The sequence below is a fragment of the Ceratotherium simum genome, chromosome 27 (assembly GCF_057802395.1).
Source record: "Ceratotherium simum simum isolate JZ-2026a chromosome 27, ASM5780239v1, whole genome shotgun sequence".
Taxonomy (NCBI): Eukaryota; Metazoa; Chordata; class Mammalia; order Perissodactyla; family Rhinocerotidae; genus Ceratotherium; species Ceratotherium simum.
The window spans coordinates 26,696,856-26,763,565 of NC_141926.1; the positions used below are offsets into that span (position 1 = coordinate 26,696,856).

Sequence of the window (66,710 nt, forward strand, 5' to 3'; positions counted from 1 at the left end):
CTTGCTTGGATTCAAACTTTCCAAATAGAAGTGCAACATTTTTAAAACATATAAGCTCATGAGAAAAAGCTCATGAGAAACACAGACAACGTGATTTCCGTCTAAATCTAAATGCAGCCTTGGACAGTTGAAGAAACACCACTATTTTGCCAATTTAATCAGAGTGGGGACATGACATTTTTGGTTAAGATGATTCCACATTCCTTCTTGCAGGACAAACATGAGCCACCTCTGTTTTGAGAAGGTCCCAACAAGAACTGAATGACATGCGGGGTCACATAACACTGAATATGTCGGATTCAAGTCAAGGCCTTTCCAACTTCTCATGGAACCAGAAGGGACTGTTCTTGGAAATCTTTTCACAAGAGTCCAACTAAGGTAAACTTCAGGGACTGAAATCATCTTGTGAGTTATAGACAGGTGATTCCTATGTTTGACTCTGATACAGGCACATTTTGTGGGGAAGTAAGACATTGAGTCTCAAGCTATAATGTAAAGACATGAAGTTGCCACGCCCAGAACAGGGCTCCTAGAAAGACAACACAAGGGGGAAGACAGGGCAGTGGAAAACTCTTCCTTCTGGGCCCCTCCCTGCCAGGCTCTGATTCAGGTGCTCTGGGGTGGGGCCTGGACATCTGCATTTTTTCCACATTCCTCTCATGATTCTGATGCACAGCCGAGATGGGAACCGCGGCTGTGCACCATCAACTCCAGACTATGTTGAAAGCACCCGTGCCCTCCTCTCACCCAGCACTTGGGTCCCTCACCTCGCACAGCTCATGACCCCCTGGTCTAAGACGTCATCAGTCTGTCCTCTCATGTCCCCTCTCTGTCCTTCTCCACCTGCTGTCTGCTGCTGATCTGCAGGGTGTCGGCCTAAACAGATTCGTGTCCCTCCAGCTCCCTTTGGAGTCACCAATGGGGAAGCCCAGGAGGAGGCTGGAGGGAGGTAGGAGTGTGAGCACTGAACCTCCTGGCTCCTTCCTGACGAGGTGGCCTTGCACTGGCTCTGTCTGTGGCTGGAGCCCAGCTCCTGTTAAGGGCTGACTCTGCGTGGCTCTCTTCCTCGGGGTTCCCTTACCTCTTCTCCTGGTTCCTTGAGGCCTATGGGTGATGACAACCGGACTGTAATGACCCCATATTATTGCCTGTTGGTTTTCATTGCTGCTCTAAGAAACTTCCACAGCCTTGGTGGCTTGAAAAAACACAATTTACTATCTTACAATTCTGGAGGACAAAAGTCCCAAATCAGACTCACTAGGCTAAATTCACGGTGTCAGCAGGGCTGGTTCCTTCTGGAGTCTCCTTTGGACTTTCCAGCATCTGGATGCCACGTACATTCCTTGACTTGTGGGCCCTTCCTGCATCTTCGAGTCCAGCCACCCAGCACCTTCCCTCCTCTCTGATCTCTGCTTCCTTCCCCACATCTCCCTCTATGTCCCTGCTGCCTCCCTCTTTCACTTACGAGGTCCCTTGTCATTACATTTGGGCCACATGGATACCCCAGGAAACTCTCCACATCCCAAGATCCTCACCTTAATCACACCTGCAAAGTCCATGTAAAGTAACATACTCAGAGGCTCTGGGTTTTAAAAGGTGGACATCTTTGAGGGCCGTTATTCTGTCTTCCACACCACACCTTATGCATTGCAATTCTCCTACACTCACACCTTTGTGAATAGTCTTCTTTGTATAAACTTTCCTCCAAGTGACTTATCTCCAGCATTATCTATTTCCCTGACTCTGTGCACCATATACAGCACTTTTGTCAAAACTAGATTGAGAAGATAAACTCACTTCGCATTTCAAAAACATCTTTCCAAGATAATGAATAGATTATAGTGGTCTACTGACTTAGAGGTAACTTGTGGAAATATAAAAGTACAAACGGGTATCTTGGTGATTTCTACAAACTAAAGCTTTCTGGTAGGACAATAAAATGAAGACATCATCTATATAAAGTTTACCTACTTTTGACTAACTCTGTTAAGGTTTTTGTATAATTCAGTTTTCCTTATTGAGAGACCAAACCTGTTTTCTTCATTCAAGAATCATATTTCAGTCAACTGAGAACCTCCCAGGATATAGGGGCTTGTGCTCGGCTATGCAACCAACATGCCTTGTTGCTAATTTAATGCAGATTGCTTGTGTGAGGCAGAATACTGCCCTCCACACTGCCCTCAGATGGCCGTGTCCTAATCCCTGAGACCTGTGTATATGTGGTAATACATGCCAAAGAGACTGCAGATGTAATGAAGGTTATGAACTTTCTGAGATTTCCCCAGATTATCCAGGTGGACCCCATCTACATACGTGAGCCCTTACAAGTAGAGAACTTTCCCAGGCTGGAAGCAGAGGAGAGATGCAGCAGGTGGACAGTCAGGAGATTCCAGAGCGAGAAGGAGTCGTCCTGACCTTCCCGTCTCTGAGATGCAGGCAGTGAGCGCAAGGACCAGAGAGAGGCCTCTAGAAGCTCAGGGCGGCCCCCAGCTGACAGCCACGAGGAAACTGTCTCTATAGTTTGTCTTTTCCGGAATGTCCCATTGTTGGAATCATACATGTGTAGTCTTTTCAGATTAGCTTGTCTCACTTAGGAATATGCAGTTAAATTTCCTCCGTGTCTCTTTTTAATTTTTGAGAAGATCTTATTTGGAAGCTTATAAAAAATCAGTATGTCACATCATTTTTAATATATTTATTTTATTTATGTTATGACAATGATATAAAGAAAACAAACGTTTTCACTAAGCCCTATACAGTTGCCCCCAAACCCGCCTTGACTTAGCCCACCGTGCTGTAAAAATATCACCATCTCTACGGACGCCATGTGGGTGGAAGGGGTTGAGAAGCACTGCTCTAAACTGTCGATCAGCATTCATAACTTCAGGCCTGTTGATGGGCTTCAGTGGGTGTGTCAAATGTGCAAGGGCATCTTTCTGGAGAGATGGTCCATAGTTTTCATCTGGCTCTTCCATGTCTTTTCGGAATTTAGTAGCTCATTTCTTTTTAGCACTAAATAATACTCCATTGTGTGGGTCCAACACACTGTCAGAATGCAGCTTAGCTCAAGTTACTAGAAATTTTGATGTTGGCTGCAGATCTGTAGTAAAAGCATTGAAGGTGAAGGATGCATTTTAGGTATTGGGGCAAAAATTAATTTGTGCAGACAAAGCCCTTAAGGATGATACTGCCCTCAAAGATTTTAATTATGAAGAGAAAAAGTTTGCAATAGTTATAGGGACAAGTCCCACAGCGGTGATGACACCAGCCCCAGCTACAGCCCAGAGATCAAATCCTGCCACCACTGCCACAGTTGGCTCCCCCACAGCAGCAACTGTGGCTCAAGCCCCACCTCTGCCCCTGCTTTGGCTCCGCCTCCTGCACCTCGCCCACCGCTCCAGCATCAGGGCGGCGTCTTGAACCTGCACCTCCTGGAGCAACTGAACAAGAGAAACCTGCACAAAAGCCAGCGGGGCACCAGTGACCACTAGCCCAATACCAGCGGACTGACACAGGAGGAGATTCTTCTCCATAAAACCTTTCGGAGGATGCAACAAGAGCACTTGTGACAGGGTGATGTTCACGAGAATATCGTCACGAGATCACGTCAATGAGCTGGTTTCAACAACCCGGGCAGAGCCATATCTTTTTTCCTTTCACTTTAACAGCTAGTCAAAGAAAACTGTATTCGTAACAGACTCTTTACTTTTAGGGTGGTATTAGGTTTACAAAACAACTGAGCAGAGAGTACAGAGAGTTCCCATAAGCCCCCACCTCTTTCTCCCTATTATTACCATCTTGCATTGGTGTGGTCCATTTCTTACAATGTATGAACCAATATTGATGCATTCATTATTATTACCTAAAGTCCTTAGTTTACCTTAGCGTTCACTCTTTGCGTCGAACCCTTCTGTGGGACTCAATACCACATCCTGGACCTCTTTATGAGGATAGTTGTAAGCCCATTTCACTCTCTTTAGACCTGGCTTGGTATGTGGGAAAATACTGTCATTTTTTGGACCCCCATTTGATTCTTTTATGATGACCAACTACTTGCATTAGCAGAGCTGGCTCCTGCTGCACTGAAAGGAGTCTGACTTCCTCTGGGAGGGGCCACTACCCTCAAGCCCACTCTGTGTCCCATGGGGCTCTTGAGCCCTGGCACCCTTCAACACCCACAAACACGACTCAGATGACTATTCTCTCATCTCCCTTTGGCTACAGAGACTAGGGAACAGCCACTCATCGCAGAATCACGGATGGCCGAGAAGGCCTGAGCCTGGGCCTGCCAGACACTCGAGGACAGCAGTGTGGTTTCTTGAAATAAAGGGTGGCAAGAGAGCCTGAAGAGGACCCGCGCCCTCCCCACAGGCCCACTTCTGAAGATGACGTGGTGGAAGGACCCTCCCCACGGCCACCTTGGGAGGCCTGTGCTGAAGATGGCAGGGCCACACGAGGGAAGGAGCCCAGGTCACTGTGTCACCCCAAGAGAGTCACTCCCACACAGGAACACCTGGATTGAACAGGGACATGCTGGCTCCACCCAAATCCATGAAATGTTAAGACCGCCAGTCCCTATTGATGACTCTTGACTTGTTAGGATTGGAATCACGGTCTCTTACTTAATACCTTTAGGGACACCCTTCAGCCCTAGGCCCTTGCTTGTCCCCAGTGACCAAACACAAGGAGAGAGGGAGCCTCAGAGGAGGAAGATCCTGGGAGCCTTGTGGGCAGTCCCAGGCATCCCTGCAGAGAAGGAAACTTTACAACACGAGAAGGGGCCTCACCCAGGGATGGCCCCCACCACTCTGCCCTGACTTGCTCCCGTGCACAGAAAGGGACATCGCCTGGCCCTGCCTTGACCCCCTAGACGTGCTGTGGGGCCAGGTGGGCCTAGAGCAATAGGCTGCCATCAGCCCTTTCCACCTCCCTCAGTGCCTGGAGAAGCGAGATCACTTCCTACTTTCAGAGTTCAGTTAGGGGTCTGTTTCCTAGAACCTGGCTGGCCTCCCCTCCCCCAACCAAGCGATCAGCCTGGTTGCCGGGCACCTGTTTACTTTTGAGCTAGGACAACCCTCAGGGTTCTGAGCGGTCAGTTGTGGCCCACAGGACACTGGCACTCGGAGGCAGAGCTGCAGAGCCCTCCCCAGCCATGGAGGGCCTGCTGCCTGCCGTCGGATCCACTTTCCAGCTGATCCTGGAGCACCTGTGGGGTGCTCTGCTGGTGATTTCTGAAAGCCTGCGACAAGTGCCAGCTCTCCCTGCATTTCCCTGGGAGATCCTGGTACGTACTGTGGTGGCGGTGCTGGTGGTTTTGATAGTAAAGAGAGGACAGACTTTAAGAAGTGGGGCGCCACTAGATGAAAGGTGTTCTGCCCACGATGAAGTCGGTGGAAACCGTGGTGACAATATTGGACCCGTGAGCCAAGACGCTGAAGCCCTTGAGGTGCCTGGGGGGGAGGCCAGTCCTCTCCTGTTACAAACCTTGTGCTTGTCAGCAATAAATACAAACCTGAGCAGGTTCTCACTTCAGGACACTGTTGACTTTCTGGAAAAGGCACGGAAGAGCCAGCCTCTTAAAACTTCCCAAGCAACTGATGCAAAACCCATCTTAAAAGCACCAGAGAAGGGCGGAGAACAACTCCAGAAGACCACAGCGAATGATTTGACCGGAAACACTCATTCTCCAGCAAGTCCACTCGTGCTCTGCCAAGATGTGTCGAGATGGAAGGAGAGAGCACAGGAAAAGGAGAAGGAGAAGGAAAGGCTGGAGCAGTCGAACACACGAATGCAGCAGATCCTGAAAGATAAAGTCAGCCAAACCCTATCAGTGGTTGCAGACCTGCTGCAGACCATCCCTTTGCCTGACCTCCTTGGCGACCAAGTGGATGACAGGAATGGTGAAGTCCAGCAAAGAGGGAAGCAGGAAAGGCGAGCACCCGTCCATGGGTCAGAGGTTGATCGGAAGGGCGTCAGCGATGATGCTGACCTCGGTGTGCCCCTTCAAAGTCGAAGAGGAACATCCGGAAAGAGCCGGACAATCGTGGGAAGAAAAGCAAATGGACGAAGAGCTTCTTGGACAAATACTCTCTCTCCAAACTGAGGCAGCCTCTTTACAGCACGAAAACTCAAAGCTTGAAAGTGAGATTCAGCAGCTGAAGAAGAAACTTCAAGTTCTGCCTGATCTACAGGGCGATCACATCATGCAACTTCACAGAAAACTGTTCGCGGAGGAAAGGGTCTGCTCAGAGCTGGACAAGGAACTCCTCAGCGTGTGTAGACACCTGACCTCCACGTGTCAGAGCAACCTCTACAAGAAGATGGCTGAAGACGTGGCCGAAGAAGTGGCGAGATGCACTTCCTACTATCACAAGGAGAAGCTCTTCCAGAAGAAAAGAGCGGAAGAAAGCTGGGGGGCGGCCGTGCTGGCTGAGAGAAAGCTCAAGGAGCTCAGAAGAGAAAATGAGCACAACCGGCAGAGGCTGGCCGTGTGCGAGGCCAGGTTCAAGGGCCTCTCCCGGGAGGCCCTTTGGCTCCAGCTGCTCCCCCGCAGCCCCGAGGCCCGGAAGTGTGGGGATCCCTGGGCCAGCTGGCCCCCAGGAAGGAGGAGGGTCCTGCCCGAGGCCGCGGGGACCGGGCTCCCCTGCAGGTGTGACTCAGCCTCCCACAGCAGCTGGGCCCCAGGCCCCACCCGCGGCCGAGCCTCTGCACCTGTGCGCTCTTTGCAAAGAAATTTTGATTTTTGTCTTTTTAGTTTAGCTACTATGACTTAATTGATTATTCTGATTCAAGTAGATAAACCACTTTCGAATTTGTAAGATATTTTTTCAAATAAAGTTTCATTTAACGCAATTCTTATCAATAATTGCTTTCTATGTCCTCGGACCCTCTAGAATAAGACAGTATAAGGATTGTATTCAGATAAAATGACAGGTCACTACTACTAAAGCTATCACTGAAGTTGCACACAGAGATGTAGAAAACAATCAAGACCATTTCTGTGTGCTCTGAGCTGCTATTAGAAATCTGTCAAGTAACTTAACATTTGCCTGGATAAATTAGATTGGTATTAAAAACCAGTGGGGGCAAAAAGAGAAAAAAAACTTCAACACACCACCACCACCCATACTTCATAATATTTGTATTTACTCCTAAATTCATACATTAATTTAGAGGATAATTTGCAGTCATTGATTTTGTTTTGTAGCTTTTTGCTAACGTATGTTGTATTGTTTAAGATAGTGTTTGTTGTTGAAAGATTTCTCCATTTTATGCAGTCAAAATAAAAGTTTTCCCTTGGTGCCAACCACACGCACACACACACACGAAGCACAGTGCAGATATAGAACACTTTGTTATTTCAGTACTTAAGGAAAATGGAAAATTAAGAGATTCAATTTTGAAAAATTATTTTAAATAGATTAAAGAAAAAGATCATGCAAATCCACCGCTATGTACACAAAGAATCCTAAATACATACACAGAAAAGGAGATGTCTGATGTATCTGACAAAATTCCAACTAGAAACACTTCACCCAAATGGTGCAGGCGAAGAGGCGGAGATGCAGCAGTTTCTGGAGCTGAGGCGGGGAGAAGGGACGGACCAAGGATGGGGGCTCCCAGGTGCCAGCAAGAGGAAGTTGTTCCCAGCCCTGGGCTGGAGGGAGGAGCGGGAGGTGGTGTCCTCTGGGCCCAGGAGGGGCTGTCATGGGAACAGGAAAACTGCCCCCACCCTCTGTCCTCCTGGCCTCCCATTCCCTGCTGGACCATGAGGCAGCCCCCAGAGGCCTGGCTAGTGCAGGCAGGGAGTCAGCCCTGGGCACACAGCAGGCCGGAAAAGGGCCCAGAAGCATCTGGAGAAGGACCAGCACACTTGATTCTGATCCACAGTGTGTGGGTTTCTTTGACTTCATCCACATCCATTCACATAGCACATGTGGAGCTTTGGCAAGGTCTTGACACTGTGCCAGGTGTCTGGGAAGCAGCGATGGACAACACAGCCCGATGAGGACTGTGGACCCCAGAGCTTACATCCTGGTGAGGCGAGGTCAGGTAATAAAGAAAAGGAGGCGAAGGATGGAAATCGTGCTCTACAGACAGTCCCAGTGTGGGGAGGGGTAAGGCGGGATGACGGGTAACACCCAGTAGGTGACATTCATGCTGAGATGAAAGGTAAGAGGAGTTAGCCTGGCAGGTCAGGGGCAGAATGTTCCAGGCAGAGAGAACAGGAGGTGGAGAGGCCTGAGAGGTGGGCTTCTGGGGCAGGGGAAATGGGACTAAGATGACGGGGAGGGGGAGGGGCCAGTGAACAGGGCCCACTGCACAGAGGTCTCTCTAGTGCAGTGTAGTGACACCAGGGACGGTGCAGATCTGGAGGAGAGGGTGGGTGGCTGGGGACACAGTGTGGTGTGTAGTCTACACGATCTCCCTATGTGGCGAGTGGAATGTGGGGTGGGGGTAGGAGGCAGGATTTTGATGAGGGGTCTCACAGGGATCTGCATGGAGCACTGGGGTGGCTGTCAGGGAGATGGAGGAAGAGGACAGATGGGGGCTGCGTTTGGGCTGTTGGGGGGTCAGAAAAGAGGAATGACGAACGACTCAGAACTTCTCTGATAACCTGTGTACTGTCTGCACTACATTAAGTAAGTCTTAGGAAAGTCTCTGCAGGGAACCCGAACAAGGGTCAGCAGAGGCGCAGGTGTAGTCCGCCCAGTGAAAAGCCTGGTTTTCTAAGGAGTGGGCGTGGAGTAGGCGTGTCCACTGGGACTTCCACGTGGCTCCTACCATCCCGAAGGCCCTGGGGATCAGGCGGTCTGACCTCTCAGGAGCTCCCACCACAGGGACTCCAAGGGCAGGTCAGGAGGGCTCCAGGGCAGCGGGAGGATTCCCCAGGGTCATGCATTCACTCCCTGAGTTGAGCCGATAACGATGCCACTTGTGAAGACACCAAGGCGAATGCTAAGTTGACTCCAGCAGAGTCTTGCGGCCAGTGGAAGAGAAAGACTCACCGACTAGAAGTGCTCATGAAGGTGGTGCATGCACTCATTGCTGGCACTGTGTCCAGCTCTCTAATTGTCCCTGCAGGAGGCTGGGGGGTGACGTGTGGTCAAGGGGGGCTCCCTGGAGGAGGTGGCCCCTGAGCTGTATACTGAAGGGTAAGTAGGAGTTATCTACAGTGCTTTACAGACTCTGAGGGGCATATGAGTCACTTGGAGATCTTGTTACAAAGCAGATTCTAATTCATCACGTCTTGTGAGGGCCTGAATCCCCGCACTGCTCCCAGGTGACGTCCACGCTGGGACTGGACAGAGAATAGCAAGGGTCTTGAGATGATTACGGGGAAAAGCGTGGGAAAGATAAAGGGGCCAGGGGTCTTTCTGGCCAAGGTCCACCCAGGCACAGACACGAAGGTACAGACAGCCTGGCAGAGCTGATGTGGCACTTGTGCAGGCGACCTGCTCCCAATTATCCTCTCGAACGCTCCTGTCTACCATGGCTGGATCCTGTCCCAAGTACGCGTCCTGTTTCAGAGGAGCATGATGAACCACAGACTCGGGGTCGCTCTTGGGGAGTCCAGCCGTGGGGGACCCACTTTAGCTCCAGAATGCCCTAGTCAGTCGATGGCCCCACGCCCCCTCGCTTGCTCAGCCCACACCCCTGGGGACCCTCCTGACCCGCCCTCGTTCCTCACCCTCTGCATCCAGTGCATCAGGCGGTCTATAGATTCTTCCTTCAAACTCCCACTGTTCTCTTCACTCCATCTCTGCCTCCACCCTCCAGGGCAAACCTCCCCTCTCTCTCTCCTGGGTGACTGTCACTCTGGTGACCGTCCTGCCTACTGGACCCACGTCACCATGCTTCCTCCCATCGACCTCCTCTCAGCAGCCAGAGCAGACTCTTTAACCCATGACCTGGGCGTGGCCAGAACGAAGCCAGGTTGGACACGTGTGTGATGAAGGTCCAGCCGACCCCGGCCCTCAGCCCCCTGTCTCCTGGCTCTGGGTCACGGACGGCGAGGGTGAGCACACACCCCAGTGCAGCCTGGACAGCTCAGGGGCTGCCTGGTTTGTGCCTGACGTACTATGGATAGCTCCCCTTTTCACTCATAAAACGGCTCCAGTCATGACAAGAAATTAGATGGTCACAAAATTAATGACTTGCTTGGATTCAAACTTTCCAAATAGAAGTGCAACATTTTTAAAACATATAAGCTCATGAGAAAAAGCTCATGAGAAACACAGACAACGTGATTTCCGTCTAAATCTAAATGCAGCCTTGGACAGTTGAAGAAACACCACTATTTTGCCAATTTAATCAGAGTGGGGACATGACATTTTTGGTTAAGATGATTCCACATTCCTTCTTGCAGGACAAACATGAGCCACCTCTGTTTTGAGAAGGTCCCAACAAGAACTGAATGACATGCGGGGTCACATAACACTGAATATGTCGGATTCAAGTCAAGGCCTTTCCAACTTCTCATGGAACCAGAAGGGACTGTTCTTGGAAATCTTTTCACAAGAGTCCAACTAAGGTAAACTTCAGGGACTGAAATCATCTTGTGAGTTATAGACAGGTGATTCCTATGTTTGACTCTGATACAGGCACATTTTGTGGGGAAGTAAGACATTGAGTCTCAAGCTATAATGTAAAGACATGAAGTTGCCACGCCCAGAACAGGGCTCCTAGAAAGACAACACAAGGGGGAAGACAGGGCAGTGGAAAACTCTTCCTTCTGGGCCCCTCCCTGCCAGGCTCTGATTCAGGTGCTCTGGGGTGGGGCCTGGACATCTGCATTTTTTCCACATTCCTCTCATGATTCTGATGCACAGCCGAGATGGGAACCGCGGCTGTGCACCATCAACTCCAGACTATGTTGAAAGCACCCGTGCCCTCCTCTCACCCAGCACTTGGGTCCCTCACCTCGCACAGCTCATGACCCCCTGGTCTAAGACGTCATCAGTCTGTCCTCTCATGTCCCCTCTCTGTCCTTCTCCACCTGCTGTCTGCTGCTGATCTGCAGGGTGTCGGCCACAAACAGATTCGTGTCCCTCCAGCTCCCTTTGGAGTCACCAATGGGGAAGCCCAGGAGGAGGCTGGAGGGAGGTAGGAGTGTGAGCACTGAACCTCCTGGCTCCTTCCTGACGAGGTGGCCTTGCACTGGCTCTGTCTGTGGCTGGAGCCCAGCTCCTGTTAAGGGCTGACTCTGCGTGGCTCTCTTCCTCGGGGTTCCCTTACCTCTTCTCCTGGTTCCTTGAGGCCTATGGGTGATGACAACCGGACTGTAATGACCCCATATTATTGCCTGTTGGTTTTCATTGCTGCTCTAAGAAACTTCCACAGCCTTGGTGGCTTGAAAAAACACAATTTACTATCTTACAATTCTGGAGGACAAAAGTCCCAAATCAGACTCACTAGGCTAAATTCACGGTGTCAGCAGGGCTGGTTCCTTCTGGAGTCTCCTTTGGACTTTCCAGCATCTGGATGCCACGTACATTCCTTGACTTGTGGGCCCTTCCTGCATCTTCGAGTCCAGCCACCCAGCACCTTCCCTCCTCTCTGATCTCTGCTTCCTTCCCCACATCTCCCTCTATGTCCCTGCTGCCTCCCTCTTTCACTTACGAGGTCCCTTGTCATTACATTTGGGCCACATGGATACCCCAGGAAACTCTCCACATCCCAAGATCCTCACCTTAATCACACCTGCAAAGTCCATGTAAAGTAACATACTCAGAGGCTCTGGGTTTTAAAAGGTGGACATCTTTGAGGGCCGTTATTCTGTCTTCCACACCACACCTTATGCATTGCAATTCTCCTACACTCACACCTTTGTGAATAGTCTTCTTTGTATAAACTTTCCTCCAAGTGACTTATCTCCAGCATTATCTATTTCCCTGACTCTGTGCACCATATACAGCACTTTTGTCAAAACTAGATTGAGAAGATAAACTCACTTCGCATTTCAAAAACATCTTTCCAAGATAATGAATAGATTATAGTGGTCTACTGACTTAGAGGTAACTTGTGGAAATATAAAAAGTACAAACGGGTATCTTGGTGATTTCTACAAACTAAAGCTTTCTGGTAGGACAATAAAATGAAGACATCATCTATATAAAGTTTACCTACTTTTGACTAACTCTGTTAAGGTTTTTGTATAATTCAGTTTTCCTTATTGAGAGACCAAACCTGTTTTCTTCATTCAAGAATCATATTTCAGTCAACTGAGAACCTCCCAGGATATAGGGGCTTGTGCTCGGCTATGCAACCAACATGCCTTGTTGCTAATTTAATGCAGATTGCTTGTGTGAGGCAGAATACTGCCCTCCACACTGCCCTCCAGATGGCCGTGTCCTAATCCCTGAGACCTGTGTATATGTGGTAATACATGCCAAAAGAGACTGCAGATGTAATGAAGGTTATGAACTTTACGAGATGGCCCCAGATTATCTAGGTGGACCCCATCTACTCACGTGAGTCTCCTTTTGACCCTCCAGCATCTGGATGCCACCTCCATTCCTTTACTTGTGGTCCCTTCCTGATTCTTCAAGTCCAGCCACTGGAATCGAGACACTCAGCACATTCTAGCCTCTCTGATCTCTGCTTCCTTCACCACATCTCCCTCCATGTCCCTGCCACCTCCCTCTGTCACTTACGAGGTCCCTTGTAATTCCATTGGGGCCACATCGATATCCCAGGAAAATGTCCATGTCACAAGACCCTTACCTTAATCACACCTGCAATGTCATTTTTGCTATATAAGGTAACATACTCACAGGTTCTGGGGATTAGACGGTGGACATCGTACCACACCCTACGCATTGCCATTCTCCTACACCTACACCTTTGTAAATAGTCCTTTTGTACATAAACGTTCGTCCAAGTAACCTATTTCTAGCCTCATCTAATTCCCCAATTCTGTGCACTATCCATGGCACTTTTTTCAAAAGTGACTGAGAAGACAAACTCACTTATCATTTAAAAAACATCTTTCCAAGGTAATGAATAGATTATCGTGGTCTACTGACAACTGAGAGGTAACTAGTATAAATATCAAAAGTGCTAACAGGTATCCAAGTGGTTTCTATGCACTGAAGCTTTCTGATAGGACAATAAAATGAAGATAATATCTACATCAGTTTATCTTATTTGGCCTATTATTGTTAAGGTTTTCGTATGATTCAGTTTTCCTTATTGTGCGAGCAAACCAAACTAATTTTTTCACTCACGAATTATATTCTAGGGGTAAAAGGACCCGGGTGGATGGTGACGGGAGGCAATTAGACTTTGGGTGGTGAACACGATGTAGTCTTCACAGAAATCAAAATATAATGATGTACACCTGAAACTCATAAAATGTCATAAATCAATGTGACCTCAATAAAAATATCAATCAATCCATCAATAATACAACACCATCAGTAAAAGGTTAAACTTGGTGATTAACGTTAATTTCCATATTTTTGTGGGCAATAAAAATCTTCTCTATCTACCTTTAGGGAAAGAGGCTGTAATCTTTACTCTAAATTTGCAGTAACCTTAGCTTACTAAAGTTACAGGCTTCTACAACATGAAAAAAAACCAATATTTAAATAGCACCAATTTTCCTTTGTCCCTCAGTAGAAAAAACACATTATTTGTGATTTTAATACTTTTAGTTGTGACATTCATTGAAGGAAGCTTATCCTTACTGATTGGAGAAGTGTAATATGGAAGATCTGGAAACATTAACAAGGAAGCAAGAGAAGGGAAGCATGGAAATTTACGGTTATTATTAGTCAACATTAAAATTTTCTAATAACAGACGTAATGATTTAAACATGCGTTTTATGCTTTTTTCACATGATTCTTTTTTCTGTGGCTCTATTATCACAGTATTCAGGGATTAGAAAACCAGAATTTAACATAACGAATGCTCTGGAAATGTTTCTACAAAACCTGAAAACAAACTCTGAAAAGAGTGAATGTGACTTCTGTGTCTGTTATCTCACTAAAATATCCACATCTAGAAAGAGTGGCTATTGGGGCCGGCCCTGTGGCTTGGTGGTTAAGTGCGCGCGCTGCGATGCTGGTGGCCCAGGTTCGGATCCCGGGTGCGCATCGAGGCACCACTTCTCCGTCCATCCTGAGGCCGAGTCCCACATACAGCAACTAGAAGGATGTGCAGCTACGACACACAACTATCCACTGGGGCTTTGGGGGGAAAAATAAAATAAATAAAATCTTTAGAAAGAGTGGCTATAACAGAACCTGCATTATAAAGAAAAGAAGATATGCCTTCTTTTCCTTGTGAATATTTGCAAAATAAGCTACTAATGATATTGTATTAAATGGCTTTTTCAGGGAAAAATGAGGTTAAGAATTTGGTATAATTCAGTTTTCCTTACTGCGAGAGCGAACCTAACTAATTTTTTCTCTCAAGAATCCTGAGAACCTCCCAGGGTGCAGGGGCTTCTGCTTGCCTGTGCAACCACCTTGCCTTGTTGCTAATTTAATACACGTTGCATGAGTGAGGCAGAATAATGCCCGCACGCTGCCCTAAAAATGGCCACGTCCTAATCCTTGGGGCCTGTGCGCATGTTCTGTTAAATGGTGAAAAAGATCGCAGATATAATGAACGTTATGCCCCTGAAGACAGAGAGATTATACTGGATTATCTAGTTGGGCCCCCTCTAATCATGATAGCCCTTAAAAGTAGAGAACTTTCCACTGGACTGTACAAGACGGCGGCGTAGGTAGACTCTGAACTCACCTCCTCCCGCGCACACAGCCAATTTACAACTACTCGTGGAAAAATTACCCTGAGACAGAACTGAAAGCTGGATAAGAGGAACTCCTGCAACAAAGGACAATCATAATTCAGGTGGAAGAGGCAGAAACTCCCTTCTGGAGAGGAAAAATGCTGCCTTCACAAGCGGCCAGAGTCACGGCGGCCCAGGAGCAGCCCACAGGCACGCAGCCTCCCCGGAGGCACGGGGCCCTGAGAGGGGAGCGCCCCCACTGTAGGCACTTTGTGGACCCAGCACAATCGAGGCGAGTAACACAATATCTGACTTTGCCTGCTACTAAAACACTGGGGAGACCCCCAGAAAAGCTGGTTCACAAAGACATTAAAACTGGCTCTTAGAGGGCCCACACGCAAACTCACCCGTTTCAGAAAGCAACCGAAAATCAGCAGAAAGAAAGGTGCACAGTGCTTTGGTGAAAAGAGACTCACCTGATAGGCCCAGAGTGCATCTCGGCCTAGAGGTGAGACCTCTCCAGGGACTGGGACATTGGCGGCGGCCACTGTTGTGGCCTGGTGTGGGCGTGCTGACACAGACGCCATTGGAGTTCTCCCTGAGGCCTGCTAGCCCAGGGTCTGCCTCACCCACTAGAGCACCAATTTAATCCAGCTCTGCCAGGGCGGGTAGCCCACCCTAGAGACCGGCCCCACCCAACAACAAGCCCTCAGGCAACTTGTGGGCCTGCATAGATTGGTGACTGGGTTCTCTGCAGCCTGGCGACTGAGCCAACTTCAGTGGGGCAGGGCGTGCACAAGGAGCGAGTGGAGAGTGTGGGGCGGTGGTGGAGTGTGTGGGGCTCCCACCATGGAGAGACTGGGTCCACTTCAGGAGGTCGGGGTATACACACAGCGCAGGACTGTGTTGAGTGTGTGTGTGGACCTGTGGGTGGCAGAGCTTGTCAGCTGTGGAAGACTTGTGCTTCTCAAGGACCCACATAGGGGGTTTGCCCCACCTTCCAAAGCCTGAAACAACTGGGTGCTCCTGTGCCAGAGGCCAGCCCCACCCAGCTGCAATCCTCAGAGAGCTGACAAGAGACCTAAAAGCTGGAGGCTTATAGCAATTATAAGGCCTTGAGCCTAACAACCTGCCACACTGGGGGCCTACTCACTTAAAAGAAATACTGCAACACAAATGAGCTATTAGAACTTGCAGCCAACTGTGCTGGGGCTCCCCACACCTGATAAAGAGACTGAAGGGCCCACAACAACTACAAGCAGCTGAGCATTACAACAGCTGGCCAGGAGCATAACTCGGCCTCCCTGGGCAAACAGGCCACAAGAGAAGGGCACACGTAGCCCACATAGGGGTCACTCCTGGAACATGGAGAACTGAGGGAAGCACACTAAAGGCCTCCTAAGGCATCACTTATATAAGGTCACCTATCCAACAGCAGGAGATATAACTGACCTACCTAATATGTAGACACAAACTCAGGAAAAGAGGCAAAGGAGGCAAAGGAATACATTCCGGGGCCGGCCCCGTGGCTTAGCGGTTAAGTGCGCGCGCTCTGCTGCTGGTGGCCCGGGTTGGGATCCCGGGCACGCGCCAAGGCACCGCTTCTCTGCCCATGCTGAGGCCATGTCCCACATATAGCAACTAGAAGGATATGCAGCTATGACATACAACTATCTACTGGGGCATTGGGGGAAAAAATAAATAAATAAAAAATTAAAAAAAAAAAAAAGGAATACATTTCAAGTAAGGGAACAGGACAAAACCCCAGAAAAGGAACTAAGTGAAACAGAAATGAGCAACCTACTCGACAGAGAGTTCAAACAAAGAGTGTTAGGGATGCTCACTGATCTGGGGAGAAGAATAGATGAACTCAGTGAGAATGTCAACAAAGAAATGGAAGATATAAAAAAGAACCAATCAGAAATGAAGAATACAATACTGGAAATGAAAAATTCACTAGAGGGACTCAAAAGCAGAGTAGAAGATACAGAAAAACGGATCTGCAAGCTGGACAAAAGACTAGAAGAAATTACCCAAGTGGAACAGGTAAAAGAGAAAAGAATTAAAAAGAGTGAGGACAGTCTAAAGGACCTCTGAGACAACATCAAGTGCACTAACATCCGTGTTATAGGTGTCCCAGAAGGAGAAGAGCAAGACAAAGGGGCAGAGAATCTATTTCAAGAAATAATAGATGAAAACTTCCCTAACCTAAGGAAGGAAACAGACATCCAGGTGCAGGAAGCACAGAGAGCCCCAAACAAGATAAACCCAAAGAGGCCCACACCAAGACACATAATAATCAAAATGTCCAGAATTAAAGATACAGAGAGAATCCTAAAAGCCGCAAGAGAAAGACAAGTTAGATATAAAGGAAACCTCATAAGGCTATCAGCTGACTTCTCAGTGGAAAACTTACAGGCTAGAAGAGAGTGGCACAATATATTTAAAGTGCTAAAAGGAAAAAACTTACAGCCAAGAATACTCTACCCAGCAAGGTTATCATTCAAAATGGAAGGAGAGATCAAAAATTTCCCAGACAAGCAGAAATTAAAGGAGTTTGTCAACAAGAAACAAGTGCTACCAGAAATGTTAAAGGGACTGATTTAAGAGGAAAAGAGAAGACTGCAAATAGGAAAAATTATCTATTTCCATGATAAGAGGGTAATGGATACAAGTGCACAAAAAGAGGTTAGATATGATATCAAAAACATAAAATGAGGGAGGAGGAGAGTTAAACAGTAGAGCTTTCAGACAGAGGTCAAATTAAAGAGACCATCAATTCTGTATAGAAGGAGAAAGGAACAGAGAAGGACTATTAAAACACTGAGAAAAAAAAAGTTAAAAAATGGCAGTAAGTACATACTTATCAATAGCTACGTTAAACGTCAATGGACTAAATGCTTCAATTGAAAGGCACAGGGTGGCTGATTGGATAAAACAATAAGATCATATATATGCTGAATACAAGAGACACACTTAAGACCTAAAGACACTCACAAACTGAAAGTGAAGGTACGGAAAAAGACACTCCACACAAATGGCAATGAAAATAAAGCTGGGGTAGCAATACTCATATCAGACAAAATAGATTTTAAAACAAAAAATGTAAAAAGAGACAAAGAAAGGCATTACATAATGATCAAGGGAACAATCCAACAAGAGGATATAATACTTGTAAATATCTACGCACCCAATGTAGGTGCACCTAAATATAAAAAGCAATTATTAACAGACATAAAAAGAGAAATAGATAGTAACACAATAATAGTAGGGGACTTGAACACTCCACTTACACCAATGGATAGATCATCCAAACAGAAGATCAATAAGGAAACATTGGCCTTAAATGACACACTGGAACAGATGGACCTAGTAGATATATACAGAGCATTCCAACCAAAAACCGAAGAATATTGGTTCTTTTCAAACACACATGGAACATTCTCCAGGATTGACCACATATTAGGCCACAAAACAGGTCTCCATAAATATTAGAAGACTGAAATAATACCAAGCATCTTTTCTGACCACAACAGTATGAAACTAGAAATCAACTATAGGAAGAAAATCAGAAAAGCCACAAATACATGGAAATTAAACAAAATGCTACTCAACAACGACTGGGTCAATGAAGAAATCAAAAAATACTTGGAGACAAATGAAAATATGACATGCCAGAATTTATGGGATACAGCAAAAGCGGTTCTAAGAGGGAAGTTTATAGCAATACAGGCCTATCTCAACAAGCAAGAAAAATCTCAAATAAACAATCTAACAATGCACCTAAAGGAACTGGAAAAAGGAGAACAAACAAAGCCCAAAATCAGTAGAAGAAGGGAAATAATAAAGATCAGAGCAGAAATAAATGAAATAGAGACTAAAAAAACAATAGAAAAAATTAATAAAACCAAGAGCTGGTTCTTTGAAAAGATCAACAAAATTGACAAACCTTTAGTTAGACTCACCAAGAAAAAAAGAGAGAAGGCACAAATAAGTAAAATCAGAAATAAAAGAGGAGAGCACCCCTGTGTTCATTGCAGCGTTATTCACAATAGCCAAGACTTGGAAGTAACCTAAGTGCCCATCAAGGGACGAATGGATAAAGAAGCTGTGGTATATATACACAATGGAATACTACTCAGCCATAAGAAATGATGAAATCCAGCCATTTGTGACAATGTGGATGGACATTGAGGGTATAATGCAAAGTGAAATAAGTCAGAGGGAGAAGGTCAAATACCGTATGATTTCCTTCATTAAGCAGTAGATAATAACAACAATAAACAAACACATAGGGACAGAGATTGGATTGGTGGTTACCAGAGGGGAAGGGGGGAGGGAGGAGGGTGAAAGGGATAATTGGGTACATGTGTGTGGTGATGGGTTGTAATTAGTATTTTGGTGGTGAACATGATGTAATCTATGCAGAAATAGAAGTACAATGATGTACACCTGAAATTTTTACAATGTTATAAACCAATGTTACTGCAATAAAAAATTAAAAAAAAAAAGAAAGAAATGAAAGAGGAGAAATTACAACAGACACCTCAGAAATACAAAAGATTATAAGAGAATACTATGAAAAGCTATATGCCAACAAATTCGACAATCTGGAAGAAATGGATAAATTCTTAGAATCATACAACCTTCCAAAACTGGATCAAGAAGAAATAGAGAATTTCAATAGACCAATCACCAGTAAGGAGATCGAAACAGTAATCAAAAAACTCCCCAAAAATAAAAGTCCAGGACCAGACAGCTTCCCTGGTGAATTTTACCAAACATTCAAAGAAGACTTAATACCTATCCTTCTCAAACTCTTCCAAAAATTGAGGAGTGGGGGGAAGCTCCCTAACTCATTCTACAAAGCCGACAATACTCTGATACCAAAACCAGACAAGGACAACCCAAAAAAAAAGAAAATTACAGGCCAATATCACTGATGAACATGGATGCAAAAATCCTCAACAAAATACTAGCAAATCGCATACAACAATACGTTACAAAGATTATACACCATGATCGAGTGGGATTTATTCCAGGTATGCAGGGATGGTTTAACATTTGCAAATCAGTCAACGTAATACACCACATTAATAAAATGAAGAATAAATCACATGATCATCTCAATAGATGCAGAGAAAGCATTTGACAAGATACAGCATCCATTTATGATAAAAACTCTGAATAAAATGGGTATAGAAGGAAAGTACCTGAACATAATAAAGGCCGTATATGACAAACCCACAGCTAATATCACCCTCAATGGTGAAAGACTGAAAGCTATCCCTCTAAGAACAGGAACCAGACAAGGATGCCCACTGTCACCACTCCTATTTAACATAGTACTGGAAGTCCTAGCCAGAGCAATCAGGCAAGAGAAAGAAATAAAAGGGATCCAAATTGGAAAGGAAGAAGTGAAACTGTCACTATTTGCAGATGACATGATTTTATATATAGAAAACCCTAAAGAATCCACCAGAAAACTTTTAGAAGTAACAAATGAATACGGTAAAGTTGCAGGATACAAAATCAACATACAAAAATCAGCGGCATTTCTGTACACTAACAACGAAGTAGCAGAAAGAGAAATTAAGAATACCATCTCATTTACAATTGCAACAAAAAGAATAAAATACCTAGGAATAAACTTAACCAAAGAGGTGAAAGATCTGTACACTGAAAACTATAAAACATTGCTGAAAGAAATTGAAGAAGACACAAAGAAATGGAAAGATATTCCGTGCTCTTGGATTGGAAGAATTAACATAGTTAATATGTCCATACTTCCTAAAGCAATCTATAGATTCAATGCAATCCCTATCAAAGTTCCAACAACATTTTTCACAGAAATAGAACAAAGAATCCTAAAATAAAATATAAAATTTATATGGAACAACAAAAGACCCCGAATAGCTAAAGGAATCCTGACAAAAAAGAACAAAGCTGGAGGTATCGCACTCCCTGATTTCAAAATATACTACAAAGATATAGTAACCAAAACAGCATGGTACTGGCACAAAAACAGACACACAGATCAATGGAATAGAATCGAAAGCCCAGAAATAAACCCACACATCTATGGACAGCTAATCTTCAACAAAGGAGCCAAGAACATACAATGGAGAAAAGAAAGTCTCTTCAACAAATGGTGTTGGGAAAACTGGATAGCCACATGCAAACAAATGAAAGTAGACCCTTACCTTACACCATACACAAAAATTAACTCCAAATGGATTAAAGACTTGAATGTAAGACCTGAAACTATGAAACTTCTAGACGAAAACATAGGCAGTACGCTCTTCGACATCGGTCTCAGCAACATCTTTTCAAGCACCATGTCTGACCGGGGAAGAGAAACAATAGAAAAAATAAACAAATGGGACTACATCAAACTAAAAAGCTTCTGCACAGCAAAGGAAACCATCAACAAAACGAAAAGACAACCTAACAATTGGGAGAACATATTTGCAAACCATACATCTGATAAGGGCTTAATCTCCAAAATATATAAAGAACTCATGCATCTCAACAACAAAAAAACTACCAACCCAATTAAAAAATGGCAAAAGACCTGAACAGACATTTCTCCAAAGAAGATATACAGATAGTCAACAGACATATGAAAAGATGTTCAAAATCATTAACTATCAGGGAAATGCAAATCAAAACTACAATGAGATATCACCTCACGCCCGTCAGAATGGCTATAATTAACAAGACAGGAAACAACATGCGTTGGAGAGAAGGGAACTCTCATACACTGCTGGTGGGAGTGCAAACTGGTGCAGCCACTACGGAAAACAGTATGGAGATTCCTTAAAAAATCAAGGATAGAACTACCATATGATCCAGCTATTCCACTGCTGGGTTTTTATCCAAAGAACTTGAAAACACCAATGCATAAAGATACATGCACCCCTGTGTTCATTGCAGCGTTATTCACAATAGCCAAGACTTGGAAGCAACCTAAGTGCCCATCAAGGGACGAATGGATAAAGAAGCTGTGGTATATATACACAATGGAATACTACTCAGCCATAAGAAACGATGAAATCCAGCCATTTGTGACAACATGGATGGACATTGAGGGTATTATGCAAAGTGAAATAAGTCAGAGGGAGAAGGTCAAATACCGTATGATTTCCTTCATTAAGTAGTAGATAATAACAACAATAAACAAACACATAGGGACAGAGATTGGATTGGTGGTTACCAGAGGGGAAGGGGGGAGGGAGGAGGGTGAAAGGGATAATTCAGCACAAGTGTGTGGTGATGGGTTGTAGTTAGTATTTGCGTGGTGAACATGATGTAATCTATGCAGAAATAGAAGTACAATGATGTACACCTGAAACTTATACAATGTTATAAAACAATGTTACTGCAATAAACAAAAAATTAAAAAAAAAAAAAGTAGAGAACTTTTCCAGGCTGGACGCAGAGGAGAGAGGCAGCAGATGGACAGTCAGGGAGATGCCAGAATGAGAAGGAGTTGTCCTGACTTTCCTGTCTCTCAGATGCAGGCAGTGAGTGCAAGGACCAGAGAGAGGCCTCTAGAAGCTCAGGGCAGCCCCAGCTGACAGCCACAAGGAAACTGAGGCCTCAGCCCTACAACCACAGGGAACTGGGTTCTGCCAACAACTTGAATGAACTTGGAAGGGGCTTCTTCCTCGAGCCTCCCAATGAAAGCCCAGCTATTGGACATCTTTCAACCTTGTGAACCCAAAGCAGAGAAACCAGTTGAGCCAACCCAGAATTCTGACCAACAGACCCGGGAGATATTAAATGAGTATTGGTTTAAGCCCCTAACTTTAGCCAAATGAGCCATCTTAGTTTTGAGAAGGTCTTAATAAAAAAATGTTCATAAACATAACACCGAGCATGCGATTTTAAATATATTTTATTTACATGATGTTTCACATATTATGGCTAATAACTAACTAGGTCCCTGCACATGGGCACATTCCCGGTGTTCTCCTGGCAGGTCTGGATAAGGCTCTCAATCGGTGCCAAGTAACTGGGTCATGGGACAGGTACCCATTTTACAAGCGCAGAAGTTGAGGCACCAAGAGGTAGAGTAGCTAACTGGTTAGTGACAGAGCCTGGACTCGAATGCAGGTTTCCATTCTCCAGTTCCTTATCCCACGCTCATTCTAATACCCTGGAGTCTCCCCATGTAATGAATAAACTGGATGGGGGTGGGTAAAGCAGGCCTCCTACTTCTGCTCAGTCTGCTACAGAGAGATGGATTCTGTCTCTCTCTCATCCTGGAGCCACCCACAACAAAGCAAAACGTTCCCTAAGCCTTGTTGTGCTGACTGGAGAGAAACCCCTTTCTCTGGAGACCCAGGCCCATCCAGTTTGTCTTCTGACTCAAATGACTGTCTAAGCAGCCCCACGCTGAAATAACTCCACCCCAAGTCCCCCGACATCCGACTCCTTATCCTTGGTCCATTCACCTGCCAGCAACTAGGCTGTTCTCAGCTTTCTCTGGCCCACCCGCCTCATTCCATCAGCAAATATTTACTGGACTTCTCCTGAGCAGGGGCCAGGATATAATGTTGAATGAAAAGAGACAGGATTCCTGCTCCCAGGTGTCTGGCTTTATGGGACAGACACAATTTATCACATTAGAGGACGTGTCCTTACATACTGACGGAAAGGGCTACGTTCACATGGAAACAGAGGACACAGCAAGCTGACCGAGACATGGGGTCATGGAAGGCTTTCTGAGGACATGAGGCTTGAGCAGAGAAGCGAGGGCATGAACGAAATGGGCATGAACAAGGCAGAGGCAGAGCAGGTACAAAGGCCCTGTGGCAGCAGACAGCTTGGCCTCTTGAGGGTCTGGAGGGACCTGACCAGGTGGCTGGGGCACAGAAAGTGACAGGGAGTGCAGTGCAAAAGGAGCTGGAGGGGTAGACAGTTGTGGGGGCTGGACAATAAGCACAAATGGTACAGATAGAGGACATTGTTTGCATTTTCAAAATATCACTCAGGTTTCAGTGAGGCAACTGAACTGCAAGAGGCCCATGGAGGTGAGGGGAGACCAGCTATTGTGGGAGACCCTCCAAGAGACCATGGTAGCTAGGATGGGAGGGAATTATGTGGCCAATTAACCAAATCTGCCACGATCGCCAGGCCCCATAGAAGTGGAACAGGGACTTTAATCAAGGTTTTCTGATTTCAAGTTTGGCACTGTTCCTAACGCCTACTGAATATACATTCGTACTCTCTATTCATCTCTATGTATAAGGAAAACAAATAATAAATTCAGTTAATTTTTTGTTTTACCTTTTAATATCTTTTTTAATAACTAAATGTACCACTTAAATAAATAAAATAAAATCATTGACTTATTAGTCATTTCCTTCCGGGTCACATCCTTCTGATGTTTAGCTATTTTGTGACATCAATTTAAATGTGTGTGTGCTTTCTGGAACATGTCCAGAGCAGTACTGTCTTTCACTTTTCTCTTAAAGCCAGAGAAAGACTGAAGTACTAGACAGGCGGCTGAAGAGAACTCAGCTGTTCTGTGCTGTTTGGCCTCTTTCACCAATTGCCATGTGATCTTAGAAAAACTATCCATCTGACTTTTATCTCCATCATCAAATCCAGGTTTTGCGAAACTTAAAGATTCTATGTGATTTAAAGACCCTCTTTAAGAAAAATACACGATTACTAATCCAAAATTAAGTATGAAAGTGACTACATATTTATAGTGAGAAATGAAATCATAACAAAAAAAATCTTAAAAGCTGACAAATTCAGCAAATATCACAAAATCCTGAATAATAAGATATTTTTATGCTGCCTCGAATACCTCTATAATACTTTTCCCCCTACATCTTTGTCTGCATACTCTTTGATAATCTTTTCATATGATGACAATTTTGTAATATTTTCTAAAGGGAACAAAAAGAAAAAAATTTTCTTCCTAGCATGATTAATTCAAATTTGTTTCTCTCTTATTGACAGTTGAGATACATAAAAAAAGCAACCTCACACTCAGTTGTCCTTCCTGTTTGTATTGTTTTTGCCTTACCAACACAGCTATTATAATAAATTCTATTTGTGGGATTCCCATCAAAAAGGAAGAAAGGGGCCAGCCGGCCCTGTGGCTTAGTGGTTAAGCGTGCGTGCTCCGCTACTGGGGCCTGGGTTTGGATCCCGGGCACACACCGACGCACCGCTTCTCCAGCCATGCTGAGGCCGCGTCCCACATACAGCAACTAGAAGGATGTGCAACTATGACATACAACTATCTACTGGGGCTTTGGGGAAAAAAAGGAGGAGGATTGGCAGTGGATGTTAGCTCAGAGCTGGTCTTCCTCAGCAAAAAAAGAGGAGGATTAGCATGGATGTTAGCTCAGGGCTGATCTTCCTCACAAAAAAAAAAAAAAGGAAGAAAAATGGTGTGCTTATAATTATATGTGCTACATTAGCAAGTATATTCTTGACTGTAGGAATCTCCACTTTGCCTAGGCTTCAAAAACAACTGAATCCTCTGTGTTTGCAATTTTTTTTTTTGCAATTTTTGTATTTTTCTTGCGTTTCATCAATTTTTTAAGACCTCTTTTTAGAGCAGTTTTAGGTTTACAACAACATTGAGAGGAAGGGACAGAGATTTCCCATATACTTCATGCATGCATAGCCTCCCTGATTACCAAACTCACTCACCAGAACACTATATTCTTCATCAAGGATGAACCTATATTGACACATCACAATCACCCAAAGTCCATAGTTTACTTTAGGGTTCACCCTTGGTGGTGAATATTCTGCGGGTTTGGATAAATGTATAGTGACATGTATCCACCATTATAGTATCATACAGAGTATTTTCACTGCCCTAAAAATCCTCTGTGCTCTCTAACTAATCACTCCCCCTCCTTCTCCCCACCCCTGGCAACCACTAGTCTTTTTATTGTCTCTATTTTTGCTTTTTCCAGAATGTCATACAGTTGGAATCATATAGTCTGTAGCTTTTTCAGATTGGCTTCTTTCACTTAGTAATATGCATTTAAGTCTTTTCCACGTCTTTTCATGGTCTGCTCACAATTTTACACATCAGATGGCTGTAAAAATTTCCTCCAAACTACCTTCTAACACCCTTCATTTCAAGCTTTCTTTCTTCTCTACTGTCCACAGAGCCAGGCGCCACAGGAATTGGAGATTGAGTCAGGGGAGAGGGGCACCATGTCTGGAAAGCTACTCTAGCCCGGAACAGCTAGCAATAACTTAACCATACACGGAAGTGACCTAGACCCCCTAAGTATATCCCACTACACCCCATCTAAACGCAGTCTCACCTAAACTTCCCTCGGCCAGGTGCCAAAAAATGCCCCAGTGTCGCCCAACATGAGGTGAAGCATGATGGAAGAGAAGTCAGGAGAAGTCAGAAAGGAAAGAGACAGCAGTAATCTGAAGATGTGGTTCCTTTTTAAAGTTTACAGAAATATGTGACAATGTAATCACATTGTTAGGGCCCGTCCCAGAGCCTTGGAATGAGCCTGTGTTAGTGAAATGCCCTGAAACTTAAGCTTTATTTGCTTCACAATAAATCTGCCTCCTTTTGCTCACAGGTAAAATAGAGATAATATTGGACTAGCTTGTTGAAAGGATTGAGTGGGGAGTATATATGTGAACACGGTGAAAACGAAGGCTCCTGGGAAAGTAGATACAGTGCACTTGACACAGGGAGCTTTGTGGAGGATCCAAACCTATCACCTCAGTGAATGTGAAAATGAGTATCTTTCTGATTTATTTCCATTTGTTTTCTTTTTTTTCTTTTATCCTCACTTTTACATATAATTCGGGTGTCTCCTCCCCCCACCTTGCTTATATTTTTTCTTTTTCCAATGTTTTATTTCTCGTTTGTTCTATTCCCTCTTTTTTCCCTCCCTCCAGTCCCTCTCCTCCCACTCAACGCCCAGTTCCTGTGGTTTGTGTCCACTTTTGGAGCCAGAAAGTTGGCTTTTTTAAAGTTGGCAGAAAGAGCCTTAGCTTTTTCTAAGCTGCCTTCCATATCTTGAAAACCAACGGATGCTGGGATAGCCATCAATCTAGGAGAGGCAGGCAGCCTCCCTATGATGCCTCCCTCTCCAGATGGGGTTTCAGGGTGACCCTGTCTGATCATCAGGTTCGACTTATAAAATACAGCCACTGATGAAATTCATGGCAGGCAAACTCCCTGCACGATGTGGGGCAACAGCATGATGGATGGGCCAGTGATGATGGATAGCTCCTCTCTTATTCTTAGCCCATGAATTTTGGTTCTGAGTTTCCTCCAGCAGGGATTGAGGTGTCTCAGAGATAAGATAACAATGCTCATGGGCTCTGGGCTTATTGCCTGTTTAGGGATATCACCCTCATTATTCAGGAAAGCAAATTATTACTGACAATGTAAGGTTTCAGTCCATTTCAGTGGTTTTTAAATTAAACAGACGGTCTGGCATATGGATCAAGATTCCTAGCACAGTAAAAAATTCTCTTCTAAAGTATGGACAAAACATGGAATTAAAGTAAAAGGGAAGATTTATATATAGAAGCTTAATAATTCCCCTTGTCGTTTGTTCCTTTTGGGAAATAACTAATACAGCTTCCCATAATCTTAATCCTGCATGGTTGCTTTTTATTTTTTTTTAAATAGATGACCCTTTTTTAGTATTAGGAAATGAATCAGAAATCTGAATACAAAAAAACTGGGTGACTTTAATATGCCTGCTAACATTATCTCATTAATCCTCATAGTGCTTCTGAAAGATGCATGCAATGTATTTTTATCACCATTTTACAGAATGTGAAACTAAGATATCCCAAAGCTCTTTAACATACTTAAGATCACACAGTGGCTCAGTAATATAGACAGAAATAAAGGCAGCTCTTCTAACAAGAGAGGCTCTGACAATTAATCAGAAGCACAGCAAGTCTGCTCTTTGATGACTAGAAATTTCATCGGAAGCCGCATGCTGATTTGAGCAGGAATAAAGTCATCACAGTTGGTGATTTTATATCTTTAGGAGATTCACAGTCCAAAAACCTGTAATATAACATGCAGCCCCAGCTTAGATCTGGTACATCACAGCAAAGATATGTAACAAGAAAAATTCTTATAAAGAAAGTCTTATTCTCCCTCGCTTATCTCATTTATAAAATTCAGAAGCCATTCCTATGGAAAACAGAATCCATAAACCCTAGTCAAAAAAGAAGTTGCAATGCAGAGTTCAAGATTTTGTAAGAAGCCAGTTGAGCATCTTGGAAATTGGATTCAGTTACTTCCTTGGGCTTCTGGTTCCTGGTCCTGGAACTGACACTGCCAGGTATAAATAATATAACAGCCACATCTACACGGAATAGATGTAGCAAAAATCACCCCCACACCCCAGTACTTGGCTTAGCCTGATGAGCAGGTATTTAATATGTAATTATTGACTACGAAGGGGGAGGATATGCGAATAATCAGTGATATTCAAATTTGCTATCACTCTGCCCCAAAATGTTTCCACCTGCAGATGAAGTTCCTGGAGTATTTCAAGTTCTTTCTACTACCTAACAGCTTTTCCACCCAAGAGATCTCTTCCATCTACCGTCAACAAAAAGAATCTCCCATCTCTATGAATTCCAAGGTTTTACATTTGTAACTGCCATCATGTCACTTTAATTGAACAGATAACCACTAATTCAGTGGTTTTCCACCTTTACTGAACATAATAATCACGGGGTGCATGTTAAACGTAGATTCTCAGACCTCCAGCAATTTTGATTCAGATGGGAGGGCAGGACTCAGCACTTAAACAAGAATTCCAGAGGATTTTGATACAGGCATTCCAAGGACCACTCTTAGAGGGGGGAAAAAAAACACAAACTTCTTTATAATGACCCTAACCCACAGGTAAAGAAATGGAAGTTCAGAAAAGTTTCTCACCCAAGGCAACTCATTCATTTCATCATTCAGTCATTTGACAAACACTTATTGTGAGTATAGATGCTCAGGCACTACCGGTTTGTGCAGAATTGGAGCCTGGTCTAGTTCCCAATCCATTGTTATTTCTACTCTGCCTGCTGCCAGATGTTATGAAAGTTCCAAACAATATATGAGACTGGCTGGGGATGGACTCAGGAAAGACTTCATGAAGCAGGCAGAATTAGGATAGAACTCCAGCTGTCAAGTTGAAGAGAGGGGAACTGGACCAGCAAAGATAGTGATAATGGTACCATGGCTGTGTCCAGAACCACAGGTTGCAACAAGAGGACCAGATGAGTGAGACAGAGAAGGCACAAGGGTAATATAGCTCAGGGACCCCCGTCAGCATATTTCAGGAGACCTCAAAAGCTTGTCTTCTGGGCAGTTCTCATTGCCACATTCAAGTTTGTTGGGATTCCCATTGGGGACAGGAGAATCTTGCCATCAGTGGTGTGAGCCCTCCCTACCCAGGTACCCTCAAGTTTCCAGTGTCAGAAGCCTTGTTCTGAACACCTCTCTTCCCCCAGGCTTTCCTCCTCACTAACACCTTATTTATGCAGAAGGATGGGGAATGAGATGGAAAGGGCTGCATACAAAAACCAGACAAGAAGTGTAAATATGACCTAGGATACGTCCTCAGGATGCTGGGGCCTCATGAGGGAGAAGAGAAACACTAATCAAGATGTGCAAGCATGCAGTGATTCCTGAGGGCACTTTGGTTCTCAGCCTGGGCTGCATATCAGAACCACCTAAGGAGCTTGTAAAAAAATACTGATGCCTTGGTGCCCACGGATCAATGTAATCAGGAGCTCTAGGGTGGAGTTCAGGCATCAGTACCTTTTAAAAGCTCATTGGGTGGTTCTAATGTGCATCCTGGGTTGCGAACCACTGATCTAAAAAGGCAGAGCTTAAAGATAACAAATGCAACGTAAATGCGCTAGAGCCAATGAGTTGAGATGCACGTGGACTCGAACAGAGTAATTTCAACCTGTGACTTGGAGTGGAATGCCCTTGGAGTGGCATCTTCTGAGCAAGGTCAGACTTCTGAAGCTCTCTGTCCTTGAGGAGAGATACATCCCCCAAGTGGTAAATGACCTGTGTCATCCACTCCATTCTGAAGGAGGGAAGGCGACCCCAAACACCACTGCTTTTAACCTTCTATTTCCCAGCCTCTTCATATTCCTTTCTACAGGGTATGGCTTAGACGGAAAGGACTATAATCCAAGAGAAAGAGAAAAAAGGAAGAAAACGTAGAGAAAGGTATGGCACTTTCCATACCTACTCATCTAAGGGAAAAAATCCTTGAATTCCAAATATACATCCCGATGCATGTCTAGGAAGATAACAGAAAGAGGTCTTAGACACTTAATTTCTTAATGAAATTTGAATAACATTTAATTGTTAACACTTTTTGGAACATTCAGTTGTAGCATTTATGAAACAACTATGAAGAAAATATCACTGTCCTGGTCAGAGACTGAGAATGCCATACACTTGATGATCTCGTGATTTAATGCCATGTAATAGATCAACCCAAACCGTAGCAGCTCAAAGCAATACTCATTTTATAATATCTTAAGATCTTGTATATCAGGAATTCAGGCAGGGCTCAGCTGGGTGATTCCTCTGCTCCCTGTGGCACTGGTTGAGGTTGCTCAGGGTATTCAGCTGGTGGATGGGCTGAACAGAGGGTCTAACACGGCTTCATGCACGCCTGGCACCTGGGCAGGGATGACTGGCAGGCTGGGCTCAGCTGGGGCCACTGACCAGAGCGCCTATGCTGGACTCTTCACACGATGCTCTCAGCTAGTTGGACTTCTTACATAACTCAGTGCTCCTGGAAAAAGTTTTCCAGGAACGAGGAGATGGAACCTGCCAGTTTCTTAAGGGCTGTGCCAGGCAACCTGTACAATATCATTTCTGCCATTTTCTACTGGTCAAAGCAATCACTGAGTCACACAGTTTCAAGGCAAAGGGACGTAGACACTCCTCTCTCCCCTACAACCTCTTGATGGGAGGAGAGTCAAAGAACTCGTAGCCATCTTTAATGTGCCACATCTGGCAAGGCTCCCCCAATGTAGTACTTCTTGGGGCACCCATATCTGCAAATTGGGCAGGTCAACATAGGCTGTTGAGACCCACAGAAAGGTACAAGAGGTCTGCCAGGGGCCAGCACTGGCAGTGGTTGTGGTTAAGTTAGGTGCGCTCTGCTTCAGTGGCCTGGGGTTCTCAGGTTCACAGGTTCGGATCCCAGGTGCAGACCTAGACCACTCATCAAGCCGTGCTGTGGCGGCGTCCCATATACAAAACAGAAGAAGATGGGCACAGATGTTAGCTCAGGGACCATCTTCCTCACCAAAAAATAAATAAATAAATAAAATAAAAATCTTCACTTTATATAAAAAAAAAAAAAAAAAAAAAACAGAGGTCTGCCAGACAAAGAGGGGTGGGAAACATTGAAACCAATGCCAGGGGCCGGCCCCGTGGCTTAGCGGTTAAGTGCGCGTGCTTCGCTGCTGGCGGCCCAGGTTCGGATCCCGGGCGCGCACCAACACACCGCTTCTCCGGCCATGCTGAGGCCGCGTCCCACATACAGCAACTAGAAGGATGTGCAGCTATGACATACAACTATCTACTGGGGCTTTGGGGGAAAAATAAATAAATAAGTAAATAAAATCTTTAAAAAAAAAAAAAAAAAAGAAACCAATGCCAGGAAGGAGATGTACGAACGTGAAGAGAAAGAGGCTGCAGCCGAATACGTAATCATTGGTTTATAACACTCATGTTGGTGACAGGAACCCCCTCTGAGAAGAAAGGACAAGCAGAGGTGGGCAGAGGTGATCAAGAGAGGTAAGTGTGATACTATGAAATGTCAATTATACTGTCTTCTGATCCTGCTGGTGAGGAAACCGGGGATTGCAATTCTTTTCAGGAAATGAGGGCTCTGAAAAATGGAAAGATTGTATGAAGTAAGAGTAATAACCTTTAAAGATTTGTTAAAAATGATGAAAGCTTTCCTACTTGGGAACTTAATCAAGTAACTTTAACATGCTCTAGGGAAATTTTAACCCTTTTTACATACTTTTTTCCCTTCTACACGTACTGGATGTGTGTGAGCCACCCCGACTGCCCTTTAAGACAAGGTACTCATCCTTCCATCTGCTGAGAGTGTTGGCGGCCGATCCATGGTTCTCAGCTGGGCTCTTCCCTGGGAATCACTCTGCTCTGAAAAGAGCCACCTCGGCCAGTGAGCAATGCCCATCTAATTGCTTGTCTTTTTCACGGGATCAGCTGATACCTTTTTGATGAATACACTGCAGTTCCATTCCTCCCTGTGTGCAATCTTACCTTCTTCTCTCCTCCATAAGAGGTGAACTCAAGCACACTCCTCAAAACGTTTTTGCACACAAATCTCCATCTCAGTGGTTTGTTTCCCACAAAACTAAACCAAAAATATAAGTATAGCAGCAACTGAGGCAGCAACAATAATGAAAGGAGCCTGCGTCTACTTTGAAAGCCCTGGGAGTGACCTGTCGAGACTGAATCAGCCACGCAGGGCACTTGCCAGCTACACTGCCCCCATCAGGGAAGCCTCAGAATGGCAACCACACCACCAAGAGAAACGGCTCTGAACGCTTCCTGAGGATGAGCCTTGTTCTCTATTCCATGCAGCTGTGTGCTGGCAAACTGGCTCTGTGGGAAAAAAGAGCCCTGATTTGTAGCCTTTGCCAATTTCCATAGTGTAAATACTCCTACCTGGGCTGATTTCAGGCTATCAACTCTTTAACAACTGGGTTCATCAAATTTCTAAATATTTCACTATCAGCTCTGGCGGACCAGTAGGAGCCACCTCCAGCACACCACTGCATGCGAGCATACTGTCCTGCTCAGACCTGCTTGGACCAGCATGAGCACCAAACTCACAGGAAGCAAATCCAGTACAGGCCTGTCAGGGGCCTAGGCTTGTTGTGACATGAGAATCAGAAAAAGATAATAGTGATTAAGCAAAGCAATCAAATCCTCTCTGGGTGAATATGAAGGCAAAGTATACAGAGAATGAGAGCAACAGACACCAGGGAATAAAAGCCAAGAAGGCAGATGCAGCGATACCACAGGGAAAGGAAATGGTGGAAACTATGAGCAAGCAGCTGGTAGTGAAAGGTAACCAAGTGGTGGCAAGAACAGAAACTGAAAGATACTCCAAGCGATACAAAGCCAGGAAGAGTAGCTGAGCTGTCTTAGTGGTGGGGCCACACAGTACAGAGCAATCAACCCACACTATTGACACAGCGACAAGGGCTGGCTGCATTTAACCCCAGACAGCAGTGCAGAGCTCTGCTGTCTGAGTGGACTGCCTATCCGGCTGAGATCCCCATCTTCCTTATTTTCACATATAGCCTTACAAGTTATTTTAAGTAATCAGAGAGAATCTCTGTTGTTTGCAAAAATGCGAGTTTATTAACCCCAGGTCACCATCTGAGCTGAACAGCCACAAGGCAGAAACAAACTCAGAGTGTGTGTACAAAGGTTGTTGACATCATCGGGGGCAATCCAAAATAGAAGCAGCAGGATTCCTGTGACAACAAGGGAAAGACAAAGCCATTTTCTTCTGAGTGTCTAAACATCCACTGGGGCAGCATAATTAAGTCACTCCTTTACTCTGCTAGTGAAGGGAAAGAATGCTAGGGACTTGGGTATCACTCGTTCATTCATCCAACAAATATTTAATGAGTGTCTATTCTGAGAGCCTCACGCTGTGCTGGGCTCTGGGGATACAACGGTAATCAGAAACAGACACAGACTCTTCCTTGTGGAGCCTATAGTCTAGTGGGGGAGATAAATATTTGATCACAACAATGTCCACAGAAAACACAGAACTTGACTGTGCTAAGTGCTAAAGAGAGGCATCTGGTTCCATGAGACTTCACAGTGGGGTTGAGGGGATCTGGCTTAGCTGGGGAGATCAGAGAATTCCCTGAGAAGCGATACTGAATTGAGATCTGAACAATGTGTTCAAGTGAAGAGAGGAGGAAAGAGTATTGAGGAAAACCAGGGACAGCTTGTGCAAAAGCATCTGCAAAGGGGTCATGGGGACTGATAGACCTTTGGATTCAAAGCAGAGCCCTGGACCAGAAGCATCGAATCACCTGGGAGCTGGTTAGAAATGCAGAATCTCAGGCCCCATCCCAGATCAAATTAATTGGAATCTGCATTTTAACAAGATTCCCAGGTGATCTGTACACATTTTAAAATTTGAGAGATTGAAAGAAGACCAATGTGGCTACACCTAAGAAAGCGAGGGGTAGGGCACAGTAAGAGCCGTGGCTGGGAGGGCAGGGAGAGCCCAACACCCAGAGCTTCACTGACCAGGATTAGGAGTTTGGTTTTATTCTGAAAGTATTGGGAAGTCATAAGTGTTTTAAGTGTACGTTTGTGGAGGGGAGGTAGGAGGGAATCTAGTCGCAATGTGGAAACTTATTAGACAGGAGTAGAATCAAATGTGATTTGCAATCAGAAGGCAATTACAATGGTCCAAGCAAGAGAATGTAAGAGTTTGGGCTCCAGAGTTGGAGGTGGAGTTGGAAAGAAGTGAATGGATCTGAAAAATATTCAAGAAATAAAGTCAACAAGACACGATGATGGTTTGGATTTGGGAGGAGGGTGATAAAATAGAGGATGCTTTCAGACTTATATAAATGATTTTCATGGTCTTTGCTGATGTTTACTATCATATTCACAGCGCCAACAGTTATGCTGAGCAGGTGCCCAATATTTGTTGCATAAATGAATGATTGAACTGAATAGAAAGTCTGAGGTATAGTTTTAGGGAAGATCACGATTTTGGCTTTAGAATTGTAGCCGAGGATTGTTGTGTGTTGAATTGTGTCCCCCAAAAAGATATGTTAAAGTCCTAACTCCCAGTACCTGTGAATGTGCCTTATTCAAAAATAGTGTCTTTGCCGATGCAATCAAGTTAAGATGAGGTCATATTTGATTAGCGTGGGCCCTAAATCTAATGACTGGTGTCCTTATAAGGAGAGAGAGATTTGGAGAAACACAGACACACGCATAGACGGAAGACAGCCACGTGAAGATGGAAGCAGAAATTGAAATGATGTATCTACGAGCCAGGAATGCTGATTGCCAACAACCACCAGAAGCTAGAAGAGAGGGGCATGGAACAGATTCTCCCTCAGAGCTTCCAGAAGGAACCAACCCTGCTGACTCCTGGATTCCAGACTTCTAGCCTCCAGAACTGAGAGAATAAATTTCTGTTGCCTTAAGCCTCTCAGTTTGTGATATTTTGTTACGGCAATCATAGAAAACTAATACAGGAATGCCTTTCTGATATTCAAGAAGAAATGTTTATAAGTGGTTTGAAATTTGGATCTAAAACTGAGCAATTACCCAGTGAAAGCACTTAGCTAGAACCTCCTATTATTAAGACAAATACCCTTGCTTATATCCCTTTTAACACTGTGCCCACCTTTGTTGTAAAGAACAGTCTATGAGATCTCAAGTACGCCTTTGGAAATCTGAGAGTTGAGAAAAGAAAGACATAAAAGAAAAGGAAACGTTACAAAGAAAACAAGATGTGGTAGAGAGCATTGAGAAAGCTGTTCTACAGGAGGGCTCCAGCTTCTGTTTCAAGGGACAGAGGATACTTTTATGATGTTTGAGACTGGTGTGTTATCTAATTACCTGGCTCAGTAGCTGCCCAGAAGTCTCTCAAAGATTTTCTCTAGTTCAATCATCACTTTTTAAGAAGGGCTGGGAGATAACCTTTCTGGGCCTTTCATGGGATATAAACATCATTATCAATTCCCTATAACAGTCTAAAGGTCATCTTCATTTATCATGCACCAGTCTTCTTCGCAGGTATCAGAGATCAAATTGTTCTAACAGGCTCATCATCAGTGTTGTTCTATATACAGCACAGCCTCTAGAATAACTGGGCCTTGAGCCCAAAGACTGACTGACTGGGAGCTTGAACTACTTGGGAATCTCATTGTTCATCCTGCCTGGGTTTCTCTCGGTTTCTGTGCACAGCAGGTGGCCCAATCCTTCTCCAGAGCTGGCCAAGAGAAATCACCCTAGGCTGGTCCTAAAGGGTGTTTGACTTTGAGCAGAATTATGAATTAATGTGAGCCACCAGAGGGCAAGGAACAACAAAGACATTTCACATACAGGTAGTTTCAAATGATTCATGCTCCAAGAGTTCACATCTAGTTCTGTCGTCCAGGACTTGAAACCGGGGGTTCCAAGTTAGTCCACCTAATGTAGCCAAACTCACTGAATGAGGCTAACCTGAAAAATGATTACTGTATGAAACTCTACCCAGAGCTCCCTTTTAGAATTCCTGGAACAAACGGACCTAACGGCCAAATCAAAGAGTCCTCTCCCTTCTTCCTTGATCCTATGCCTACCCACCTGCTGCGCAATCAGAAGTAAATATTTCCACAACTCTAAGCCAAATCAAACAAAAATCCTCTAAGCAATACACAGAGATGGGCTTGTGCAGTAGGCAACTCCAGGTGGTCAGGAAGAAATGGTCAAGGGGGTTCTGGCCAGACCTCTCTCTCCTGCTGAATTCTTACCTCTCTCCCGGGCTCTTCTTACTGCCAACTGCTTAACTAAACTTTTGTGCTACACGGATCCTCTCTGCAGGCCTAGCCATGAACCAAAACCTTGTTTTCCCCCTTCCCCTCATCAAAGCAAGGGCAGATAAATATTTCTAAAAGATAACTTTAACAACAACAGAAACTAAAATAAAAGAAAGTGCAAAAGCATGAGTAAATGTTCAGTTTACATGTCACCACCCAAGTGGCCCATGGATTAGGGAACAGACTGATATTAATACCTAGGAAGTAACTGTCACTCGTGTGGCTAGCATACAGCACAGGAAGTGTTCCTGCCCTCCTCTTTCCTCAGCCGGGGAGGGTGAAACTGGCCTCCCTACCCCTACTTCTTGCTACTGAATCCATGCCAGCGATGAGCTAGCTCATCAGGCTCACTAAAGCAAGACTGTCACATGGACTGGAGCAGACAGAAGAGAGGAGTAAATCATTCAAGACTTTGATCTCTGCTCTGATCAGAAGTGTTTAGTGTCAATAAGCCAATTAAGGGGGTAGTGAGAATTTTGGAAGTTGAGAGCTAACCCTGGCAATGGGCTGCACTTCTGCTTTCCTTCTTGTCCTCTTTATGGGTGGCTGGGGCTGAGCAGCCAGTCCTCCTGTCTCTCCAGATCTGGACTTCAAGGGGAAAGGGAAGGAGAATCTGAAGCAGGCTCACACTTGCTCAGCAGGCAGTGAGAGCATGGCTCCCAGCCTTTGAGACAACCTAAGCCATTTCTTGGAGAAGTGACCAGAGATTCTTTAGCCTGGAGCAGTGGTGCTGTCTTTGAAAACTCTGCCTGGTTGCAGCTCCTCAGCTCAATTGATCTGTACTGGGAAAGGGATGTGAACTGTGGGGAACTAAGAGAACAAAGATAACACGAGTGTAGCAAAGATAAGCAGTCTTCACTACTCCCCACCTATTTCCTGTACACAGTGTCCATGAAGGTTTAAGTGGAACAATACCAGCAGAGGGAGAGAACTGAGGGGGAGGAGAGAGAAAAGAAGGAGGAGGAGGAGAAAGAAAGAAGAGGAGGGAGGCAGAAGATGGTGAGGTGATTGAAGAGGAAAATAATGAGGCTTCCAGAGCTAACCCCTCCCTGGCTTCCCCAGCGCAGATCTCCTGCTCCCTGCAGCCCAGGTCTCTGATGATTATCTGCCACTGCAAGCTCTTGCCTGACCCTATTCCACAGTCAGAAAAATGAGGTTACTTACCCATAGCCTCCCTGTGATATGTCTCCGAATTAACTCAACTCCTAGGACAGGGCCTGATGACCAAGTAAGAGGAGCTGTACTCCACAGCTGCCAGCTGGCTAAGATGTTTTTTGCTACTAAACAAACCCTAAACTTGGTATCATTTGTTTTCCTACCAAATATTTTATCCAGCTGTGGGCTTCTGCCTGACTCTCCTTGTTTCTGACTGTTTTCCTAATACTCCATGTTCATGACAGCACTATTCACAGCAGCCAAGACATGGAAGCAACCTAAATGTCCCCTGATGAATGAATGAATAAAGAAAATGTGATTTTATATATATATATATAACTATTATTCAGCCTTAAAAAAGAAGGAAATTCTGTCATACACTACAACATGGATGAACCTTGAGGACATTATGCTTAGTCAAGCCAGTTACAAAAGGAAAAATACTGCATGATTCCACTTATATGAGATATCTAAAGTAGTAAAACTCATAGAAACAGAAAATAGAATATAATCACCAGGGGCTGGAGGGAGGGGAAAATGAGAAATTGTTGTTCAATGAGTAGAATTTCAGTTTTGCGAGATGAAAAAGTTCTAGAGATCTGTGGCACAACAATATGCATATAGTTAACACTACTGTATTACACTCTTAAAAATGGTTAAGATAGTAAATTTTATGGTATGTGTTTTTTACCACAATTTTAAAAAATGGGAAACAATCCAAGTGTCCATCAACAGATGAATGGATAAACAAATTATGATATACACATATAAGGGAATCTTACTCAGCCGTAAATAGGAATGGAGTACTGATACATGCTACAGCCTGGATGAACCTTGAAACCACTATGCTAAGTGAAAGAAGCCAGACCATAAAGGTCATATATTGTATGATCCCATTTATAGGAAATATCCAAAATAGACTAATCCACAGAGACAGAAATCAGATTAATGTTTGCTAGGGGAGCGGGGAAGTGGAGAACGGAGAGTAACTGCTTAGTGGATATGGGGTTTCATTTTGGGGTGATGAAAATATTTTAGAACTAGATACAGGTGGTGGTTGCGATGCCAACCCTGGTATCAGTTTCCCTACATTAAACCCAGCATATATGGGGTTAAAACCAAAAGCACTCATCCCCTTTCTCTGCTTGTCTAAGTTACATTCATATGTAAATACAAGTTTTTTTTAAACCTCTGTATCCCTAAACTTCACAGGGCAAATAGAAGTTACAAATTGTTAAAAGCCCAGCTGGCCTCATTAGTTTGGGCTAATTACTGGTTCTTGAGGTTTGTTACAGGGAAACTGATATCCAGAGAATATCAAGAAGCTGAAGCTCCCCAGACCCCAACTCCTTGGCTTCCTGGCACCAGGATCCGCCACTCATCACGGAGGCAAACAACCAAGGACACCCACCTGCGGATTCCCTTATCTCGCCACCCCCTCCCTGCAAGCAGCTTCACAAGGCCAAACTCAGGCTGGTGGGAAAGCGCCAACCAGCAAGGCCACAGGCACCCCCTCCCTACAAGCAGCTGCATTCTTGGCAACCTTTAAAACCCCCTGCCTCCTGTCTTTTGGGGAGACGAGACAAATTTGAGAGCTTACTCTCGTCTCCTGGCCCACGTCACCTGAAATAAAAACCCTTTCCTTGCCATGAGCCTGGTGTTCCAGTTTTTACTTGGCCCCTCCTGTGTGGTGAGTAAAGAACCCGTGTTTGTATCCAGTAACAGTTGCGCAACATTGTGAATGTACTAAATGCCACTGAATTGTCCACTTTAAAATAGTTAATTTTTAAAAATCTTTTTCTTCTTTTTTTTTTGCAGGCGAAGATTCTCCCTAAGATAACATCTGTTGCCAATCTTCCTCGTTTTTTCTTCTTTTGTCCCCCACAAAGCCCCAGTACATAGTTGTGTATAGTTGTAAGTTCTTCTGGTTCTTCTATGTGAGCCGCTGCCACAAGCTGGCTACTGACAGATGAATTATGTTCCGCACCCGGGAACCGAACCCAGGCTACCAAAGCGGAGTGCATGGAACTTTAACTGCTAGGCCATCAAGGCTGGCTCTAAAATAGTTAATTTTATGTTATGTAAATTTCACCACAATAAAAAAAAATAAAACATTTTAAAAAGCAAAAATATATATTTAAACAGAGCTCTTGGGCCAACAACTTCCTACTATCTAACTAGATTAAATAAGACGATTGGGACCATCCACTATAAATCCCTTCAGGTTTTTTTGTGTGTGTGTGTGAGGAAGATCAGTCCTGAGCTAACATCCATGCCAGTTCTCTTTTTGCTGAGGAAGACTGGCCCTGAGCTAATATCCGTGCCAATCTTCCTCCACTTTATGTGGGACGCTGCCACAGCATGGCCTGACAAGTGGTGCGCGCCTGGGATCTGAACCCCAGGCTGCCAGCAGCGGAGCGCATGCACTTAACCGCTACGCCACAGGGCCAGCCCCCCTTCAGTTTTAAACACTTACCACCTTGCACGCAAATATGTGGACATCCACACTTCTACTACCTCATTTCATGCTAAGAGAATGAGGTGTCCTTCCCATTTAAAGATAACTCCTCCAAATACCTCCAGTCTTTCTTCCAAGCTCTCATTCTTCTAAATTTCCCTTTTCTCTTAAATATTCAGTCTCTTCCTTTCTACTCTTTTCTTCCCACCCTAAAAAAATATTCCACTAACCCTGTACTCTTCCCTACAATTTGTCTCCTTCCATTCTCTGCTAAGTTTCTCAAAGAGCAGTCAACGTTCACTTTCTGCTTCAATTTACCTCCCCAAGGTCACCAATGACTCCATACTATCAACTCTAATGAACATATTTAAGTCTTTATTACAAAAACAATTCCCTTGATTTCTTTCCGTGTTTCTTATGTTGATACTGTTATCTCCATCCACTTTAAAAATATTCTTGTTCCCAAGGGCTCATTCTTAGCCCACTCATGCTGCATACTTTCTGTGTAATTTCAGCCACTCCTGTGGTTTTAGCAACCATCTACATGATGATGATGAGTCTCTAATCTGTATCTCTGATTGAGACTTCTCCTCAAAGCTTCAGACACATATACCCAATTTCTTATGCAACATTTCCACCTGGATGCCCCATGGGACCCTCAGATTCGGCATGTCTAAAAGAACACATCAACTCTCATACAAAGCTTTCTCCTTCTGTAGCACCCCACATCCACCCAATTAGCTAAGTCAATAACCTGACTCACCTTTGAATCTTTGTACTTCCTCACTATACTCTCTCCTTTTAAAGTATTTTAGAAATCACCTAATTTTGCTAATTATACCTCCTAATTTCTCAGAATTATAGATCAAATGATGAGATTATGTCACTCCCTGCTTAGAACTCTCCAATGGCTTTCTTTGTTTTTTTTTTTTGTGAGGAACATCAGCCCTGAGCTAACATCTGATGCCAATCCTCCTCTTTTTTTCTGAGGAAGCTTGGCCCTGAGCTAACATCCATGCCCATCTTCCTCCACTTTATGTGGGACACTGCCACAGCATGGCTTGCCGAGCAGCGCGTTGGTGCGCGCCCGGGATCCGAACTTGCGAACCCCGGGCCACCACAGCAGAGCGCGCGCACTTAACTGCTTGCGCCACCGGGCCGACCCCTCCAAGGGTTTTCCATTCGACTTGGCATAAAATGAAAATTCCTCCCACACCCAGATTCCCACCCAGGTACTGAAGACCTATCTGCCCCAGGCCCCCCAGCAGCCTTCCACAGAAGGAGGGGATGGCAAGACCAGCCCAGCCAAAGCCATACTGGTGGTTCCTGGCCTGAGCCCCAGTGCCCACGAAACAACCCCTACTTCTAGTGGCAACGCAGCAGCCCCGCGGACCCAGGCAGCCCACAGCCCCGCAGACCTCAGGCCCCATCAACAGTGGGGACCCCACCACCACCACACTGGAGCGATTCCAACTCAAAGGACAACCAGAGCTGCCAGTTTTCCAACTGACCCAGCACCCCTCCCTGTCCCATAATTCATAACATCAAAACACCAGCTTTTCCTCCTCCTTTTCCTTGAGACTCAGGAGGGCCAAAGCAACAGTCTTTTGCTGTTTTTCCTCTCTCCCCTACCAAGTGTTAAGGGAAAGGCTCCATCCGTATTGTTCAGAGGCACCATCTCTCTCCCTTAAATCAGGCTGAGAAGGAACCAGCCAGCTCTTACCTCCTCCTGGTTGTTTTTCCTTTCTCTTTTTTTTTTTTTTTTTTTTTTGAGGAAAATCAGCCCTGAGCTAACATCCATGCCAATCCTCCTTTTTGCTGAGGAAGACTGGCCCTGGGCTAACATCTGTGCCGATCTTCCTCCACTTTACGTGGGACGCCGCCACAGCATGGCCTGACAAGTGGTGCGTTGGTGCGTGCCTGGGATCCGAACCCCAGCCGCCAGAAGCAGAACGCGCGCACTTAACACTACGCCATGGAGCTGGCCCCCTCCTCGTTGTTTTTCTTCCCCACACCAGTTTACTTCTTGTGTCCCCTCTACCCCCTACCTCTAAAGCCATTTTATGGACTGTCATGTGCCACCTGAGCCTCCAGTAAAAACAAAACCAGGCAAAAAAAAAAAAGAAAATTCCAAGGCCCCACATAAACTTCCCTCCCTCCCTCTCCACCCACATCTCCTACAGCTTGGCCCCTCTGTTACTGGGCTCTAGCCACATCGTGTCTCTTTCTGTTCCTCAAACACTCAAGCTGATTCATATCTCCAAGTTTGCCACTTGAGGTTTCCTCTTCCTGGAAAGGTTTCCTGCCAGCTCTTTGCATGGCTGGCCCTTTCCTCATATTCACTTCTCAACACAAAACATAACACATCTGAGACCACTACTCTGAGAGCCAACACAACTCAACATACCTGAGAGCTCTAATCCTGCTCCACCATCCTCAATAAGCAGACCCCTTCAGACACATCATCACTTTTATTTTCTTCAAGGCACTTATCACTACTTGAATCATCTGATTTGTGTACTTCCTTGTTGTCTGATTCCTTTGTTACATAAAGCATTTTGGAAACACTGTATTTGTTTCACTTGTTTTGGGGCCCATCTCCCCTACTAGAATTTAAATTTTATGAGAACTAGCATCTGGTATATATCTTATATAGCCAGCTCTAGTTTCCCTTCTGGCAGGTCATGGATTCCTCCCTCACCCTCCTGGCCTGACACTGCTGATGTCTCAGCATGCTTTATGCCTGGTCTTGACTGAAATATATCAAAGAAAGGGAGAGAAAGACAAAAAAAACTCTCTCCGTTCACCTTCTGAGAGGAGTCTGGAGCTCCTAGTTTCTGAGTGGTGCTAAAAGTATCTTGGCGCTCACATTGGTAGCACCATATTCACATAAACACTCCGTGATTCAACATTTATTAAGCATCTTCTATGTGCCTTGTACTATCTTAAAGGTTGAGTGGGTTACACTGGTAAATTCAGCACTATCTCTGGCCTACAAGAGCTCATATTTTTATCAGGGAAGACACACAAGCAACTGTAATGGTGGTGATCAACTATCTTAGATTAACTGAGATAATTCTGATTGTTGGATCATGTGTCCTGGTTTGTGCTTCAGAATATCTTGACCTTGTCACTATAAACTTAACATGATAAATACTTACCAATGGTATGAACGAAGTTCTTCGGGAACATAAAAGAAGCAATTAATTCTGCTGGTGGGATCAGAGGAAACTTCACAAGAGATCCAACGGATCTTGATGTAACTACAGGATTTTTCCACCTGGAGAAGACAGCATACAAAGCAAAGAGAAAAATATGAGCAAATGTACAGAAGTGAGTGGGATCAAGTACTAGGGAAAAGAGAAAAAACTCCACTAAGGTGAATGACTACAGAATGATGGGAGCTATGCGGTTGATAGCCTTGAATGTCACGGTGAGGAAGGTTGATTTTTTTCCCCTCTAACTCACTGGTCCCCACACCTGTGCTGAACTGGCTACAAAAGAATTATCTGGAAAACTTGTTTAAAATAGATATTCCTGAGGGCAGATCTAGATAATTTGATTTAGACCATTTGTTTTTTTTTTTGTTTTTTGTTTTGTTTTTAGTAACAGAGTCTTTTTATTGATAACTTCCCAACAGCATCTGTAAACATCGGGTACAAAAATATTCTGTTTAAACTCTCTGTTTTCCAAGGTGGCTTGGCTTGCTCCACAGAGACCCCAGGAGAGGCCTGCTGGGCTCTCAGGGTGCACACCTCTGGTCAGAGAAACAGGCCTTGTCAGGCTGGCTCGGCTGAGTAGGTGGCCAGCCTCTGTCTTGAGCCTTCTACAACTGTCTCAGAAACCGCCTTGAGATGCTTTCATCAATACTCTGGTAGGAAAAAGGGGCAGGGAGACCAGAATTAGTAGGTGTGTGGGGGATGGGCTGGGGTGAACTCAGACAGGACAGTGCTTGCCCACCTTCAGGAGGTCCTGAGCAGGGTGCTGGGGCAGGGGACATCTGGCTCTGGTCTCTGGGAACCTTGGAGTGTTGATCAGAGCAGACCTCAGGCCTCATCTGGAAAAGCTCCCTTGTGCCCAGTCCAACAACTCCAGCTGCGCTGATGGCCCCCGGCCCAGCAGAGGGGTCTGCAGAGGAGAGGTGTTCTCGGTGAGGGAGGAGTGAGAAGAACAAACCCCCCAGGACTTTGACTACCCCCGAAAGGAGCTTGTCCCCCTGGAGCCCTGGATGACAGACTATCATGGCAAAGCTGACGATCTTGAGGCAGGGTTACCCACTGCCACCTCAGGCACCTGGGGGTGCTGCCACTGCCCTGAGACCCCTGGGAGCAGGGCTACTCGCCCAGCATCTCCTCGTCGTCCGTCTGGCTGCGGCCATCGATGGCAGGGGAGCCAGGCCGGACGTGGGACAGGTCTTCGAAGCCGGGCTGAGGGAGGTGGAGACGGTGTCGGGGCTGGTGTCACATGAGCCCGTGCTTTGTTCTGAGGTGGCAATGGTTGTTGTGGTGCTAGGCGGGATGGGGTCTTCATCCTCGTCCTCCAGGAGGGACGCCTCTGGGATGTGGCTGAAGGCCTCTGGGTGCTGCCTGGCCAGCTTCCCTTTCAGCGTCCTGATCCTGCGGAAGATGCTGTCCAGGTCCCGCTTCATCTCCACCAGGGTCCTCGTGTGGTGTAGGAAGCGCTCAGTCATCTGCTGCAGGCGGGCACTCGACAGGTTGTTGAAGTTTAGCAACATCTCGTTGGTCTTCTCAAAGCGGTCCAGCATGTTCTTCTGGGCCAGGATGATGGCGTTGACATCGTCCACGTTCACCATGCTCAGGATGCGGCTGCAGAAGACCCCTGAGGCCGAATCCGGGGCGTCCATCTCTTCCTCCTCCTCCGCTGCCTGCACATATGGCGGCCTTGCTCGCGCTTCCGGAATGGCGCCCGAGCCTCCGCGACGTCACCACGCACCATGCGTGCGAGCGCGGGTGGCGGAGACGTACCCGGGGCCGACGGGCGTGCGTGGAGGCGCGGCAGGAAGGCTGATTTAGACCTTTTGTAATGGATACCTGGACTCTTCCCAAGAAATTCAGATGATGAGCTCAGGTTGGGAACCATGACTGCAGAGACCAGAGAAAGCCTTTCTTAGTTTTGCTCCACTGGCGTTACCAAGATCTCAAACTGGTCCATTCAGCCTCGGAGAGTTCCGGAACAGGACAGGAAGTAGATTGGTTATCTTGTATCCATTGGAGAGTGGGCACTGGGTATAGTCACCCACTGTACTTGGCATTCAATGTCCATTGGGCCTCAAGCCTTCTCCCACCCTCCCCATGTGCCCAGTATACAGCTGGGCTTCTGTCTTGATGTCCTCATCAGCAATCCAGTTTTCCCCTAGGCTTGTGGCTTCTGGAAGGACCCTGAGTTACTTGGTTGGGACCTGACAATCTGCCTAACCCTAACACTTCCTTCTCTGTGGGGCTGGAATGTCAGTGAAGGTCTTACTCCAAAGTAAACAGAACCCCAGAGACCCTTGTCCTCACCAGAATCATCCGAGTTGTGGCAAATAAAGCTTTCAGCAGGAGCATGACATAATCAGGTCTATGCTTCAGAAGGATGGATTATAAAAAAATAGGGCAAAATGCAGGAAAACTTTTAGAAGGATATTGTAATACTTTGGGGTAAGACAGTAAAGAATTGTGCAAACAGTGGCTGAGAAAATAGGAGGGGACAGAGAATTTGGTCACAGATCAGAGGCACAGAGAACAAAAGCAAAGACGATGCCAAGGTCTCTAGTTTTATAAAGTGATGTTTTAGCTGGATGAGCTACTGCCTTCTATACCGCTTGTTACCTATTTTTTAATCCTAGTCAAAGTTTTCATTGCATGGGAAAGCACCAGTATTAAATGATGTCACACTGTGTCACAGCCCATTTGTAAAAAGCACTATAAGGACCAGAGCATTGAAAGCCTTCCTCCTGGCTGGAACTAATTTTCTCCACCACAAATATCAAAAGTGCCTGGAAATATACAAAGCAATCATTTTCAACCACCCAAAGTAATGCTATTATTCTGACCCCAAAGTAATCCCTTGAAATGTTATTTGGGAAAAATAAAAAGCATTAATAGTTTATCTCAGAGATGAGACTCTTTGCATTCAAGACTGCTAACCTGGAAATAAAAAAAAAATTAATGGCAGGCCACACATTTATTTGTTTCCTTTTTTTTTTCACATGAGCATTTCAACTTTATTTAACAATTTACTTCTAATTTGAACAGATGTGCTTTGCTTTAATATTTGGCTTGGAGAAAATTTTTTTGGTAAAAATAATGCTAAGTGATGTGTGTTTTGGGAATATTTATTTCTCCTAAGATTCTGAGAGATGTGAATAGATTTAAGGGAACAACTTAAAATTTCGATTTTATTTTTGGACCTTAGAGGTGTCATTCAATTTATAGAGCTATTGTGCTAAAAAAACTAATATTCAAATGCTGTCCAATTGCTATATCCTGATTCCTTGCAAGATTATAGCTGCCTCCTTTACTCGGCTTGAAGTTACTAAATAGAACCAATAATGAATCTAAGCAGTAAACCTGCCGATGTAGGATTTTTCATTCCTAATTTGGCTAATGCCCAACTCTAAATTAGAATACAACAAAACTACGAGGTTTTACTTGCAAAGAAACTTGACTCTTAGGCTGAATCCACAAACTCCCAAAATGTAAATCTACCTTCCTGACTTGCCGTCCACAAGCATTGGAGAAGCCACCGCGGACCTGTAAACTAAAGCAAGTCTCCTTTAATGGCAATTTGATTTTTCCTAGCTTTCTTCTTTCAACAAAATAAACAGAATGATTGCCAAACTCCGCTTCTCTTCTGTTCCACAAATACTTCCCTACCGTGGAGAAGCTTTAACAACACGCACTGTGAAATCATTTTCCTCCTTGATTAGTTCATTTCAACCTTGTATGTTCAGGAAGCAGGAACAACCTCTCTTCCCAAAGAGCAGATGAGTAATTGCTTACAAGTAAGAAAAGCCCCTCTCGCCAGAGGAAGGCGGTTGCCAGCTCCCTCCTCAGTATCACGTCTCCTGCCAAGGAACAATTGGTAGGCTGCCCTGCGATTTTCCACACTCCAGATTCAGAGGGAGTGATGTACTTCTTTGTTCAGAGAAACGAGAGAAAAATAAATAAAGGAACAAGTGTGGCCTTATCCACTGCCACCTAAACTTCTGACAAAGAAGCAAAATCCTCCTACACCTGCGTGTAAGAACAAAGCTCAGGAATTTGGACTCGAACGCCAAATTGCCAGCAGTGAGTTTGGAATTGCCTCACACCAAGTTGAAAAGAAAGTCAGCACAGGCTAGGACCTGCTGGGGTGTCTGAGGACACAACATCTCCCTTCTTTGGCTTGTCCCCAGCGGGTGTTTAAGATTAGGGATAACACGACCTGAACCCAGAGTTCTCAGGAAACGAGAAGAAATGCTTCAATGGAGCAAAACTAAACTTACATGTCTTCTTAAAAATGCTCTCATTTTTAGCAAAGTTCTGTGTAATGGTGAGCAGAGCAAGTGTCATGAAGAAAGGGAGAGGGGATGTGAAAGAGCCAATAGCATCTACACTTCAAGCCTGACAGAGCCACATTGGATTTCCAGTCCTTCCAGTAGGGGCGAACGTTGGCTCCACATTATAGGTATCATAGCCGAAGCTTGGAGATGTTCCATCACCGGCTCAAGGTCAAATGACTAATAGAAGGCAGGGACTGAATTCGAACTCAGCATGGCCAAACTTCAGACCTGGGGTTTGTCCTTTGTCCTAGTGGTTCCCAAACACCAGCCCCTGGGCTCCTGCTGGCCTGGCTGCTCCCGACCCACTTGGGCAGCACTGTCAAAATGCCTGGACCAGAGGCTCCAGAAAATCTAATTCAATAGGTCTGGAATGAGACCTGGGAAACTGTGTTGTGAAAAAATCTCCTTGACATTTTTCTGCAGCCAGATTTGGGAACCACTGCAGTACATACTCTTCTAAGCATTTTTTCCTAGAAATTAATTAATTGATTTCGTGGAAATCTTAGCTCATCTCCCAAATCAAAGTATAGTGCATCTGTCACTCTTAGGGAATGTATCTGATGTTTCTATGAACCATGAAATATATTTTCAAAATATTTAAAGTTCGAGTGGTCCTTTAGAAAATGTCCTTGAGTCTGAGGGGTGCCTCCTTATGTTCAGAAAATGAGGGTGCATCCTTGGGGCTAGTTTATCACCCACAATTGTCTTACTGCAAAACTTCCTGCAGGGTTCAAGATTTCCTTACATCTTGGTGGCTCAGAATGCCAGGGCTCCTGGTGCTCAGGACAAACTCCCCGTCTCAGACTTTTTTGATTTACTGCACCCTCTGGGCTCTACTTATTTTAGATGTGGGGCTATGGCATCCGCTTCAACCAATTTTCTGAAATACACTTTTTCCTAAGACAACTTTTACTTTGGCTTCTTGCTACGGACTCTGTTGAGCATCTCTTGGGACCTGAGGTGAAGCTTTTTACATCCTTACACTCTCTCGTTAGAGGTTCTTTGTGTGTCCCTATGTCCAGGCCTCCAAAGTGGATTTCTCCTTCTCACTCACCCCTCTTCTGTGAGGGGGTCCACAGCTAGACTAAAGTGGGGTTCAGCAAACTACAATCTGGGGGCCAAATCTAGCTTGGCACCTGTTTTTGTAAATAACATTTTACTGGAACACAACCAGGCCCATTCATTTGCTTGTCTACGGCTGTTTTCACGCTACAGTGGCAAAATTGAGTAGCCAGAAGAAGACAGAGACCATATGCCTGCAAGTATTTACTATCTGGCCCTTTATAGAGAAAGTTTGCCAATCCGTGGACTAAAGGCGCATTTCCAGTGAAAATATTTACAAATTTTCCTCCGAGAGAGAAATATCACATATACTTCCAGGATTAACCCCACACTGCACAGGTTGTGAGGATTTTGCTGTTTGCTAATTTTTCTTTATTTTTCATCCTTAGCTTTAGGGCACAACATACATATTTTTTTTTCAACTCCATGTTCAGATTTCAGTGGTTATTAGAGAGGCAATACTAGGGCCTAAAAATGATGGACAGTCTTGTCAATGAAAGCCATTCTTCAATATATAATGAGTCATCATTACATATTACATGTGTGAGGGGAAGGGGTATGGAGAAGGTTATTTGAATCTCTGCTAATTTGGCATAATTCTCTCCATTTAACCTTTTTTCCATCTGCTAAAATGAACCCCAATTTCACCATTCTGTAACTTGCATTGCTGATAAAAAAAGGAAACAATTTTTTCTTTTAATTCTCCCAAAATCATCTTGATAATTGGTGATCATAAAAAATACACATCTAATAAAATATTAACCTGAGAAAAGAAATTTTGAGGAAAAAAATCTAATTTCTGGGCCAGCCCCGTGGCTTAGCAGTTAAGTGCATGCGCTCCGCTACTGGTGGCCCGGGGTTCGGATCCCGGGCACGCACCGACGCACCACTTCTCCAACCATGCTGAGGTCGCATCCCATGCACAGCAACTAGAAGGATGTGCAACTATGACACACAACCATCTACTGGGGCTTTGGGGGGAAAAAAAGGAGGAGGATTGGCAATAGATGTTAGCTCAGAGCCGGTCTTCCTCAGCAAAAAGAGGAGGATTAGCATGGATGTTAGCTCAGGGCTGATCTTCCTCACAAAAAATAAAAAAATAAAAAAAAATAAAATCTCATTTCTTTCTATGAAAATAAGAAGCAATGTGCCTTAAAAATCTCATTACTCTTTTCAAATCCCACAAAAATGACTGCAGAAAATCTTCTTGGTTTGATATTTAATGATTGCAGATAAGCAACTGACTTGTACCTGAACTCTGCACCCGGTCTTTAATTATGATCCCTTTGCCTGCCAAGTTATTGATATTTAAAAGTACCAGCGCGCCCTCTTGCGGTGCATTGCAGTTACTATTCTTTTCTACTACTAATTTAGAAGTTGGTACAGACCCATTAAATTTTATGTAACTCATTTTACAAGAGACCACTCTATCTTAGATTTCATCTGTGATTGATTCATATGGAACAATAATCAATAATACACGCTGAGACTTGCAGAATGAACTGCTAAAACTACCCTGGACTATAATGAAATATGATTATCACTGTTTGACACCTACTCTGAGTTCCCAAGAACAGTAATAAACCTACCATCCATATTTGATCCTTAGGACAGCTTTGTAGGACATAAAAACATAAAGTCTAACATTATTATATTCTTCCATATCAGGGGTTATAAAGAACTTCTACCTATTCTGCTTTCCAATTTGAGGATGTGGATATATACATAGTGTATTTACTTTTATCACAGGGCACATGAAAACTCTTCTACATAGAAGAACAAAAAGGCTTTATGAAAATCAAATCCACATCCCAGTTTCTGGTTGCTTCCTTTCAAGAGTAGCTTTGGTTACCTGTTCTTGACTTGGTAAATTTGTTGTTCTGTGCCATAGTGCAAGCCCCAGGCATCTCCTAGATTGTGTGCTGGCACTTGTGAGACCAACCACCCACAAAATCTCCTCTGGACTGCCCATAGGCTTTTTTGTTGTTGTTGTTTTAAATATACACAAGTCCCACCACTTACTGGCTTAACTGGGATCCCTTGAGCAAGTTAGTTTAACGCTCTCAGTCTTAATTCCTCATCTGTAAAATGGAGACATTAATAATGACAACTTCACATAGCTGTCATGAGGACTAAATACAGGAATGCAAGTGAAGGTGCCTAGCTCGGGGCCCGGCACACAGGAAGACATGAATAACTGTTACAACAGTGTTGCTATTAGGTTTCTGAGCATAATCTAACATTGAGATTTCTTAATTTTCCCCTCTCCTTTTGTCACTCCTCACTTTTCTAGTGTATTTTTGGTTTATTAATTTTTTTTTGGTTATTTTTGCCTTCGCTTACTGTGTGGCAATGGAAAAGCAAGATTTGAAAGTGTGGGTTCTTGTTTCGGAACCTTGCATTTCAGGGGACTTATTGCTATCTCTAAGCCAGGAAGACTGCCTTAGAGACCCAATACTTGGGCATGTAAATAGCAAAGAGCCATGTAATGAAGTACTAGTTGTTTGTCTTTTCAATGGTCAGGAAATTCTCCTGCATTTATCTGGAAGTTTCTAATGCAAGTTGCTTTTGTGAAAAAAAAACTCCCACATCATGGATCTGTTCATTTTAGAAAAAGAATAAACATTGACTATGGCACAACATCACTGGACAGAACAGATGCTCCAACTCTTGAGGGTATTTTTTTGTCCACAGCTTCATCCAACATCAAGAGGCTCTTTCTAGGTCAGCTCCATTGGAAAAGTACTTATTTTAGAACCCTCATTTTTTGTTTCCCTAGCAATGCTGTGACATCATGTCAAGGTTCTTACACTCAAAACCAGGGCCTAAACAGGCTTCTTGATTCTTCTTGTACAACTTATATTTGGAGGCTTTTCAATAGCTTCATTAGCTGTAACAAGCCTAAAATATGCTTAAAAAAGGAGAGAGAGAGAGAGAGAAAGAGAGATGCTTTTCAAACAGGTAACTCCAGATATTTAATAAACAGAATTTTTACATGCGCCCACCCTGGTATCCACGCTTGTTGTCTGTTACCTAGGAATTAAATGTTGAGTTGCAAGGAATGATCACTATAGTAACTAGAAGGACACTGGAACGTTGAAAATGTGGGAAGATGTTAAATTTACACCAAAGTGTGTATGTGTCACATTATTAATCCTATTTCTGTAGAAGCTAATTTTCTTCAACAGATCTTCCTTATACATCACATAAAAGGCCCTTTTCCCTCCTTTGTGCCAATTTTCAAAACCATTTAAATTAGCAAATTTTGGGGAGGTGGGTGTCAGAAACAATTGTTTTTGTTTCTTCAAACTGTAACCCAAAATAACCATGCCCCAATGCTATTTAGCTTTCACTGGATAACACATAGTACAAATGTCTTGTGTTTTCTGGATACACACTTAAGTAATCCTCTTTTTTTTTTTAACGTCAGAAATGCACCATCTGACCTGCATTGTGATATTTGCTGTGAATCACGTTGTAGGATTGTCGTGCTTTTTGTGGCATTAGCTCCCTTGCCTACAAACAAACAGCCTTCAAACTACCCAGATGAGATCAAACAGTTGATGGCATTTATATTTTCCTAGGTGTCAGAAAGAAGAATTCAATCTCACAAAATTAAATGCCTTTAGGAGAAAAAAGTGACCATGTGGATCTCTGACATCAAAGACAGAAATATCTTAAATATCTTCCCTCTCCGCTTAGTGTTCCCAAACTCCAGACAGACTTTTTTATTTTTTACTTTTTCTCCATTTCCTTTCCCTCCTGGCTCTCTGAATTATAATTTGGAACCTGGAGGGTAGCTTTCACCTTCACTTGTGCTCATTTTTAGTAATACACAAAGTCTAACAGAAGACAAATGATTGATTCTGCTTCTTTGGTGTTCCTGACACAAATCCGTGGGGTGTTGGCAATTATCTCATCAACAGTAAACTCCTGAAGGAGGACTGTCTTCCAAGTAGTGCAAAAACATGTGTTGTTAGTTACACGTCTTGCTTTGTCCATCGCCTATTTTTGTCTAAAAATAACGGGTGCTCATGATCCAGCTTTTTACTAAAACCTTCAGAAGTTGGCCTTCCTTGGATTGTGTCTCTGGAAGAGCCAGCTGAAAGGCTGTATTATAGAGCAGACATCTCTCATTGGTCTGGACTGAGGAGGGATGAGAGGGGCAGGTTTCCAGGTTCAACTTGACTGGCCTGATACAGTTCATAACAATCAAAATTTACCTCTCCTCTCCTCCGCCCAAAAGTCTGAAGAGAATTAGGTACAGTTCATTACCAAAAAGAAACAATCCAACTAGTAACTAGTCCAGACACACAAGGAGTCCAGAGGATATCCAGAGGTGAAATATTTATTTTCCAGTGAGTTTGCTGACGGTCCTTACAGAGTCAGTCTTGAGTGGGAGCCTGCGAATCCCTTTCCTCTGCAGTCTCCTTTCTCTCTCCACCTCCCCACCAATGCCTAACCCCTTCCCTGGGCTGCTGGCTCCATCTTGGGAGTGGAGTGGGCAGTAAGATTCCTTGAGGTCATGATGACCATTTTTCCTAAACAACTCAACCTCTATTATACTTGCATTCTCCCTCATAAGAAGAGGCTTGGGCATTTCAGAATCTTCTGACTGGAGCATTTAAAATAAAGATAAGCCCTTTTTCTTATAACACTGACCGTTGCTCATAGCATCACACATTTAATGTGTTTAAAATTTCTTTCATTTGAGTCTGTATTATAAAAATCCTCTCATCAGAGGTAAAGAAGGAAGAAAAGATTAAAAAAAAGATATATATATATATATCCATTCAAGAAGTTGAAACATGAATTAGTGCCTTCTTTGAACCAGGAATTGTAATAGGGGCTGGGAGTACAAAAATGAAAAATTCATAGGCATAATCTCAGTGTCTATGAATTCAGAAATTAACTGGGGGTGGCGTAGGGGTGGTAAACAGACATATAAAAAATTAATGGCAGTGCAGTCCTCTAAGAACTTGCATCTAGACATGAACAACGTGTTGTGTTAGCTCCAAGGAAGGTATTATTCCCTGGGAGAGCCTGGGCAAGCAGAAGGCAGGCACAAGAACATAAAAGAAAGCATGTACATTGATTAATTTTCCTGGACTTAGTCTCCCCAGAGCCATTTCCAAAGCAGACCTGTGCCATTTTACACAGTGGGTTCACATTCCACATCTGGTGCTTAACCTCAGTGAAACAGACACAACTACAGAATGCCAACATTCTCCTGGAGATGCCAGGAAGAAAAGATGGCATGAATGTGAAAGAAGCCATGGTGCTTAGGCCACTTCAGGATATATCACTTTGCTAGGGCTGCCATAACAAAGTACCACTGACAGGATGGCTTAAACAACAGGAATTTATTTCCCAGTTCTAGAGTCCAGAAGTCTAAGAGGTTGGGTTGGTTTCTTCTGAAGGCCTCTCCTTGGCTTGTGGATGGCTGTCTTCACATGGTCTTCCCTCTGTGTGTGTGTCTGTGTCTTAACCTCCTCTTATTATAAGGACACCAGTCATACGGAGTAGATTCCACCCATGTGACCTCATTTTACCTTAATCACCTCTTTAAAGGCTCTATCTCCAAAAACAGTCACATTTTTAGGCACTGGGGAGTTAGGACTTGATAAAGATTCTCTACTTGACCAAACTTTGGTCAGGCTCTTCTGAGCTCTCTTTTTGACTAGGCTTGACCTTAGGCTCCCATGTCCTTCCGTGTAGAGTCCATGTCTAGCAAGAACTCTGCGAAGTCAGTTTAACCAGAATCTCCTGTCCTCAATCTCTGATCACTCTCCATATCTGATCAGGTTCCTCATCTACCTTCCGTCAACGGATGTCTGATCACCCTGGCTTGCCTTCAGCAAGATTCCTGTTAGGTCGGTTTAGCCAGAATCCTCCCTTAGCAATGATGTTTCCTCTTGGTAATTTTCCATCCACTGACCTCCCCATCCCTGGGTTCTTGGCTACAAATTCCCATTTTTCTTGTATTTGGAGGTGAGCCAAATCTCTCTCTCCTACTACAAAACCCCATTGTGGTGGTCCCTATACTTATTGTGATAGTGTCCCTGAATAAAGACTGCCTTACCATTCTTTAACAAGTGACACGAATAACTTTTTCCTCAACAGGCTTTAACATATGAATTTGGCAGGGGACACAATTCAGCCCATAACACAAGGTCTTGAAACTTTGGGGAAGGTATGCTAAGGAAGCTCTAGCCATGAATTTCTCCTTTAGGAAACAGAAAGGGAGAAGATTCCTGTTTTTCTTAGAGCTCTGCAGGAGGACATGGATTGGTTGGAGCAACCTGGAGCTCTGCATTGGGGAGTAAGAAGGGGAGGATGGAACAAAAAATGTCATCGTCTATGACGACACTTCCATGGTTTAGGAAAAATAAACTTAAGGAAAAAACAAAATCTGGCTGGACCCATGGCCTAGTGGTTGAGTTTGGCGTGATCCGCTTTGGCAGCCCAGGTTCATGGGTTCAGATCCCAGGCACGGACATACACCACTTGTCAGCCATGCTGTGGCAGTGACCCACACACAAAATAGAGGAAGACTGGCACAGATGTTAGCTCAGGGCTAATCTGCCTCAGGAAAACAAAAAAAAATCAACAAATGCTGTGACATTCTGCCATATGTATCTCATGGCAATTGAAACTCCCACTACTATTCTACCACCAAAGAGTCATTTTTATAATTATTACCAGTAATTGATCACCTACTAGTTCAGTCCAGCAGAGAAGTTAAGAGCAAAGGCCCCAGAGTCAGACAACCTTGCAAAGAGTCCAGCTCTACCATTTACCATGGGACCTTGAATCATTCACCTTCTCTGCGCCTCATCTCCTCACCTGGAAAATTTTAATAATGACTGTGTCTTTCTCAGAGGGCTCTAATGAGGATTATATGAGATAGTAAAAATTATTGTTATTTATTTTTAATATTTTTCAGGGACTATATGTAGTAGGTGTTTTATATATTTTATCTATTTTAATCTCCTACAGAAATCCTATGAGTTATGTCATCAGCCCCCCACAGCCTCCTAGTATTCCACCTCCCCCTGCTATCACTAAGGACAATTTCCAAGCGGAGATTCATGAGAGCTTTTTACCCCAAAACTGATGGAAAGAGCAGCTTCAAGATCACTTCCTTCCTCTCTTCTTTGGATGGTGCATTCTATCCTGTGCGTAGCTGGGCTCCTGGCACAGTTCCTATGACAACCTCTCTCTGGAATATTTTTCTGCTCATCTATAGTACTCCTGGCTCTACTGGTTACAAAAAAAAAAAAAATCCATCAAATAAAGCCTTACCAAAAATAAATAAATAAAGCCTTACATCAAGGGTTTTATTAATGGGAAATCTTTTGTTATTGGGGAATCTCAAAAAGGAGCCATGAGGCTACATCAACCAAGGCAGTAAATTGCTTTAAACTGTTTTAGTTTAAATGTTATAAAGCCCCATATACACTCACTCTCTCCAGCACAATAATTAGGAACATGCACAATTAGATCTAATAGTTACTAGTACAATGCAAAGCAGAAATACAGTTTCATTTTGATGTTGGAGCTTTTTAAAAATCTTTTTCTGAATATTTCTTTTGGTTTTATTGTCTGCTGTAATTTGCTTTACAATAACAAGGTATGTAAACATTGGGAATTCTGTGTGCACAATTCAATCTCCACCCTAGGGATCAATTAGCATATGAAGTGGCCTAATAGAATTAACACCTTAAGAATTGGCCAGGTGGCATTCAAAAGTATTTTTGTCAAAATCAACACCAGAAGTTTTATTACTTAGCAGGTTATAAAGAATTTTTAATTGGTGAAATTAGTGGAGTTTAAGTTACGCGATTGTTAAAACTCGGACACCGCCTACTTGGACAACAATGTATAAATAAACACCTGACCAAGCCAGTAGTTCATACCAGGGGGACAGCTTCCAGATGCAAGGCCCAATGATCCTGTGCCCCTCCCCTTAGTGGATGATCCTGCCATCTGATCTGACTGAAAGCCCTGACTCCCTCCATCAGGATACCTGTCTTCATCTTAGAGAGAGCCTTTCATGAAGGTGCTGGTCATTTGTCAAGGGTTGAGACTGAAAACATTCCAAGTATACACAGGCTGAACGATTGTTTTGTGCCTGCTTGCTAGCAAATATTTGTTTGCTTAGAATAATATGGTTTAAAATGTGCCTTTGCTGGGCCTGCCCGGTGGCTTAGCAGTTAAGCACGCGCGCGCTCGGCTGCTGGAGGCCCGGGTTCAGATCCGGACGCGCACCGACGCACTGCTTGTCAAGCCAGGTAAAAGTAGAGGAAGGAGGAGGACTGGCAAAAAAAGAGGAGGACTGGCAGATGTTAGCTCAGGGCTGATCTTCCTCACAAAAAGTAAATAAGTAAATAAATGAAAACAGGAAAACAATAGAAAAAATTAATATAAATAAATAAAATAAAACGTGCTTTTGCTACAACTGCCTGGTAGAAGGACGATGAATTGGAAACACAGAGCTGATACTCCCTCTAACTACTGGAGAGCTCTGATGAAGCCCAAAATTACCTGACATTCGTGGGACAGTAAACTAGGTTAAGTTGGTTCTAATTCTCATATTCTATTCTTCAACACATACCTGACGATAATCCTGTGTATCTAAACTTCCTCCTGCCACACTCGCATTTGTCTTCATTGACACGCCCACCGAGCTTTATACAAGTGCGTCTACTGGTCAGAATATCATCTTCAGGCAACGCAGGGAAGCTCTGGTTTCTATAACCACCACTCAGGTACTGAGTCATGAATCCTCACGCTAGTTCCTAGACTCTTTTTTTTTTTTTTCCTTTTAAATAGACTTTATTTTTTAGAGCAGTTTTAGGTTCACAGCAAAACTGAGTGGAAGGTACAGAGATTTCCCGTTACCGGCTGTCCTCACACACACGCACAGCCTCCCGCACTATTAACATCCTGCACCAAAGTGGTACATTTGTTACAACTGGTGAACCTACATGGACACATAATTATCACCCAAAGTCCATAGCTGACATTAGGGTTCACTCTTGGTGTTGTATATTCCATACACTTTGACAAATGTATAATGACATGTATCCACCATTACAGTATCATACAGAATAGTTTCACTGCCCTAAAAATCCTCTGTGTTCTGCATATTCATTCTTCCCTCCCCCCACTCTCTGGCAACCACTGATCTTTTTATTGTCTCCATAGTTCTGCCTTTTCCAGAATGTCATATAGTGGGTATCATATAGCATATAGCCTTTGGGGATTGGCTTTTTTCACTTAGTAAAATGCATTTAAGTTTCCTCCATGTTTTTTCATGGCTTGATAGTTCATTTCTTTTTAGTGCTGAATAATATTCCATTGTCTGGATATACCACAGTCTGTTTATCCATTCACCTACTGAAGGACATCTTAGTTGCTTCCAAATTTTAGAAATTATAAATAAAGCTGCTATAAATATTCATGTGCAGGTTTTTATATGAATATCTTGAACTTCTTTGGGTAAATACCAAAGGAGCATGATTGCTGGATCGTATGCTAAGAGTATGTTTAGTGTTATAAGAGACCACCAAACTGTCTTCCAAAGTGGCTGTACCATTTCGCATTGCCACCAGTAATGAATGAGCGTTCCTATTGCTCCACATCCTCATCAGCATTTGGTGGTGTTGGTGTTCTGGACTTTGACTATTCTAATAGGTGTGCAGTGATATCTCATTGTTGTTTTAATCTGCATTTCCCTAATGACACATGAAGTGGAGCACCTCTTCATATGCTTATTTGCTATCTGTATATCTTCTTCAGTGAGGTGTCTGTTCGGGTCTTTTGCCAATTTTGTAATCACGTTGTTTGTTTTTTTCCTGTTGAGTTTTATGAGTTCTTTGTATACTTTGGATAACAATCCTTTATCAAATATGTCTTTTGCAAAGATTTTCTCCCAGTCTATGGCTTGTCTTCTCATTCTCTTGACAAGGCTTATTTTTAATGTAATGAAAACGTGTATTTGCTTGTGCATTGAACTTATTCAATGATTCGCTCTTTCATTCATTCAACATGTACTTATTAAGAACCTGCTAAGTACGAGGCACTATGCCAGGTATATAGAAGGCAGTGGTAACCAATGTAGACACGGGGCTGCATTTGCCTCTAAGCCATAACAGCTCATATTTTAAATCCTCAAACTTGTATTCACATCCTTTGTGATTTATTCTCTAAAATATGTGAAGCTTGTCCTCTCCTCTTTATTCCCAGAGACTACCCTGATTACTCTCCTTATCATGACAGATGATCAATCTAATCGATCTTGTTTTTCAATCTGGTTCCTTCCCATCCAATTCCTTCTCTCCATGGGCGACAGTTATCCTTCCAAAATATAGATACAATCAGGTCATATTTTTGGTTAAAAAACGTGTATGACCTACAGCGGTAGTGGGTAACAGTTTCATTCTACAACACTGGAATGCAAGAAACATCACTTCTCTGAACTTCTCTAAAACAGTTAAATTATGCTGAGCCCTATTCTATTCAGTCAGTGATAAACTCAATTTCAGTCTTTTTATTGGGCTCCTTCCTTCCACCAAGGAAGGAAATTTATAGAGATCTCACACAGAATATTCAAGAATGGGCCCTCTGGTCTTAGTCTACAATGCCCCCTGCTGACCTTCACCTTGGCTGTATCCAGGTGGTCCTATGAAAGTAGGTAACGCCAAGCCTAGCTCCTTAGAAATATTTGGTTTCTGCCCAGCAATACAAAAGCCTCTGAGACAAGGAAAAACAAGTTAGGCACCTTCTTTTGTGGGAGAATTAAAAATATATAAAACAAGAGGGCTGGCCCGTGGCCTAGCAGTTAAGTGCTTGCGCTCCGGTGCTGGCGGCCTGGGTTCGGGTCCTGGGCGTGCATCGACGGGCTGCTTCTCTGGCCATGCTGGGGCCGCGTCCCACGTGCAGCGGCTAGAGGGACGTGCAGCTATGACATACAACTATCTACTGGGGCTTTGGGGGGAAAATAAATAAATAAAATTATTAAAAAAAAAATATATATATATATATATATAAAACAAGAAAAATAAAAACACTAATTAACATTTCAAATTATCCTGTCTCATAGAAAGAGTCCAAACTCCTTAGTGTGGCTACAAGACATATCTATGCTTCCCAGTTTCACCTTCATCCCATGGTGTGCTGGAGCCAGTTCACACCAGCTCATGAGGGCCAAGTGCCAGATTTTCAGGAATGTTGTGAGCCGGTTGTTAAACGTAGCTATTGTTAAAATTTAACTGATACAAATCTCCTTCCCACCATATCCCATCTCCCTCCCAGCCCTGTCTGAGCTCCCAAAGCACTTTGCAAGTACTTGTATTACAACAAATCTGACATTGTTTCTAATTGTTGTTTTCACTAAAATATCCCCCAGATTATGAGTTTGTCAATAAGATCTTTCCATTTATATTTGTCTCCCTTGTTCCTAGCAGAGGGCTTGGCACATGGTAGGAATCCAATAACTGTTTGGTGAGTGAGTGAATGAATAACTCCTGGAGGTTAAAACCTATTCCCTTCCTCATATTGGGATCACCCCTATACCCAGCAGCACTCGGTTTCCACAATCAAGCTTTACATTCCAGGATCCTGAGCCCTTTTATTCTTTGATTGGTCACCACAGAGGAAGAGCTTGGTTTCCCTCCAAGAGATGTGACTTTCATTCTCCAAGGATTAAATGCAGATCAAATACAAGTAGTAAAGAAACAAAGAAAGTGTAACAATTCCCTCTGGCACAAAAAGCAAATCACAACTCTCAACATCCATCCATAACACCTGTGGTATATGACACTGAAATGGAAAGTCTATGTGGCTGGCTGGCAAGCCAGTGCAGGGCTCTCTTCAGCCCAGTTGACATTTTGGAGGCACCGAGTGGATTTGGTGAAAACTATGGGAATGGCTGATGTGGTAGCATCATTGGGGGGATTGGTGGATGGACAAAATGGCCAGGAGGGTTCTCATTGCATAGATATACCTGGGAAACATCCTCTTCATCCTTTAGAAAATGTCATGAACATTCTGGAAGGTTCTTGACAGAAATGTGTCGAAGACTGGAAAAAACAAAGATTGAAAACCATTGCTTTTGATTTTAGACTGTGCAACCCCAAGTACGGAAATGCTTGACCTAATTTCTGATTCCAAAAACAGCTTTGGGGAAACAGTCATTGCTTTGCCCTAGTCTTCCCAGAACAAGAACCAAACGTCCCTGAGGACACCAAATGACATCGCCACCCCACCACCAAGCTGGCTTTGGCAAAGACGTAAGGCTATTTGCAGAGAGTATGCCGCCTCTGCTGTGAGTGGGCAGTAAACTACCAGGGAGATGCGTGCTGGCTGCCTGGAGACGGGGTTGCTAGGTGCCTCTGAAGTATGAGACCGAGAGGTGTATATTATTTCCCCCACACTTCTTATTTTACACAGCGACAGTTCTAGTCTGGAAACAAAAGGGAAGAATAGCGTCTGTGGTATTAGGAATAACAGCCAGCCAAGTGCCCTACGGGGCAGAAGGAGCAGGACTGAGGCTTTTATCAGGAGCAGGAGAAAAAAGTAATGTGATTTGGTTTCACCATAATTGCTTAAGCAGCCTGAGTGAGAACTAATTATGAGTTCATCTGGCTCCAGAGAAACCCCACCTCTTCCCTTCTCCAGAATGGTACTAAAATGTCAGCATTGCATCATCAGAAATCACTCCCATTGGTGGCCTTTCTTAAGGAGAGCAGTGTGCTCTGGCTCTCTGAAAGCCACTGGAATCTGTATAAACCCAGGAATTCATATCTTTCCAAGACAAATAAAATATTCCTGGCACTCACTTGTCACTTGAAAACTCAGAGTGCTTGCCCCTTATTATATCAAAGAGGAAGTGTTGTTTTAAAAATGTGGGTGTGATGAAATGCAGAAAAGGAAATGAAGAACAGGTTATAGGCATCCCTGTCACTGTAAGACTCGGGAAAGGTCCTGGGTTTCAGAACCAGGCTGTTCACTGATGATATCTTGACACTCTCAAGCTCTCAACAGGCTCCAGTGGCCCTAAAGAGATAAGCACTTTTGCTCAGAAAGTTGGTCGCCCCATTCTCAAAAAGGCAGAGCTAACACTGGAAGTCATGGGAATAGAACTTGAATTCCATCTAGGTTAGCAGTCCAAATTATAAATCTAGATGAAAGCTAAGCAATGCTGCTTTAAGATGCTTATTTGGACTCTATGTGAGCTCTGAGAAGGAGGCAAGTTGGTATATGAGAATAGAAAGAACATGGGTTCAAATCCTGGGTTCAAGCTGGGTTCACATCCTGACTATGACGGTTACTAGCTACACGGAAGTTACTTGCCTTCTCTGAGTGTCAGATTCAACTGAGAAATGAGGTAAAAATATCAGTTCCCTCGCAGGATCTATGTAAGGATGAGAAACAATATGTAAAGTGCCTACACAGCACTTGGAACAGAGGATGTGTAAGATAAATGGCTGTGCATGTCACAATTCTGTGTCACGATGAGAAAGCCTAATTTGAGTGCCTCTACATGTACAGCACTGTGAGGGTTACAAAGACATACCACGCGTGACTTTTGTCTTCTGAACCATCACAACACTTTAGTTAGATGGGGAGGGTAGAAGGGGCTGAGGGGGAGTAATACTATCTTCAGCTAAAGACAAAGGAGGATGCTAGGAGTGGGGGGAGTCAGTTATGGGCGATTACCAGAAAAGCACAGGAACAAGAGTAAGATTAACATGCAGATTTAGGTCCTTGCCTTCCACACTTATAAGAGTTTCTAGAGATAAGCCCCCCCTCCCTTTTCCTGGTACAGAGAGGGAGATACCTTTACAAATGGAGATTTTCCTTATAAATGTAAATGTCTCTTACAAAGGATAACTTCTACTTTTACTTGGTTTTCAAAGCTTTGATAGAAATGGGCTTAGAAAGGACCCTCCCAGTCTATCCCCATACCCAGAGTTATCTCTTAAACTCTTTTAGGCAGTTAGTTGTGGGGGGAGGTCAAAGTTTCTTTCTGAGTCTTCTGAGCCTTTATTGTCTTCAGCTTGAAATAATCTGCATACCAGAGTGGCACATCTTGGAGCGGCCTGCCCTGAACCCCATCAATGTCAAACTGCAGATTTAACAAAAACAGAAGACCAATCCACTGAGAAGAGGCTCATTTTAGCACTCAAAGCACATGCTACCAAAAACAGCCAGCTCTGGTTACTTATTCTCCAGGGTCACATTCTTGAAGAAGACTGGAGCACTTTGAAAGTTCTAAGCACGGGCCGTGACTGGGCTCACCTGTGGTGGAGAGGAGATGAGTGACCGTCCTTATTTTGCAAGAAAAGTCAGCTTACAGTTAGGAAATGAGGAGCAAAAATAAATCATCCAACTCCATAAAAAGTCCAAACTGAAGTACAAGTTTAAAACGTATTACTTTATAAAGTTAAATGGCTGACTCTACCCATCACTCCGCTGATCTCCCTTGTCATGTATTCCTTTAAATATATATTGAGAGTCAGCCCCAATGGCCTAGTGGTTAAAGCTCGGTACTCACTGCTTCGGCGGCCCAGGTTCACTTTCCGGTCACAGAACTACACTACCCATCTGTCAGTTGCCATGCTGTGGCAGCGGCTCACATAGAAGAACTAGAATGACTTACAACTAGGATATACAACTATGTACTGGGGCTTTGGAGAGGAAAAAAAAAAGGAGGAAGATTAGCAACAGATGTTAGATCAGGGCAAATCTTTCCCTGCAAAAAAAGAAAAAGAAATATATATATATATATATATATATATATGGCTTATACCCAATTCCATAACCATGGATGAACAATAAATAGCACTTTATTTTCTGAAAATCATAGTAATCTGAATCTGCACCCCCAGGAAAATCCAACCTTAGTCATTATTGACCACTCCCCTAAGTGGGAGAAGAGGAGGGAAAACACAATAGCACTAATTATGTATTTAAGTTACATCCACGCTTTATATTTTGTATAGATTTGCTTACATACCATGCGAACTTGAATATAAATGATATTTTCTCCAAAAATTATTCCATAGAAATAAAAGGAATCACCTTATATTTTAGTCTTTACAAAGTCCTTCCTGTTTTAAGAAGGCCTATTCAACTATTTTGAAAAGCTAATGGCATATACCTGAATAAAAGGTATACTGTTTCCCAAATTTTTTCTTAGAGATAAAAAAACTCACCTTATATTTGAATTGTTATGGGAAGGCTATTCAATTATCCTGATTCAGTTTCAATCAGTAGAAGTTTAAAATGCTTGTGTAAGTCAGCTGATAGAGTCGGTAAAAAAAAAAAAAAAAACAGGAGGCAAAAATATTTTACACAGATTTGAAATTATTCCTGGAGGTATGCATTATAAATTATAAGAGTTGGGTGACACTGTAAATAGTCCTTTTAAAGATCAACTTAAAAAGCTGTATAGTAAGTGATTAGATTGGAAAGATCATAAATACAGACCCATGGTATGGACGGAATGTTTGTGTCTCCCCAAAATTCATATGCTGAAATCCTAACCCCCAATGTGATGGTATTAGGAGGTGGAGCCTTTGGGAGGTGATTAGGTCATGAGGGTAGAACCCTCATGAACAGGATTAGTGTTCTCACCAAACACCAAATCTACTAGTGCCTTGATCTTGGACTTCCCAGCCTTCTTTCCTTATGGTATTTTTGTTATAGCAGCCTGAACAGACTAAGACAACCTACATATGAAATAAACCAACTGTGGAGTAAAGATGACTGACTGAACATACTCGTTTGTTTTTTATACTTTTCTGAAACTCCACTAAAACATAATAAAGCATTTTTTTTTCAAGACATCAAATCAGGAGGACAAAGAATAAGGAAAGACACAACAGCATCAAGATTTGAAAGTTGGGAAGATTAATGAAAAGTAACTGATATACCAGTTCCAAGAGTGCTGGGTCCCAAGATGGTGGCAGAAAAGCCGAGAAGCATTGATTACACACAAGTCTGGGCAGCTGTGGAAGTAGGATTGAAGATAGAGCAAAAAATAAGAAGTAGTTAGAGCCTCAAATCCGCTATTCAACCCCAATAAAAGCCTAGAAGTTTATGTTTTGGAAAAGTTAAAAGAGATGGATCTGGGAGAGTTGAGGGGCTGCAGTACTGAACAGAAAATTGAGAGGAGGTGGATCTTGACATAATGAAAATGAAAACTCACCCCTGTCCCCTGGTCCTCTTTCTCTACCTGGCCCTCAGAATACTAGCAATCAAGCCTAAACCTTCCAGAAAGGAGTTCAAAGCTCTCTCTCTAAAGAATCCAATGCAATTCACTAAAGAAAAATTCAAAGAGAAAGTCTGGACCTGCACTGTCCAATATAGTGACTTACATTAAAACGTAATTAATTAATTACTTAATCAAAATATTAAAGCATCAGTTTCTCAGTTGCACTAGCCACATTTTAAGTGATTGAAGATACATGTGGCTAATGGTTATGGTATTGGACAGTGTAGATATAGGACATGTCCATCATCGCGTAAAGTTATATTAGATAGCACCGATCTAGGCAGATCTCCCCGCAGCAAAGTCAACAGTCTCCACTCTCACAATCTAAGTGTGCCACACTCTCAAACATATGAAACACAAGGATCACCAGACGGGTAAGACATCTTTTAATACAAAAAATAGAGAAGTGAGTTACAGTTTAAGCAAACTGGAAGAACCAGAGACAATACAGAGAGAAGAAAACGTCATCATTAATAACTTCATGGGGTTTGAGAAGATATTGTTTCTATGAAACAAGTATAGCCTGTTGTAAAAAAAAATTCAATAAATAAAAATATAAGATATTAGAAATTTTAAAAACACAATGGTATATGTGAAAAACTCAATAGAAGTGTCAGAAGATAAAACTGGAGAAATCTCTCAGAAAGCAGAGCAAAAAAAGGTAAAGAACAGAGAAGAGAAAAAAAATCATAAAATTAGAGGACAAGTTCACAAGTTCAACATGCAAATAAAAGGAGTTCCCAAGAAACAGGAGAGAAAATGAGAGGAGAAAATTATTTAAGAAACATCTCAACTGAATTTCCCAGAACAGAATGACCTAAGTATCCAGACTGAGAGAGAATCCAGAGTACCCAGCAATGACTGAGAACCACACCAAAGTCACATCATCACGAAATCTTAAAACACTTGGACAAGGCAAGCTTGGAGTGGGTGGATGGGGGGAATGGTCACCTAAAAATATTAAGAATCTGAATAGCTTTGGATCTTTCAACAGCACACTGAAAGCAGAAGAGCAATGCTTTAAAAAATTCTTTTTTTTTTTTAAAGATTTTATTTATTTATTTTTTTTCCCCCCAAAGCCCCAGTAGATAGTTGTATGTCATAGATGCACATCTTTCTAGTTGCTGTATGTGGGACGCGGCCTCAGCATGGCCGGAGAAGCAGTGTGTCGGTGCGCACCCGGGATCCGAACCCGGGCCGCCAGCAGCGGAGCGTGCGCACTTAACGGCTAAGCCACGGGGCCGGCCCTAAAAAATTCTGAAGGAAAATATTTCTCACCATGGACATATAAATCCAGCCAACCTATCAATTAAGTATAAGGGAAGAATTAAGGACATTTTCAGATGTTTAGGATATCAAAAATCTTACCTCACCTGCACCCTCCCTCAGATAGCCACTTACAGGCTCTGCTTCACTAAAGTCAGCGGGTAAACCAAAAAAAAAAAAAAAAAAAAGGAAGACATGAGACCCTGGAGACAGGAACCCTATGGGGACATGAGACCCTGGAGACAGGAACCCTATGGGGGAGAGAGGTGGAGGGAATCGCAACGATTCCATGATCCCAGCTGTGTGTGGGCTCTGAGAACAGCCTTTCCAGATTTGGGCAGGTTAGCGTGCTTCAGGAGGGAGTGCTTCAGGGATATGCAATGCTGGAATACCTTATGTGTCTGAACTCTCCAAGAAGAGACTTAAGCAATTGGCAGAAAGTTTCAATTAGGAATACACAGAAAACTAAGCCAAAAAATTTTTTTTGGGAAAACACAGTTGTGAATCGGAGGAATAATCATACTTGCATAAATCACTGTATTCTACAAGGCATAGCTGTGAATAGCA

The 66,710-nt window shown here is 43.7% G+C and overlaps 1 pseudogene across 1 annotated transcript; it reads right to left on the reverse strand.

Annotated features, from left to right (window-relative positions):
* Nucleotides 1-2,852: 2,852 nt before the first annotated feature.
* LOC101397290 (kxDL motif-containing protein 1 pseudogene) lies at nucleotides 2,853-44,906 on the reverse strand (annotated as a pseudogene). Its single transcript, XR_015548724.1, has 3 exons — nucleotides 43,945-44,906; nucleotides 43,146-43,264; nucleotides 2,853-3,100 (listed from the first exon to the last, which is right to left on the reverse strand). The product of XR_015548724.1 is annotated as a kxDL motif-containing protein 1 pseudogene (transcript).
* Nucleotides 44,907-66,710: the final 21,804 nt, after the last annotated feature.